A 72089-nucleotide genomic window follows, 5' to 3' on the forward strand; every position below is an offset into this window, starting at 1 on the left:
TTGAACATATTGGAAGCTGAGTTAAACAGGTTTTTGATCAATGAGGGAGTCGAAGGTTGTGGGAGTCAGGCAGGAAAATGGAGTTAAGGTCACAATCAGATCAGCTGCCATCTTTATGAATGACAGGGCAAGCACTCGGGGTCACTCCTGCTCCTGTTTCTGATGTACAATGTTCACATGGGATTTTCACATGGACATTGCTTTGAGTTGTCAGCTTTTGAGTTTCCTGCCTTCCTATCTGTTAAAAAATATTTTTAAGTTCAGATCTTACCTTCACAGTCACAAATTCTCTTCCACTCTGGAAACAGAAATAATAAATAAACTGAATAACTTGCTGTGACATTAAACATAAATAATTCCACACAAAGGTTTTTACAGACGTTTTTAAATGTGGTAAATACAGCTTGGGGACCTTCTGTGGCATTGCTCATTACAAATGGGAAGGTAAGAGGCAAATTTTCATGACCGTTACTGAGGGAGGTAGCTCCAGTCGGGATATTTCTGGACTCCCTTCAGTAAAAAGAACTCTGAATTGTGCAATTTTTCACTCCAAAGACAGTGGTGGGTCAGCGTTTGGTGGGAGGGATGGGGGGTGCTGAGTGCAATGGGAAAGTCTGGGACAGAGTGGGGCTCACTGATCCTGGAAACAGACCCTGGGTCATCAAGGTGATAGGTGAATGCTGAGGGGGGGGCTGGTTAGAGGTCCTGTCTTGGTTAATCCCTGAGCTATCCCTTCAGTGAATTCACATGGCCCCTCTTACTCTCCACACCAATGCATCTCTCAAAACAATTCCCATGCTCCCTCTGATTCTCCCTGTGCCAGCTCAATGTCTACTCATGCCCTTCGGACACTCCTTGTGATTCCTCATATTTTCCATGTCAACTCAATGTCAAATAATACCCCAGTAACAGGGACTGTCTGGGGGCCATGGATAAGACCCTCTGACCTTACACTGCAAGAGATTCCTGAATGTAGCTCACAATTCCTCCCAGAGGCAGCATCAGGGTCTTGTCATGGCAAATGGTTCATTTCTCTGATCTGAGTGATTATAAGAGTGGGAAAAGAGTTTGCAGAAACAAGGATTGGAGGATCGGTTAGGATTGTGGGAAGCAGTAATTTTCGGAGTTCAGCAGATCCAATTTGAAAGGAATCCTATGATTGGATGGAATAGTTCGTGCACTCCTGATGTGGCCTGTCACTGGAAACTTACTGATGGGGGTTAACAGGAAACAGTTGTGGATGGAGCAAGGAGCAATTCTGTCTATTCTCAATGCTTCAGTAGATACACAGAGTGGCGTTGGAGTGTCATTAGCAGTGGTGGAGCATGGTGCCTGGAGCAGGGTCTGCAGTGGGCCTACAGCGGGCACTGATGGGTCATCAGCTGTGCCAGTGCTCAGTGATCGATCAATCATTGAAGTTTGATGTGGAGCAGAGGGAGCTTCCTGTCACAGCCTGGGAACAAGGCCCAGTGCGGACTGGAGGTAAGACCCGGCTCGGTCCGGTTGAATGACTAAGATGCTGAACCTTTTATTTCTCTATTCTTCTAATTTATTCCGAAGATTCTGAACCTTGGTACCTTTGTACCTAAGATGGTGCCATAAGGAGTGACTTTGTAAACTTCTGACTTCACTCATGTGAGTCGGTGACAATAAACTAAGAATTCTAATTGTAGGATCTCATTGTCGGTTCTGCAGCCAAGGAGTCTTCACTTTCGTGATGAAGTTTCTTTTTGTTATTCTTCTAATTATTTAGAACCTTGGTAAGGTCATTAGAAACACCAAGACACAATACCAAACGAAGCTTGAGACCTAGACTTATCACACAGACCCAAATCACTTGTAACCAGGCTTACACAACATCACTGGCTACAAAGTGAAGTCAGACAGAATCACGGGTAACAGTACATCCCTCCCCGATGAGTTCAAAGTGTTTGATGCTCATTTTGAACAGAAGGTCAGTGAAATGACATCACCTCTCCCAACAGCCTTGGGTGGGCCTGTACCCATGGTCACTGCTACAGCCATTAGATCTGTCTCTTGAGAGTGAACCGATGGAAAGGGACTGGCCTGGATGGAGTCCCCCACTGTGCAGTCAGACCCTGTATGGACCAGCTGGCAGGAGTATTCACTGATATCTTTAATCTCTCGTTACGGTTTTGAAGTTCCCATTTACTTTCAGAAGACTTTTATCATTCCCGGTGCAAAAGCAAAATCAGGCAGCGTGCCTCAATGCCTACCATCCGGTGGCTCTGACATCATTATTATAACATGCTTCAAAAAGTTAGTCACAGCATCAACCCCAGCCTCCCCGATTGCCTTGATTGACCCTGCGCAGTTTGCCGACTAGGTAAACAAGTCCATGGCAGACGCCATCTCCTTAGCCCTATACTCATCCCCGGAACACCTGGATAACATGGGCATCTATCCCAGACTCCTATTTATTGACTTTAATCCCCAAACTTTAAGTCCTAGGACCCTGTTCCTCCCCCCCCGGCAACTGGATCCTTGACTTACTGACCCACAGACCCCAATCAGTAAGGATAGGTGACAGCATCTCCTCCACGATTATCCCGAACACTGGCTGCATGCTCAGCCCCTTACTGTACCCCCTTATACATTCACAACTGTGGGGTCAAATTCAGCACTAACTCCATTCACAAATTTACTGATGATACCACCATAGTGGGTCAGATCTCAAACCACTGCAAGAGAGAGTACAGGAAAGAGTCAGACATCTTAGTGGCATGGTGTAAAGCCAACTATTTCTCCCTGAATGTCAGCAAAGTTAAGTCGAGTGGCAGACACACCCCTGTCTGTATCAATGGTGCTGTGGTGGAGGTTGGAGACAGCTTCAAGTTCCTAGGGATAATTATCATCAACAATCAATCCTGATCCATGGACATCGACATTACAGGCAAGAAAGCACATCAGTGTCTCTACTTTCTTAGAAGTCGAAAGACTTTCAGCATATCTGCAATGACTCTTACCAATTTTATCAATGCACCACAAAAACCATCCTATCTGGATGCATCACAGCACGGTACGGCAACTGCTGTGCCCAAGATCACAAGAAACGACAGAAAGTTGTGAATTGAATTGAATTGAATTGAATTGAATTGAATTTATTGTCACGTGTACCGAGGCACAGTGAAAAGCTTTGTCTTGCGAGCAATACAGGCTGATCACAGAGTTAAGCAGCATTGATAAGTAAATAACAGGCAAACCCCAGTCAAAAAAAGCACGGTTACAGGTGAATGTTGAGTTTGTGAGTCCATTCAGTATTCTAACAATAGTAGGGCAGAAACTGTTACGAAACTGGCTGGTACGTGTGTTCAGGCCTCTGTACCTTCTCCCCGATGGTAGAGGTTATAGAAAAACCTTGCCAGGGTTGGATGGATCTTTGAGAATGTTGGCAGCCTTTCCTTGACAGCGGGCCTGGTAGATGGATTCTGAAGATGGGAGGTTGGCCTTTGTGATTGCCTGGGCCAAGTTCACCACTCTCTGTAACCGTCTCCAATCTTGAATTCTATACCATACCAGGTAGGGATATATCCAGACAGAGTGCAGCCCAGTCCGTCACAAAAACCAATCTTCCTTTCATTGACTCTGCCTATGTGTCTCATTGACAAGTGTAGTGCTGGAAAAGCACAGCAGGTCAGGCAGCATCTGAGAAGCAGGAGAATCAATGTTTCGAGCATAAACTCTTCATCAACAGCTTTATGCCCGAAACATTGACTTTCCTGCTCCTCGGAATCTCCCTGACTGGCTGTACTTTTCCAGCAGCACATTTTCAACTCTGATCTCCAGCATCTACAGTCGTCACTTTTTCCCTATGCTTCCCAGTGCCTCGGGAAAGCAGCCAACATAATCAAAGACCCCTCCCATCTCGATTGTACTCCTTCCCACCCTCTCCCATCGTAGTTGTCCATCAGGATTGGAAAATTGCACATTATTCTGCTTTTCAAGCTGGGTAAAAGAGGAAAACCAGGGAATTACAGATTAGTTAGCCGATAATTATGGAATTTAACGTGAGCAAGTGCGAGGTCTTGCACTTTGGCAAAAAGAATAAAAGCATAGACTACTTTCTAAATGGTGAGAAAATTAGTAAAGCCAAAGTACAAAGGAATCTGGGAGTGCTAGTCGAGGAGTCTCAAAAGGTAAACATGCAGGTTGAATCCGTGATTAAGAAAGCGAATGCAATGTTGTCTCTGCTCTCAAGAGGGTTGGAATATAAAAGCAGAGATGTGCTACTGAGACTTTATAAAGCTCTGGTTAGGCCCCATTTGGAGTACTGTGTCCAGTTTTGGTCCCCACACCTCAGGAAGGACATACTGGCACTGGATCGTGTCCTGCAGAGATTCACACGGATGATCCCTGGAATGGCAGGTCTAACATATGAGGAATGGCTGAGGATCCTGGGATTATATTCATTGGAGTTTACAAGATTAAGGGGAGACTTAATAGAGACGTACAAGATAATACATGGCTTGGAAAGGGTGGACGCTAGGAAATTGTTTCCATTAGGCGAGGAGACTAGGACCCGTGGACTCAGCCTTAGAATTAGAGGGGGTCAATTCAGAACAGAAATGCGGAGACATTTCTTCAGCCAGAGGGTGGTGGGCCATTGGAACTCATTGCCACGGAGTGCAGTGGAGGCCGGGAAGCTAAATGTCTTCAAGGCCGAGATTGGTAGATTCTTGTTGTCTCGAGGAATTAAGGGCTACGGGGAGAATGCTGGTAAGTGGAGTTGAAATGCCCATCAGCCATGATTGAATGGCGGAGTGGACTCAATGGGCCGAATGGCCTTACTTCCACTCCTATGTCTTATGGTCTTATGGTCTAATTTCCTTTACACCCTTGGATAGAAACCATCAGCTTCCGGGATTTTAATTCAATTAATTTCCCCATTCCCAATGTTTTGTTCATATTAATTTCATTCAGTCCCTGTTTCCAGTTCACTCTGAATTTCCTCAAAGCTCTGACAAGCTATTCTCCTTTACTGTAAATACTGAGGCAAAGTAATTATTCAACATGTCTGCTATTTTCCCACAATATTGCCACTTTTGTGAGTCAATATTGGTTCTAACCAGCCTCTTTCCCTTCTAGTAGCTATTCAATTCTTCCGCCTGATTTTGATATGCCTGACAAGTTTCCCTGAAGTTACAAAAGTTTGAAAATAAATACCAACAGATTTAAGACTAGCTTCTTCCCTGCTATTATCAGACTCTCTCAATATAAGAGTTGATTTTTCTCTGCACCTTCTCTGTAGCTGTAACACTATATTCTGCATTCTGTTCTATTACCCTGATGTATTTATGGAAGAAATAATTTGTCTGGGTAGCATGTAAAAGAAAACCTTTCACTATATCTCAGCACTTGTGACAATGATAAACCAAATCAAATCAAACACTGTCTATAATGTCACCTAACTTTGTATCAACAGAAAATTTGGATAATTACTTTCCACGCCATTTTCCAAGTTGTTAATAAATATTGTGAATAATTGAGGCCATAAAGCAGATCCTTGTGAGACACCTCTGGTCACATCCTGCCAATTAGAGTAGTCACCCATTATCCCTATTTTCTGTTGCCTGCCTCTCAGCCAATTTCCCAGCCATGTCAGTAATTTGTTGTCAATTCCATGGCCTTTTACCTTAGTTATCAGTCTCTTTTGCAGAATTTTATCAAATGCCTTCTGTAAGTCTATATAAACAACATTCATAGATGTTCCTCTTTCTACAACCTTCATCCCTCTTCAAAGGTTCAGTGAAGTTTGTCAGGTATGACCTACCTGTCATGAATCCATGTTAGCTCTCCCTGATTAACTGAAACATTTCAAGATGTTCAGTTCCCCCATCCTTGATTATAGAATCTGACAATTTCTCCACCACAGATGTGTGCTAACTGGTCTCTAATTCCCCAGTTTTCTTCTTTTATCCTGCTTAAAAAGCGGAATGACATATTCAATTTTCCAATCCAGATGGATGACTCCTGTATTTGGGAAACTCTGACAGATTATAATGAGGGATTGACAATGTACTTCTCTACTTCCTTTAACACTCTTCAGGTCCCAGAGATTTGTCCCTTTTTATTTTAATTAATTTCCTCATTACCAATTTTACTCACATTAATTTTATTCAGTCCCTGTTCCCAATTCACTCTTAATTTCCTCAAAACTTCTGGCAAGCTATCCTCCTTTACTGTAAATATTGAGGCATAGTAATTATTCAACATTTTCCCACAATATTGCCACTTTCAGTCTTCAGTGGGTCAACACTAGACCTGACCGCCCTCTTTCCTTTTAGTAACTTCTCATTGATTTGGATAAGCCTGACAAGTTTCCTTTCATTGTCCCTTTAGTTGCTATTATAAGCTTCTTTCAGGTCTTTGTATCTTTCCCATTCAGCAGGATATGTACTGTTTTTGCATTTTCATAAACCTCAAAATCTGCAGCATTACAAAGAAAATTGTGATCAGTCAAGCAGGGTTCCAGTCTGGCATCTGACTTGTCCAGTGATATTATCAGTTGGTATCACAACGGTCAGAATAGTGGAATAGCTCCTGATAGAAAGAATTGATTTTACTTTTGGGGAATGACCTGGTTGTTTCAATGGATTGGAAATGCAACAAAAATAAAAATAAAAATAAAACTGAGATGGTACAGGAAGCCGATTCTTGACTGTTGTGACTAGATCTCAGGTCAGAATTAAATATGAGAGAGGTGACATTGAAATGCAGTTGTCTGAAGATATTTTAAAATAAAAACCAAAGTGAAAAAGAGGAAGGAAATGAGAATGAAAGTGACATGTTTAGTCAATCTTCAATAGAAATGCAACAGACAAATCCCGAATTGAGAGAACTACATTAATAACCTTCACAAAAATCGAATCAGGACCAAAACCTGACTTATTATTTAGAAGACAAAATGTTAATGAGGAAATGAAGCCCACCTCAAACACCAACCAATGAGGAATACACCGTAGTTCCACTTGAGTACTGAAACCAAATTTTACGATTATCTCACAAAATTCAAGTGGCAGGTTACTGAGGCAGTAGAAATGGAAAGGTTAAATGGCAAGGAGTAAAGGGTCTTGTGAGGGAGCCGTGGTTTAATAGGGAATTGGAATCCCTTGTGAAAGGGAAGAGGGCGGCCTATGTAAGGATGAGGCGTGAAGGTTCAGTTGGGGCGATTGAGAGTTATAAGGTAGCCAGGAAGGATCTGAAGAGAGTGCTAAGAGCAGCGAGAAGGAGACATGAAAAGTCCTTAGTTGGTAGGATTAGGGAAAACCCAAAGGCTTTCTATAGGTATGTCAGGAATAAAAGGATGACTAGGGTAGGTATCGGTCCAGTCAAGGATAGTAGTGGGAAGTTGTGCGTGGAGGCGGAGGAGATTGGTGAGACACTAAATCAATACTTTTCGTCAGTATTCACTCAGGAATGGGACTCTGTTGCTGGTGTGAATATTGAGTCACAAGTGATTAGAATGGATGGCCTTGAAGTATGTAGGGAGGAGGTTTTGGGAATACTGGAAAGGATGAAAATAGATAAGTCTTCTGGGCCTGATGGCATTTACCCTAGGATCCTCTGGGAAGCTAGGGAGGAGATAGCAGAGCCATTGGCCTTGATTTTTATGTCGTCATTGTCAACGGGAATAGTACCAGAAGACTGGAGGATAGCGAATGTGGTCCCCTTGTTCAAGAAGGGGAGTAGGGACAGCCCGAGTAACTATAGGCCAGTGAGTCTCACTTCTGTTGTGGGCAAAGTCTTAGAGAGAATTGTAAGGGATAAGATTTATGAACATCTGGATAGGAATAATGTGATCAAGGATAGTCAGCATGGTTTTGTGAAGGGCAGGTCGTGCCTCACAAACCTTATTGAGTTCTTTGAGAAGGTGACTAAGGAGGTGGATGAGGGTAAAGCAGTAGATGTGGTGTATATGGATTTTAGCAAGGCGTTCGATAAGGTACCCCATGGTAGGCTAATGCAAAAACTACGGAGGTATGGCATTGAGGGTGCATTAGAGGTTTGGATTAGGAATTGGCTGGCTGGAAGGAGACAGAGGGTAGTAGTTGATGGACTAGGTTCATCTTGGAGTGCAGTTACTAGCGGTGTACCACAGGGATCTGTTTTGGGACCGTTGCTGTTTGTCATCTTTATAAATGATCTAGAGGAGGGGCTTGAAAGCTGGGTGAGCAAGTTTGCGGATGACACAAAGGTCGGTGGGGTTGTGGACAGTGAAGAAGGATGTGGCAGGTTACAGCGGGATATAGATAGGGTGCAGAGCTGGGCAGAAAGGTGGCAGATGGAATTCAATGTAGCTAAGTGTGAAGTCATTCACTTTGGTAGGAGTAACAAGAAGATGGATTACTGGGCTAATGGTAGGCTACTTGGTGGTGTGGATGAGCAGAGGGATCTTGGTGTCCATGTACACAGATCTCTGAAAGTTGCCACCCAGGTAAATAGTGCTGTGAGGAAGGCATATGGTGTACTGGGCTTTATTGGTAGAGGAATTGAGTTCCGGAGTCCTGAGGTCATGTTGCAGTTGTATAAGACTCTGGTGCGGCCTCATCTGGAGTATTGTGTGCAGTTTTGGTCGCCATACTATAGGAAGGATGTGGAGGCATTGGAACGAGTGCAGAGGAGGTTTACCAGGATGTTGCCTGGCATGGTAGGAAGATCGTATGAGGAAAGGCTGAGGCACTTGGGCCTGTTCTCATTGGAGAAAAGAAGGTTTAGGGGAGATTTGATAGAGGTGTATAAGATGATTAGGGGTTTAGATAGGGTAGACACTGAGAACCTTTTACCGCTAATAGAGTCAGCTGTTACTAGGGGACGCAGCTTTAAATTAAGGGGTGGTAGGTATAGGACAGATGTTAGGGGTAGATTCTTTACGCAGCGGGTTGTGAGTTCATGGAATGCCCTGCCAGTAGCAGTGGTGAACTCTCCCTCTTTATGGTCATTTAAGCAGGCATTGGATAGGCATATGGAAGTTATTGGGCTAGTGTAGGTTAGGTAGGATTTGGTCGGCGCAACATCGAGGGCCGAAGGGCCTGTACTGCGCTGTATTTTTCTATGTTCTATGTTCTATTGAAACATTTTTATTGGCCAGGATTGCATTATGACATGGTGACATTTTGAGAGACATGCTACCCATGTGATGGAACAGCAAATCCCAACGACCAACTCAACCTGGGCCTTTAATTCTGATAGCAGCTTTTGCAGAACTGGTTGGCAGGATCTTAATGGATTGTGTAGGACACCCATCTAAAACCAAAACGACCAAAGGATCTTTTAACATACACAAATGTTTCAACACATTTCCTGAGGCAGTGTTTTTAAGGATAAGTATGGTTAACATGGTAATTGAAATGTCAATTCATTTGTTTTTTCACAAGCTGTGAATTACCCAGCGAAATAAAATTTGAACCCATTTTTAATTGTATGTCACAAATATTTCAAAGAAATAATGAATGGTTTGGGAATAAAACAATTTACATTGATTGTTTACCATCTGCAGAGGCATTAGAAAGATAAATAAAATTTTGAAGATCATGATTCGAGCTTTGAGTCAGGAGTGTCTCAGTTACTGAGATAAATTAAGTCCCTTATTACAGTGTGCCTAATGGTTGACCCTGGGAACAAACATACAGAGATGAGATGAAATAAATACCTAAATTTAACAAAAGAAAAATTTAAAAATCCAAGTTCAGAATTGATACTTCCAGCCGGAATGTCAAGTTTCCAAGAAAAACTAAGCAAACTATGAACTGGCCAAAATAAATTGTACAGTGTTCAGCAATTAACTGACAAAAAATAGCTTGTTGAAAGGATATTAGCAAGTTGTACTGACTGGTAGAACCTAAGAAATATCAGCTTTTGTAACTTCTGTAACACTGGATGGACTTAAATACACCTGCAACTTTTCAATAATTAAACAATGAGATCATCAAAGAACTGTACAACCATGTCATATTTATTGATAAATTGTTTCTGTTCAGTCAAACTTAGACAAACATTTGCAACACTTGAATAAATGACTTGATTGGTTACAATGAACCAACTTTGAGAAACTTGGCCGAAAGGTGAATTTGAGAAAGCAGAAGGGACTTATCTGAGTCAAACTGTGGGACAAAGCCAAGAAACACTGACAGCAGCAAAAACAAAAACAACTTAGAACCTCTCATTCGGGAGGCAGAATGCGAAACTTCATAGAATTTCAGCACAAGTGGATCTTGTTAGAAGTTCATTCTCAATTTTGACACTGTATCAGAGCCTTTGACAAGTTTGCCAAACAAAGACAAACATTTTGAATTGACAAAACATCAGAGTGCCTTTGACAGCCGGAAACCTGTACTACTGCACCGCTAACACTAAATGATGATCCACCATTTAAACTGCTATTGATGCCAGTGGCAGTGTCCTTACAGGGCAATGAGGTAGGGATCGAATGCTCAATGTGTTATTTTTGATGCAAACAGAAAGTGAACCCATTGGTGAAATGATCAAGAACCAGCAAACAACAATTCAAGGTGATTGGAGAATTAAGGAACATCTCTTTTTCCTCATAAATCAAAGATAAATCTTTTTTTACATGGAATCTGGATCTGGAATTTATTGTTTGAGAGTCTGGTGGCAGAAGCAATCAAGTCTTTCAAAAAAGATTTAGACTATTATTTGAACAGTGTACGTTTGTGGGGTTGCTGGGAAAAGGCAGATGAGTGTCAAGGGTGATTTCCCCGGCAGAGATTCAGCACAGACAAGACCAGCATAATGGCTTCCTGCTGTGCTGTAACATGGTATAATTCAAACATTCAGCTCAACATGAGCTTTCCAATGATTTATAAAATAGAAAAGAATTTAGTCAATGTTTAAAAAAAATTTAATTAGTCTTATCATTCAAATTTTACCACATAGTCTGTTTATAAATTGAATATAGCTTCGTCCAGAAGCTCACTGAAGATGTTACCTATTATGGTGATGAAACTTCTGAAAATGAACCTTCCCGTTCACTGAGCAAACCTACATCCTGAATATAACTTTTCCTTTTCAAACAGATTAAACAAGTCAATATTATGACCAATATAAAAGTTGCTTAACAATGTCAATCACATGTCAAAAGTAATCCATTGACAATGAAGAGATTGGGAAGTCCCTGAGAAATAAAATGTAACTTTGTCAGAGCAAGTTCTTTCTCAGTCTGTTATGGACACTTTTCGTCTCCCTTTTTAACTCCTCCCTTTCTGCTCTCAAGCTAAAACTGCAGCTTTTGTTGTTGATTATGGACAGACAATAGTTTGCTCTCGTAACCATTTTTCACAGATCAACCTGGCCCAGGGGTCAGCAACTGTTTCAGTAGAAGAACAATTATTTTAAGAAATATAAAATAAATCAAGCCACAAGGTGAGAATTTAGCATTTCCCAGCCAAATGCACTTTCAATCATTGAACCATAGAATCCCTCGGGTGTGAAAGCAGGCCATCTGGGTCCACTCCAACCCCGTGCAGAGCATCCCACCCAGACCCACCACCCCATCCTCTCCCTGTAACCCTGCATTTCCCACAGTTACTCTGCTGAGACTGTACATCCCTGGACACTATGAGCAATTTAGAATAGCCAATCCACTTAAACTGCTCATCTTTGGACTTTGGAAGGAAATTGGAGCACCTAGATGAAACCGATACAGACATCGGGAGAACATGCAAGCTCCAGACAGTCACCCGAGGGTCCCTGATCCTGTGGGGCCACAGTGCTAGCCACAGAGCCACCACACACTGTAAACTGTCACAGGGCCTGGGGGAATGGGAAAGCTGCAGAAAAAAGTAAATGTAGTACATGTATTGGTTTTGAATCACGCAGTCCTTTCAGCCTACGGATGCTGCACCATCCTATCTACACTGATCCCACATTCCAGCTCTTGGCCCATAGCCTTGAATGTTATGACATAGTTTTTAAAGGTTGTGAGGTTCCCCCTCTCCTGCCCTCCCAGGCAGTGTATCCCAGATTCCCACCACCCTCTGGTGAAAAGGGACTTCCTCAAAGACACCAAATACCTACTGCCCCTCACCTAAAATTATCCCCCTTGTTACTGACCCTTCAACTAAGGGGAACTGTTTCCCTCCCACCCTGCCTGTGCCCTTATAACCTTATACACCTCTAACAGGTCCCCACCTCAGCCTTTTCTGTTTGAAGAGGACGACACAAACCTACCCAGCCTCTCTTCATAGCTGCAATGCTCCATCCCAGACACCATCCTGGTGAACCACCTCTGTACCCACTCCAGGGCACTCACATCCTTCCAATGGTGAGCTGACCAGAACTGCATACAGTATCCTAACCGGTCATGTACAGCTTCAACATGACCTCCCTGCTCTTATAATTTATGCTACAACTGTTGAAGACAAGCATCCCATGTGCTGCCTTCATCACCCTATTAACCTGTCCTGCTGCCTTCAGGGATCTGTGAACCAGCTCCTAAGGTCCCTCTGTTCCTCTCAGCTTCCGAGTGTTCACTATTCAGTGAGTACTCCCTTGCCTTGTTGCTTCTTCTGAAATGTAACAGCTCACACTTTTCAGGATTAAAGCCCCTCTGCCAATGATCTGCCCATCTGCCCAACACCTCTATATCCTCCTGTAAACTGAGACCTTTCTTCTTCAATATTAACCAACCAGCCAATCTCTGTACCATATGCAAACTTACTTTGCATCAGCACTCCCACCAATCCCCAACATTCTCATCTGTAATATTTACAGAAATCACAAATAATAATGGACACAGTACTGATCCAGTTGTACACCACTGGACAGCAGCCCCTAGTCATGTGAACAGCCGTCTACCACCACCCTCTGTCTCCTCCCATTAATTTTGGGCCCATTGTGCCAAGTTATCCTGGATCCCATGTGCTTTTACCATCTTGATCTGTCTTCCATATGGGACCTTGTCACAGGGTTTTGCTGAAATCCACAAATTACATGTCAATTGAAAATAATTCAAAATAGACTGAAATAAATAATCACATTTCAAAATATCTTTTGGATATGCTTTTGTCAGAGACTTCTTTGAAACAAACTTTACATCCTTAGAATTCAGGTCTTTTTCAACTTTTGATTATCATCATGGTACACAATGTTTTCAGTGTCAGGTATAAGATCATGTATTATCTCAATCACACAAGAAACTAATTAATGGAAATATATTTGAGCATCCTGATGTAAATATTGTTGAAGCATTTATTTGCTGGAATTCAAGTAATAGAAATCTTTTCAAATTAATTTCTCAGCATGTTAATTCTGTAAATTTTTTTCCATCATGATTTTCAATCCATTTTTAATTTCAATCAGATTATTGATAAAAATAAACTAATTCTTTGAGTATAAAATGTTTTAAAGTAAGCTATCAATTTTTTTCTTCTGTAATTACTGGGTCAAAGTAAACTAAGCCTGAGTGAGTATCTTAAAGTGAAGAGCCTCACGTTGTTAGTGATGTTTGAGAAGATTTGAAGCTCAGGTTGATGATAAGTATGTAACGGATACCCAACAAACACAATCCACTGATTCCTCAGAAACAAACCCAAACAAGCTGACACGACGCAATGAAACACTATTGCCACATTACCTTACATCAAAGACATATCAGAAATGACTTCCAGACTACTCAGACCTCTTGGCATCATGGTAGCCCATAAACACACTTAAACAGTGACTAATGAACCTAAAGGATCCATTAGCTATGACCAGCAAAGCTAATGTCATTTACAAGATACCATGCAAAAATTGTAAAAAACACTACATTGGACAAACAAGCAGGAAACTTGCCACCAGGATGCATGAACACCAACTGGCCACCAAAAGATACAACCCACTATCATTCTTTTCCATACATATAGACAAAGAAGGACACCACTTTGACTGGGACAACAATCAAGATAGGAAAAAAACGATATGCACGAGAATTCTTAGAGGCATGGCATTCTAACCAGAAGTCCATCAATAAACACATTGACTTAGGTCCCATTCTCCTTCCCTTGAAAAAAAACTGGAAATGACATCACCCACCTGGAGAAAGAAAACCTATAAATAGAGAGGGGGGACATACCACCAGCGCTTCACCAGAGACTCACTGATGATGTTACCTCATCATGGTGACCTTCCAGCTCAGTGAGCTAATTTACATACTTCGTCTCACATTGTATTAGTCACACCATCAAAATATGTTAACAACTGATAATCAAAGGTTTAAAATGTAGCATGTTCAATTATACTTGTAATCATTCCAAAATCCACATTTCTTATGTCTTGTGAACATTTTAATAATAAATTCTTACCACATTCTATGAATGTTTTCTGAAGTTTCAATCCTACAAAGATACAAAATTATTATCATGAGTATTAGGAAATATAATATACTATTTTTAGGTATTTGATTACTAAACAGTGTTGTGCCTCATGTACAGTCGGGTTTTACTGTGTAGATGGGTTGTGTAACAAGGAGGATGAAGTGGGAAATGGAAAACTGAATTAAAACATCAGAATTTTTCTCAAACTGGTTGAAGAAACATGGGGAAAAGAATATCCTGATAAAAAGAAAATATCACTCCTGACCGATTGTAGCTCAATTATTTTTAAATATACAAAGAAACATGAGCTGCAATAAAAGTGTGACAGAAAGAAATCAGATTGTGTACCCTTCACTCGAGGGGAATGTTTCTGAAAATGATACTGAGGCATTAGATGACAAAATGTCACCAGAACTGGGAGTCAGAAGGGAGTCAGATGAGGATAACAGATGCGAATTTGCATGTTCAGGAGATTGTGTCTTTGTGGGTAAAATGAAAATTTCACATTTTAAACACCCATCAGTACCTTTCAGTAAAAAAGATAAGAGAACATAAAGATCAGGAAATGACACATGAAATCCATGAATTGTCTTGATCAATCCTTATATTGAAAGATGGTAGAAAAATGTCACATCAAAAGATTTAAACCAAAAACCAACACACAGACCTGATGTGACACACCTCATCAAGAATTCAAAGAGCAATGAAATCAATGAGTTGCCAGCAAACATTAGAAACAGCTCCCTTGTCATTGTTGATGCCTACTCAGGGTCATGGGTTCTTTTCTTAGTCTCAGGAAACTGAACAGGCTGATTCCTGACCCATAGATCTTCAGGCATGAGGCAGGACATCGCAGGGGTTATCAGGATTTTTAAAAAGATATTAGGTCTCTAAGCATGATGAAGTTTGATGAGGTCCTCCAGACGAGGTGATTCAGCAAATTTAAAGCAGGGTGGGACCATGTGTTGTGAGAGAGATGCAAAGTGATCTCAAGAGGATCTGGATAGAATTAGTGAGTGGGGAAGAACATGGTCAATGGAACATAATGTGGAAGATGTGAGGAATCCTATCCTCTGACCTGCTTTTGCATCCACATTAGTTACATGGCTAATCCAGTTCAATTTGTCAGAAATACAAGTCCCAGTATGGTGATAGTGGGGAAGACAGTGGTGGCAGCTGATTGTGAAGAGCAATGTTTTGATTATCTCTTGTTGGAGATGGGGATAGCCCAGAAGCTGTATTGTATGAATGTTACTTGTCTCTTGTCAGCTCCATCTTGGATATTGCCCATGTTCTGCTGCATTTGTACATGGCTGCTTCAGTAACTGGGGAGCTGCGAATGGTGCTGAACACTCAAAAATCTTCAGTGAGCATCCCTCTATTGTTCGGTCAGAAGTGGGAAAGAAATTGATGAAGCAGCTGAAATTGTTGGGCTAAGAAATACTCCCCTGACGAACACTTCCAGTGATGTCCTGAAGCTGAAGTGACTGACCTCCAACAATCACAACCATCTTCCTTTGTGCCTGTCTGATTCCAACCTGCAGTTTGTCCCAACTCTCACTGCTTTCAGTTCTATTTAAATTCCTTGGTCAACGTGGCCTTGATGTGAAGGGCTGTCACTCTCACCTCTCCTCTGGAAATCATACCTTTTATCCATGTTTGAAATGAGGCTGGAACGAAGTCAGGAGCTGGGTGGCTCTGGTGGAACCCAAACTGGGTGTCAATCAGCAGGTTATTACTGAACAGGTACTGCTTGACAGTAATGTTAATGACACCTTCCATCATTTTACTGATCTGTCTCCGTTCTTGGAGAAAAATACAGTTGTTACATTCCTAAAGGCAACTTTCAATTCCTCTTCTTCCCAAATCCATAGGATAAGAACACGGAGCCCTGACGTGATCAAAGCTCTGCCAGTTCTGAAGACCTCAGCTCGAATATGATCAGGAATGTCAGCTTTCCCTTGGCTTTCATCCATTTTATTAATTATTACCTCTCACTCTCTCCTGATGATGCTTCACTGACGGATTCTGCCTCATGATACTAAGGGATAGACTGAAGGGGTTTGTCATGAAGAGTGGTGTTGACAGTGTGAGTTCAATTCCTGGACAGGCTGAGGTTACCATGAAGGTCCCAGCTTCACAGCCTCACTCCTTGTCTGAGCTGTGGTGACCCTCAGGTTAAACCACCACCAGTCTTCTCTCTCTCTAGTGACAGAACAGCTCAATGGTCCACTAATACAATGGTGACTCTGCCTTTTACTATCATCTTCTATTGTGCATTCCTGGTTGAGGAGTAACTCATTTCCCGCTGTATTCCATTGTGTCAGTGCTTGTGCTGGGAATGTCCTCCCCAGAAGGGACAGGGCAGGTTGATGATGGTTGGTCATTCTGGCTTTAATCTATTTCAATATTTCCTCAGTACAGGGAAAACTCGAACAGGAATGGCATGAATTAAAATCAAAAATCACACAACGCCAGGTTATAGTCCAACAGGTTTATTTGAAATCTTTAGCTTTCAGAACTCCCATTCCTTCCTCAGACAGCTAGTGAGAGAGAGTACATCAGACACAGAATTTATCGTTAAAGATCAAGAGGTCATACAATTTATGTGAATGTATTGAACAAACCTAGATGGATATTAACTCTTTATCAGTTAGAGTGGGTCTGCAGGTTTTGATTAATTAATATGTAAATCCCTGCCCCAAAATAACTTTAGGTTTTATCAGAATAAAGGTGACACCTTCGGTCAGACAATGCATTTTAGTGTGACACTGTGTTTTAAGTCTGTTTGTATCTCATCCTGGAGCCAGACGGGTTTTATTTCCGAAGTAGGAGTTTATAAATTGCCACATTAACTGAGTGTCCACAGATTGTGCACTTTTTGAACAAAACAGAATGTATCTGCAAATTCAAATCTGTAAATGCACATTCACCCCATTGATTTATAAATTCCCACTTTGGGAATAAAACCAGTCTGGCTTCAGGATGAGATACAAACAGACTTGAAACATGGTATCACACCTAAAATTCATTGTCTGACCAAAGGTGTCACCTCTGTTCTGATAAAACCAGAAGTTATCTTGGGGCAGGGATTTACATATTAATCAATCGAAACCTGCACCTCCATTCTAACTGATTAAAGAGTTTAATAGCAGTCTACATTTGTTCAATACATGCATGTAAATTGCACGACCCTTTGACCTTTTATTATACATCCTGTGTCCGATGTATTCTCCCTCACGAACAGCCTGAGGAAAGAACAGGAGCTTTGTTGGACCTGGTGACATGTGATTTTTGACTTTGTCCACCTGAGTCCAACACATCATGAATTAAAATGACAGTTGGACAGGTACATGTATTGAGTGAAACCCGTCTTTTTCTGGGGAATCTGAAACATTCTTTGTTTGAGTCCGACTCAGGCCCCCTCCCACAACTCTTTCTTCAGTTTGTCAATAACTGTATTGGTGCCATTTCTTGTCCTGGCCCAGCACTGGAAACAGTCAGCAACTTTGCCTCCAGTTTCCATCTTTCTCTCACCTTCATCTGACAATCTCTGATTCTTCTCTTCCCTTCCCTTCCTTGTCTTCTCCATCTCCATTTCTGGGATTATCCTGTTTACCAGTATCTATCACAAGTTCACAGATTCACACATCTACCTTGAAAGCACAACCTCTCACCCTGCTTTCTGGAAGAATTCAATTTCATATTCCCAGTTTCCCTATCACATCTGTACAGATGATGACATCTTCCATTATGGTGCATCCAAAGTGTCTTACTTTTCCCTCAACCGAGGATCAACCCCATCTCCACTGAGCTAACAAGGGCCCTCCACAGTGTCTAACCCATTTCACTCATTTCTACATTGTCTCCTTCCCCTCCCTCCCAGACTACCACCAGGTTGCACTGTGTCCTCATGACCCATTCCATGAGCCTCTGTATTCAAAGGTCTTCCTCCACTATTTCCACCAGCTCCAACATGATGTCACGACCAAACGCATCTTCCCTTTGACTCCCCAGTCTGCATCCTAAAGGGATTGTCCTCTCCCTGGTCCACTCTGTTATCATCCCCAATACCTTGACTCTCTCCCATGGTTTCCCATACGTGTAACATCTCCCTTTCTACCTCTCCCTGCCTCACTATCCAAGGTACCAAAAACTCCTTCCAGGTGAAGCAGCTACTCCTCTGAACGTCTTTTAACCCAGTCTATTGTATTCGTTGATCTCAGTCCATCACCTCCACACTGGGAGAGTGGGTACCTGCTCAGCAGAGTACCTCTGCTCAGTCCACAAGCATGACCCTGAGATTTCGGCAGGTTGTCATTGAGAGACTCCATCGTCCTCTCATTGCTCATGTTCCTGCCCTCAGTCTAATGCTGTTTCCAGTGAAGCCCACACAACTGGTAAAACAGCACCTCATTTTCCATTTAGGTACCTGACAGCCCCTGCACTGCACACTGAGTTTAACGATCCAATCAGGAACTCTGTCTTCCATTGAGGATATTATTCTTCCAGTGTTCTCATGTATTTGCTTTCAGTCAGAGCTGACTCTAATTCTCCCATGAACACCTCCCCTGGTTTGTTTTTTTCACTCTAACTGTGATCATTCCTCTCCTCTGTTCTCTGACACCTTGGATGTTGAATCCCTGTCACCCTCTAACAATTCTCCAACCTTCCCTTTTGTTGCATCAACACTTCCCAATTTTTAAACAGCATAAAAGCCTTCACATTTCCACCTCTGTTCAGTTCCAAACAACTCAGAACACTAACTCTGTGTTTCTCTCCACAGCTGCTGTCAGAGTTGTTGAGTTTTTCCAGCACAGTGGGTTTTATCTTCCAGCTGAAACAGTAAAATGCTGTTCCATTTGTTGCTGCTGTCCTGGATTATTTCTGCTTCACATTTGTTCAAGAAAATGCAACGCTTATTTTCAACAGGAATGTAATAATTAAATATTCATCAGGTAGCATCTATTTCAGAATTATTAAAGGAACGTTTCCTATTCAGCTGGAGATGGGAATCACATTTATTCCTTTGTTCTTCATTTCAATGTGACCAGGTCTTCACACCACCATTCCCCAAATATTTAACACTGAAACATACACATTGTACGGGAGTAATGCTGTGGTCCTGAAATTCCACTGGGTTGTTTATGTCTCACAGATTAACTGACAGAGACTGGGAAATCCCCCGTGAATTTCCAGGCTTGTGTCTTTAATGTCTATAGTCAGTGTTACACTGAGACTGTACCTTTAATGTGTCGATGGTTTTTCACACTCCAGTAACACACAGCTGCAATGCCACCAGTTACACAAAGGATGGTCACGAGCAATGGTGCCAGCCAGTCAGGGGCACCAGGGAAGATCTCATCTGTAAAGTGGATACCACGGAGTTAAACAATTGGATTTTCTGCAGCATGTGCATTATTATTACAAAATCTTTATTCATTGTGACTGTGCATGAGATGTGCAGAGTCCTTGCAGGAATCTCCTGATATAACATCAGTGGGATCCACTGCAATACCCAAAAACACCAACACTGAAGTTATTAAACAACAAAGTGAGGGTGGAGCCCCTATTCATTTCAATCATTGCTACTGATGATTTTTATAGGTCGCTCTATTAGGGCAAGGAATTTAACATTGACACTGGCATAACATGTGAAAATCAAATCAGCAGTACAGTGGCTCAGTGGTTAGTACTGCTGCCTCACAGCGCCAGGAACCCAATTTTGATTTCGGTCTCGGGTGACTCTCTGTGTAGAGTTTGCACATTCTCCCCATGTCTGCATAGGTTTCCTTCTGGGACTCCAGTTTCCTCCTACAGTCCAAAGGTGAATTAGGTGATTTGGCCATGCTAAATTTTCCATAATGTTCAGGGATGTGTAGGTCAGGTTCATTAGTCAAGGGTAAATGTAGAGAAATAGGGTCAGGGAATGGGTCTGGGTGGGTTACTCTTCGGAGGGTTAGTTTGGACTTGTTGGGCCAAATGACCCATTTCCACACTGCAGGGATTCTATGATCTCTGAAAATAAATTATTTTATGAATAAATAATTTAAGTCCATCTCTATATTTGTATTCCAGAACTCGTGAGGCCAACAATCTAACCAAACTTGACCCCTCTGTCTGGGAAGGTGTCTCAAAAGTGTCAAACAAAAGCAAAATACTGTGAATGCTGGAAATCTGAAACAAAGAAGCACAGAAAGTACTGGAGAAACTCAGTCAATGTGTCAGCATCTGTGGAGAGAGAAAGTCCACAGACATTGCCAGCAACTGTGAGGTTTTTCCAGCTGTTCCTGTGTTTATCTCAAATGTGTCCTGGGCCACATTTAATTTGTGAGTCCATCCCCTGATGCTGTGAATTCTGATGGAGTCAGCAGAAGAGATCAGGGGCTGGTGTATTACAACACTGACAGAGACATATAAGGCAGCTGGCAAATTCTGGTGGTTCTAAGTTTGTAAGTTGTCCTTTTCTAGGCTACTTGTAACAAGTTCCAAAATGTTTCACAAAGTAGTTGATGGATAATAATGGATAATACATTAAGTGAACAGGTATTAGGAAGAATAATTTCTTTCCTGATAGATATTGGCTTCCATTGGTCAAACAACATCTTAATTTTGAAATTCTCATCTTTGTTTACAAGTTCCTCCATGCTCTTGCCTTCCCTATCTCTTCTATCCCCAAACCCTCCAAGGCATCTCCGCTCATTAATATCGACCCCCAGACTCAACCCCAGCTTTAAGTGCTCCACATTTGTGGTCCCACCTTATGTTGCCAAGGACCAGCTTGAGAAACCATTCCTTAAACCTTTCCATCCTATTTTCCTGCTCGAAAATGTATCTTAAAACCTGTCTCTTTAACCAAGCATTTAGTCCTCTGTTTAGTATCTCCTACTGTGGCAAAGTGACTTATTTTCCTACACAGAAGGAATGGATTACCATGTGAGGGCACCTTGGGGGCAGTTAAACACACGATGTGATCTATGATAGATTTAAAATCACCTTTAACTTTCTTGATTACACATTCTCATTTACAAACCTGATATCCTGATAGGGACTTCTCGTGTAATTCCCAAACCTTCATTTTGTACAAGACACTTAAACCTGTTTGTTGATTGTTTTGTAACGACGATGATACTCTGGACATTTACAAGACCGTCAGAGTCCTGCTCATAACTTGGTTCAGCTTGTGATAAAATAAGTCCATCTTCACTGATCCACTGTATTTCTGGCCTTGGGAACCATCCACTGGATTTACACACAACCTGGATTCCATTTTCATGATATCCCTTCAGTTGAATCCAGGGCTGACGACCCAAACCTGGAATCAACAAAGAAATAGCAAACATTAGGAACACGTGCTGTAGTTTGTTGGAACTGCTCATTTCATGTTATTGATAGATATCTAATCATTGCTTTTCACTAACTTTAATTAGATTATGAATTACATTTTACCTCAGGATATGTCCAAATAGAACTGTGATGACACAATATTTATCAGATAACACTCATTCCTTGAAAATTGAATCACAAGTACATAGGATAGTGAGGAAGGCTTTTGGTATGTTTGCCTTATTATGTCAACACATTGAGTATAGGAGTTGGGAGGTGATGGTGCGGCTGTACAGGACATTGGTTAGGCCAATTCTGGAATATTGTGTGCAATTCTGGCTTCCCTGCTGCAGGAAGGATTTTGTGAAACTTTGAAAGAGTTCAGAAAAGATTTTTGAGGATGTTGCCAGGGTTGGAGGGTTTGAATGATAGGGAAAGGCTGAATAGACTGGGGCTGCTTTCATTGGAGCGTCGAGGGCTGAGGGGTGACCTTATAGAGGTTTACAAAATCATGTGGGGCATGGATCAGATAAATAGACAAAGTCTTTTCCCTAGGGTTGGGTAGTCCAAAACTAGAGGGCATAGGTGTTTCTGTTCACCGAGCTGGAAGTTTTTGTTGCAAACGTTTCGTCCCCTGGCTAGGAGACATCATCAGTGCTCTGGAGCCTCCTGCGAAGCGCTTCTTTGATGTTTCTTCCGGTATTTATAGTGGTCTGTCCTTGCCGCTTCCGGGTGTCAGTTTCAGCTGTCAGCTGTAGTGGTTGGTATATTGGGTCCAGGTCGATGTGCTTGTTGATGGAGTTTGTGGATGAATGCCATGCCTCTAGGAATTCCCTGGCTGTTCTCTGTCTGGCTTGCCCTATGATAGTAGTGTTTTCCCAGTCGAATTCATGTTGCTTGTTGTCTGAGTGTGTGGCTACTAGGAGGCATTGTATTTTTGGAAGCAGAAGATATTAAGTTGGAGAAGCAGGAGGACAGAATCCCAGCAGGGCAAAAAACTCACTTCCCATTGTTCAGGGGCATTCCTTTGGATGAGGGTTGAGGTGACAGTCTGTGAGTGAATGGGATGGAAGGGAAGGCTGCTCAGGGAGAATCCATTACTCAGATGGAGACGTTGTAACCAAGGCCATCATTTATCCCCTTCCTCAGGTTGAAAGGTGGCTTTACAAAGTCAAAGCAGTACAGAAAGTTATTATCGGCCCACGTGGTGGTGAGTCTCCTCCTGAAACCAGATACCAGGTTGGATGTTACTGAATGTCGCAGCCACTTGAGCAGGTGGTTTACCCAATCGTGTTGGTGTGGGATGAACTGGCCCAGCCTGGGTAGGTACAGCAGGTTTTCTTTCTCTAAAGGATAATGACATTTTTGTGGGAATCTGATTTCTTCATGTTTTTTGTCTCTTGGTATTTAAATTGGAACTTAAAGTTCTCACATTGCTGAGGTGAAATTTGCACTTCCATCCTGTGGGGAACAGAGCCCAGTGTGTGGATGGAAAATACAATATTGCATGTGGATGGGTTGGCTGTAAGTTACAGGAACTTTTCCAATTTTAAAATTGGAGCAGAAACCAGAAATCATGTGTCAACAGACTATCTCCATTCCAGTTCTAGATATTCTCATTTGTCCTAACTCCATTCCAGTTCTAGATGTTCTCATTTGTCCATGGGTATTGTTATTTGTCATGGTTGTGAGAATTAGGTCTTCTAGATTTTGCCATCCAGCTATTGTAAAGGAACCAGTTTCAAAGAAGCAGGGCTGGTTGCACGATATGATGGGCTAAATTATGTATGATTACCTGTCAAAGGCATGTTTGTAAAGCATTTCATCCTGAAACCTGAGCTTTACACAGGCTTTATAAAAGGAAAAGTACAAACTCAAGGTGTTTTGTTAAACCCATACAGAACAGTTCAACCCCACTGAGATGATACTGCCCAATATTCTGGTCACCCAAAGGATATTGGAGAAGGGGAGGAAGAGAAAGGGCCCAGAAACAGGTGATGCACCACGGCCCATGATTCGTCCCCCGACCCTGATCACAAGGGCACCTACAGTTTCACCTCTGGTACACAATATTAATAATTTGATACTAGGACTATGGGGCGCAAGATCATTTTACTTTTGAGGACTCTTTAAGGGAAACCTTTTGGTTTTCAGGGGATCCTTTTTCATTCTCATCAACAATAATAACTCTTCATTTGTGTTTACTTATGGGGAATTTGAACTTTCACAGAAGAATTAGAAGAATTTATTAATTTCTTCAATAATGATCAACTCTCTGTGAAACTTAAAGTTGCAACATACAAGGAAATTATTAATTTCTGAGACACCATAGTGTTAACTGAAAGAAGACCTTAACCTTTTTCCACAATAATTGACACCACAACTACATTGAAAAGAAATGCACCTTCCACACACTGATGCGTTTCTGTAACATATGCACAAAACTGGAAGATTTTAAGAAGACAGTTACAACATTTGTACAGCAATGTCGATCTCAATCTGAGGTTTAAATTTCACATTTTACACAGGGTTCATTACAGTGGCACCCACTACATTTTCCCACATGTTAGCTCCGAAATATTTGCTGTTTTCAGCAAGAAATTGATGACCTCAATGATTTGAAATTGTCCTGGATCCCATTCAGCTGAGTATTCCCTTGCTGACAGGTTTAAAATTGCTCTCTCCTTTGTAGCCTCCCTCTTACCTAGCAGCCTCTCTCTCCTTCTGTGCACAGCCTACATTCCTCCACTCCCCTGCAGCCTCCCTCTCCCTCTGCCCAATGTAGGCTTTCTCTCTTCTGTACACTCCCACCTCACTCTCTTGACTCTCTTAGAATTTCCTTCCCTCCTACTGCCTACTTCTCTCCATCCACGTTTGCAGCCTCTCTTTCTCTCCCCGACCTATCATTCCTCTTACAGTTTCCATCTCTTCCTCTGTCTTCTTTTGAGCATTTTTCTACTCCACAATCCTCTTGGAGCCTCCTTGTCATGACTGCATCCATCACCACCCGTCTCCACCTAAGCCTCTCTTGTCCAGCCCCCTTCCTATGGAACCTCTTTCTCTGACTCCCCACACAACCTAGAGTTGCTTTATCACCCTGGATACAGAGGTCCACCCAACAGACAGTCCCTTGGCAAACCAATCCCCATCCAGGTCCCCTCAGCAGAAAGCTTCCATTTTCCCATGCTCCAACTGCTCACTGCTCCTCCAATCACAAACTGTTTCTCTTCCAGTTGCTGCTGACAAACCCAGTCATGAGCCTATCAGCAGCAAAAGATGTTGATCTATCCTTGATTGGAGGAGAGGCTCCTCACAAATTCTGACGTTTCTACGAAAGGCAGGACTTTTCTCTGGTTGGGTTTCCCATGACTGAATTTTCCAGGATATGAAGGACTTTCAGGGGCAGATTTACCTGCTGCCCTGTGTTATTTGAACCATGAATATAAACCACTCAGTTTCAATAAAGGCGTCATCAGCATTACAGACACCCCGTGAGTGAAGGAGGTGACTATAGAGACCATAGTTATTTTTCAGAATTTCATTGATTTTAGAAAGATTCTTGTAGACTAGAAAGTAGGGAGGGAGAGAAAGCCTTTTGAAGTATAGACCTGTTAGTGTGATGTCAGAAGTCAGTCATGGGGCAAATAATATGATCCAATACAAAGGATGTGATAACCAAACACTGAAACTAATCAGAGGATTGGGTATTTACATGGATTTCCAAATTGGAAATGTTTGACAATCCTGTTACAGATTATTCAGGATGTTAGTTGGAGCATTGATAAGGGAACATCAGTGGATGTGGTGTATTTGGATTTTTTGAAGGATTTTCATGATCCCACAAAAGAACTCGAAACATTGGATAGTCCAAGTTGATAAACCTTAGTTTAGAATGGCACCATGGCTGACACAGGCATGATGGGCTGAAGGATGTGATGCTGTGTTGGACTGTGAGTCCTGATCAGAGAATCTCTACAGTATGGAAACAGGCCTTTCGACCCAACAAGTCCACACCGGCTCTCCGAAGAGTAACCCACCCAGACCCATTCCCCTACCCGATAAAATGTGGAGCTGGAAAAAGCACAGCAGATCACACAGCGTCAGAGGAGCAGGAAAGTCAAAATTTCAGGTTGGAAACTTTAATCATTGGCATGGTCGCTCAGTGGTTAGCACTGCTGCCTCACAGTGCCAGGGACACGGGTTTGATTCTCACCTTGGGTGACTGTCTGTGTAGAGTTTGCATGTTTTCCCTGTGTCTATGTGGGTTTCCTCTCACAATCCAAAGGTGTGCAGGATAGGTGGATTGGCCGTGTTAAATTGCCCATCGTATCCAGGGATGTATAGGTTAGGTGCATTAGTCAGGGGTAAATATAGGGTAGGGGGAATGGATCTGGGTGGGTTACTCTTCGTAGGGTCAATATGGACTTGTTAGGCCAAAGGGCCTTTCTCAGATCCAACACAGCTAATAGATATCCTGCTGTATCCTTTGATAAAGTTCCACAACTCCACCAATTTTTGTGTCATCAGCAAATTTTCTAATCAGGTCAATTTTTATCCAGATCATTTGTACGTATTGCAAGTATAAGTGTCATACCTAGAAGGGCTAATAGGATCAGTACACCAAGCAGGGATGTTCACAACTGTTCAGGACATAGAGCTCGGAGCCATTCTGGTTAATTAGTTGTCTGAGGACAGCAATATCATTTGTTGTGTGACAACTGAACATTAAACATACCTGCCACAAATAAAAATATAAAAAGGACGTAACACTTGTTGCTGCTTTAATCAACTGTCCTCGAACATTTAATGATGACCATGAAATAATTATTAGTCATGGTAAAAATTCATCTGGTTCACTTTTGTTCTCAGAATTAGCAGTATTCCATTTAAGACTGGAATGAAGAGGAATATCTGCACACAGAGGGTAGTGAGAGTCTGAAACTCTCTACCCTTGAGCCTGAGGAAGCTCAGACATTGAGAATGGTCAAGATAGAGACCGACAGATTTCTGGTTACGAATGACATTGATCGATATGGTGATAGAGCAGCAAGGTTGTATTGAATTAGATGATCAGCCGTGAACTGAATGGGGGAATAGACCCTCGTACTCCTGTCTAATGTTCCAATGCCTGATTTCATATTGATATATGTTAAATTAACTTAAGTGTTGAGTGCTAAAATATGGTTGAAGATTTGTAGCTCGGGTGTCCGTTGTTGTGGTTCTGTTCGCCGAGCTGGAAGTTTTTGCTGCAAACGTTTCGTTCCCTGGCTAGGGAACATCATCAGTGCTATTGGAGCCTCCTGTGAAGCGCTGCTTTGATGTTTCTTCCGGTATTTATAGTGATTTGTTCTTGCCGCTTCCGGGTGTCAGTTTCAGCTGTAGTAGTTTGTATGTGGGGTCCAGGTCGATGTGTCTGTTGATGAATGTTCTTGCCGTTTCCGGGTGTCAGTTTCAGCTGTAGTGGTTTGTATATGGGGTCCAGGTCTATGTGTCTGTTAATGGAGTTTGTGGATGAATGCCATGCCTCTAGGAATTCACTGGCTGTTCTCTGTCTGGCTTGTCCTATGATGGTAGTGTTTTCCCAGTCAAATTCATGTTCCTGGTTGTCTGAGTGTATGGCTACTAGCGATAGCTGGTCGTGTCGTTTTGTGGCTAGCTGATGTTCATGGATGCGGATTGTTAGCTGTCTTCCTGTTTGTCCTATATAGTGTTTTGTGCAGTCCTTGCATGGTATTTTGTAAACTACGTTAGTTTGGCTCGTGCTGGCTATTGGGTCCTTTGTTCTAGTGAGTTGTTGTCTGAGTGTGGAAGTTGGCTTGTGTGCTGTTATGAGTCCTAAGGGTCGCAGTAGTCTGGCTGTTAGTTCTGAGACGCTCCTGACGTATGGTAGTGTGGCTAGTCCTTTTGGTTGTGGCATGTCCTCGTTCCGTGGTCTATCTCTTAGGCATCTGGTGATAAAGTTGCGTGGGTATCCGTTTTTGGCGAATACCTTGTATAGGTGTTCCTCTTCCTCTTTTCGCAGTTCTGGTGTACTGCAGTGTGTTGTGGCTCTTCTGAATAGTGTCCTGATGCAGCTTCGTTTGTGTGTGTTGGGATGGTTGCTTTCATATTTTAGGACTTGGTCTGTGTGTGTTGGTTTCCTGTGTACCCTTGTGGTGAATTCTCCGTTGGGTGTTCTCTCTACTAACACGTCTAGGAATGGGAGTTGGCTATCCTTTTCCTCTTCTCTCGTGAATCGTATTCCTGTGAGTGTGGCGTTGATGATTCGGTGTGTTTTTTCTATTTCTGTGTTTTTGATGATTACAAAGATGTCATCGATGTATCTGATCCAGAGTTTGGGTTGGATTTGTGGTATGGCTGTATGTTCTAACCTTTGCATAACTGCCTCTGCTATGAGTCCCGAGATTGGTGATCCCATGGGTGTTCCGTTGATTTGTTCGTATATCTGATTGTTGAATGTAAAGTGTGTGGTGAGGCACAGGTCTAGTAGTTTAAGTATGCCGTCCTTGTTGATGGTATCATTCAACGTGACGGCACTGTTCACATCAATTGACAAAACCCTAGCCAGAGAAACAATAGCCAACCTACTGGACATACATAACAGAACACAGGAGGCCGAACCTATCACCAAGGACGGCATACTTAAACTACTGGACCTGTGCCTCACCACACACTTTACATTCAACAATCAGATATACGAACAAATCAACGGAACACCCATGGGATCACCAATCTCGGGACTCATAGCAGAGGCAGTTATGCAAAGGTTAGAACATACAGCCCTATCACAAATCCAACCCAAACTCTGGGTCAGATATGTCGATGACACCTTTGTAATCATCAAAAACACAGAAATAGAAAAAACACACCGAATCATCAACGCCACACTCACAGGAATACGATTCACGAGAGAAGAGGAAAAGGATAGCCAACTCCCATTCCTAGACGTGTTAGTAGAGAGAACACCCAACGGAGAATTCACCACAAGGGTACACAGGAAACCAACACACACAGACCAAGTCCTAAACTATGAAAGCAACCACCCCAACACACACAAACGAATCTGCATCAGGACACTATTCAAAAGAGCCACAACACACTGCAGTACACCAGAACTGCGAAAAGAGGAAGAGGAACACCTATACAAGGTATTCGCCAAAAACGGATACCCACGCAACTTTATCACCAGATGCCTAAGAGATAGACCACGGAACGAGGACATGCCACAACCAAAAGGACTAGCCACACTACCATACGTCAGGAGCGTCTCAGAACTAACAGCCAGACTACTGCGACCCTTAGGACTCATAACAGCACACAAGCCAACTTCCACACTCAGACAACAACTCACTAGAACAAAGGACCCAATAGCCAGCACGAGCCAAACTAACGTAGTTTACAAAATACCATGCAAGGACTGCACAAAACACTATATAGGACAAACAGGAAGACAGCTAACAATCCGCATCCATGAACATCAGCTAGCCACAAAACGACACGACCAGCTATCGCTAGTAGCCATACACTCAGACAACCAGGAACATGAATTTGACTGGGAAAACACTACCATCATAGGACAAGCCAGACAGAGAACAGCCAGGGAATTCCTAGAGGCATGGCATTCATCCACAAACTCCATTAACAGACACATAGACCTGGACCCCATATACAAACCACTACAGCTGAAACTGACACCCGGAAGCGGCAAGAACATCCATCAACAGACACATCGACCTGGACCCCACATACAAACTACTACAGCTGAAACTGACACCCGGAAGCGGCAAGAACAAACCACTATAAATACCGGAAGAAACATCAAAGCAGCGCTTCACAGGAGGCTCTAATAGCACTGATGATGTTCCCTAGCCAGGGAACGAAACGTTTGCAGCAAAAACTTCCAGCTCGGCGAACAGAACTACAACAGTGCTAAAGTATGAAATAATTTAAACTGGGCTTTGAAAAGACAGAAATGTTACTGAAGTGTACACACCTACGACATTCAGTCTGACTGCAGTTTCTTCAGAATAGGTTCCGCTATCAACTAAACACCTGTATTTCCCTCCATCAAAAATAGTTGTGTTCTTTATTTGAAGAGAAATGGCTCCTTTGGTGAGTTCATTTTTCAACAGTTCAGTCCTCCCTCTGTATTTCCTGTGCTGAGCAGCAGCATCATCTTCCCCATGGCTGTACACGTGAACTGGGGAATCAAGGCCTGATTTAAACCACTGCACCAACATGTTGCTGGCAGATATATCTGGCACAAGCTGACATTCCAACAGAGCATCTTCACCCACAGTGGTTTCAATAGGTTTACCAGGTCCAACAACAAGGAATTTACCTAGTGAACAACAACAATAAAACATAAAATTCTGTACTAATGTAATCCAAAGAACAAAATTACATTGAAAACAGCTGATTTTCAAAAAATATAAACTGTCCTACAATATAATTTTTGAAATAATTTTTGTTTGTTTAAAATGTGGCAGTTGACCCAACTAAGTTCCTCTGAGAATATCCACTATACACCAATAGAATTAAGGAGAATCCAAAGAGTTTTTTCCAAATACATTAAGGACAAAAGGGTAACTAGGGAGAGATTAGGGCCTCTAAAAGATCAGCAAAGTGGCCTTTGTGTGGAGCCGCAGCAAATGGAGGAGATACTAAATGGGTATTTTGCATCAGTATTTACTGTGGAAAAGGATATGGAAGATATAGATTGCAGGGAAATAGATGGTGACATCTTGCAAAATGTCCAGATTACAGTGGAGGAAATGCTGGATGTCTTGAAATGCATAACAGTGGATAAATCTCCAGGACCTGATCAGGTGTACCCTAGAACTCTGTGAGAAGCTAGAGAAGTGATTGCTGGGCCTCTTACTGAGATATTTATATCATCGATAGTCACAGGTGGGGTGCCGGAAGACTGGAGGTTGGCAAACGTGGTGCCACTATTTAAGAAGGGTGGTAAGGACAAACCAGGGAACTATAGACCAGCAAGCCTGACGTCAGTGATGGGCAAGTTGTTGGAGGGAATCCTGAGGGACAGGATGTACATGTATTTGGAAAGGCAAGGACAGATTATGGGTAGTCAACATGGCTTTGTGCGTGGGAAATCATGTCTCAATTTTGATCAAGTTTATTGAGGAAGTAACAAAGAGGATTGATGGGGGCAGAACGGTAGATGTGATCTATATGGACTTCAGTAAGGCGTTCGACAAGGTTCCCCATGGGAGACTGATTAGCAAGGTCAGATCTGATGGAATATAGGGAAAACGAACCATTTGGATACAGAATTGGCTCAAAGGTAGAAGTCAGAGGGTGGTGTTGGAGGGTTGTTTTTCAGACTGGAGGCCTGTGACCAGTGGAGTGCCCCTAGAATCGGAGCTGGGTCCTCTACGTTTTGCCATTTACATAAATGATTTGGATGCGAGCATAAGAGGTACAGTTAGTAAGTTTGCAGATGACACCAAAATTGGAGGTGTAGTAGACAGTGAAGAGGGTTACCTCAGATTACCACAGGAGCTTGACCAGATGGCCAATGGGCTGAGAAGTGGCAGATGGAGTTTAATTCAGATAAATACGAGGCGCTGCATTTTAGGAAAGCAAATCTTAGCAGGACTTATACACTTAATAGCAAGGTCCTAGGGAGTGTTGCTGAACAAAGAGACCTTGGAGTGCAGGTTCATAGCTCCTTGAAAGTGGAGTTGCAGGTAGATAGGATAGTGAAGAAGGCATTTGGTATGCTTTCTTTTATTGGTCAGAGTACTGAGTACAGGAGTTGGGATGTCATGTTGCAACTCTACAAGACATTGGTTAGGCCACTGTTGGAATATTGCATGCAATTCTGGTCTCCTTCCTATCGGAAATATGTTGTGAAACGTGAAAGGGTTCAGAAAAGATTTACAAGGATGTTGCCAGAATTGGAGGATTTGAGCTACAGGGCGAGGCTGGGGCTGTCTTCCCTGGAGTATTGGAGGCTGAGGGGTGACCTTATAGAGGTTTTACAAAATTATGGATCGGTAAACAGGCGAAGTCTTTTCCCTGGGATCGGGGAGTCCAGAACTAGAGGGCATAGGTTTAGGGTGAGAGGGGAAAGATATAAAAGAGACCTATGGGGCAACATTTTCAGTCAAAAAGTGGGTAGTGTATGGATTGAGCTTGCAGAGGAAGTTGTGGAGGCCAGTACAATTGCAACAATTCAAAGGCATTTGGATGGGTATATGAATAGAAAGGGTTTGGAGGGATATGGGCCAGGTGTTGGCAGGTGGGACTAGATTGGGTTAGGATATCTGGTCGGCATGGACGGGTTGGACCGAAGGGTCTGTTTCCATGCTGTACATCTCTATGACTCTATGACTCTAAGTGAAACAAATAGCAAAGTTATAGTTTGAGCTGCCTGTTTAAAAATGTTTTGAGGGGTCTGGCCTTATCCATAACAGATTGGGGGCTCTTTGTGGGATTTAAGCAGTGAGTGGGAGGTGTGAGTGTCCTTTATTCCAGGTTTAGATTTGGTCAGGTAGACAGAGTTTGGGATGACAATGGCTCTTTCAGTCACCAAAAGTTTCCTGGGGTTGGGAGAAGTGACCTTGGGGGTATTACAAAAGGTGGTTAAGGTCAAGTGGCTGGAATTAGTAGACAGGCTGGAGTAGAAACTACCTCCAGGAAGGATGAGCTGGTTACAGCAATAGCTCAGCATTTAGATTCACTGGAAAAACCATTGGGATCTGGAAAGATGACACAAAGTCAAAGGCAATTGAAACAGCTTGAGTTAGAGGCGAGAAAGAAGGAAAGGGCAGCAGAAATGAAACAATTTAAATTACGATTGAAAGCAGAAGAGAAAGAAAAAGAGTTTGAACTTCAGAAAAGGACACTGAGAAAAGAAGGTCAGCTTAAAAGGATGGAGATGAAGGCTGAAGGGAAGTCTAGTGAGGAAGTAGGGCGAACTCATGTGGGAGAGCAGAGAGATAAAACTGTAAGGGTAGCAGCTGGAGTGGCTGATGACTATGAGTTGGTCCATAAAACACAGTTTGGCTTTCAGAATCAATTTCAGTCCGTGAGGGATAGGAATTGGGACAAAGGGAAATTCTCACGTGTTAAGGGAAAGGTAGGTCTCAGTGAAGATCATAAGGATAGCTTACCACAGGGTAAAAAGGAAACCCTTGAAGGGGACAGTGATGGTAAAAAGCTCTGATATTTCCATTGCAATAAAGTGGGCCACATGAAATCACAGTGTTGGTGGCCTCAGAAAAAGCCAGATGTAGGAGAATAGGTCAAGCCTGGGAGTTTTGTTGGACTGGTAACAGAAAGCACAGTGGAAGCTAGAAACTGCCTCAGAGTGTACAAGCTGATCAGAGAGTGTTCAGGGGAAAGTGCCAGATCTGCTTAAAAAACATACCTGCAAAGGGAAAGCTTATTCACATAAGCCAGAAGGAACAGGTAACAGATTACGATATTTAGGGTCACAGGATCCTCTCAATCTGTGATGCTGAAGGATGCGGAGATATGTATTCCTGAAGGACTATTGCCAGAAAAGGTAGTAACAGGAATTGACAGTGAGACAAAAAATGCTCAGTTATGTAAAGTGAGGCGAGAGTGTCCAGAGAACAAAGAGCAAAAGAACAAAGAAAATTTACAGCCCAGGAACAGGCCCTTTGACCCTCCAAGCCTGAGCCCATTCAAATGTACTGTCTAAACCTGTCACCCAATTCCTAAGCATCTGTATCCCTCTGCTCCCCACCTACTCATGCATCTGTCCAGACGCATCTTAAATTAATCTACCATACCTGCCTCTACTACCTCTGCTGGCAATGCGTTCCAAATGCCCACCACCCTCTGTGTGAAGTACTTACCACGTGTATCCCCCTTAAACTTTCCACCTCTCACCTTGAAAGCATGACCTCTCGTTAATGAATTGTTCACCCTGGGAAAAAGTTTGTGTCTATCCACCCTGTCTATATTCTTCATGATTTTGTAAACCTCAATCAGGTCCACCCACAATCTCCTTTTTTCTAATGAAAACAAACCTAACCTACTCAACTTCCCTTCACAGCTAGCACCTTCCATACCAGGCAACATCCTTGTAAACCTTCTCTGCACCCTCTCCAAAGCGTCCACATCCTTTTGGTAATGTGGTGACCAGAACTGTACACAGTATTCTAAATGCGGCCGAACCAATGTCTTGTACAATGTTAACATGACTTGCCAGCTCTTATACTCAATACCCCGTCCAATGAAGGCAAGCATACTATATGCCTTCTTGACCACTCTATCCACCTGTGCAGCAACCTTCAGGGTACAATGGATCTGCACTCCCAGGTCTCTCTGCCCATCAACTTTTCCCAAGGCTCTTCTATTCATTGTATAATTTGTTCTGGAATTAGTTTTACCTAAATGCATCACCTCACATTTGTCTGGATTGAACTCCATCTGCCACTTCTCCGCCTAACTCTCCAGTCTATCTATATTCTCCTGTATTCTCTGACAGTCCCTTATGCTTTCTGCTACTCCACCAATCTTTGAGTCATCTGCAAACTTGCTGATTAGACAAACAGTCCCTCCTCCAGATCATTTATGTATATCACAAGCAACAGTAGCCCCAGCACTGACCCCTGTGGAACACCACTGGTTACCTTTCTCCATTTCGAGAAACTCCCTTCAACTAATACTCTCTGTCTCCTGTTGCTCAACCAGCTCTTTATCCACCTCGATCAAACACCCTGCACACCATGGGACTTCACTTTCTCCATTAGTTTTTCCATGGGGAACCTTATCAAACGCCTTACTGAAGTCCATGTATATGACATCAACTTGGTCACTTCCTCGAAGAAATCTATCAAGTTGGTAAGCATGATCTCCCCCTCACAACACCATGTTGCCTATCACTGATAAGCCCACTCTTTTCTAAATATAAATAGATCCTATCCCTCAGCACCTTCTCCAGCAACTTTCTCACCACTGTCATCAGGTTCACTGGTCTGTAGTTACCCGGACTATCCCTACTACCCTTCTTGTACAGGGCAATAACATGAGCAACCTTCCAGTCCTCCGGCACCTCACCTGTATTTAAAAATACCACAAATATATCTATCAGGGCCCCAGCTATTTCCTCTTACACGTCCCTCAGCAACCTGGGATTGGTCCCATTCGGTCCTGGGGATTTGTTCACCTTAATAACCTCCAACCTACCCAACGCACTTTCTCTACTTATGTCAATGCGATGCAGACTAATCAAACTGCTATCTCTAATCTCAAGATTTATCATGTTCCTTTCCACAGTAAACACTGATGCAAAGTAATCATTCAGAATCTCACCCATTCTCTCAGGTTCGGCACACAGCCTTCCTTCATTATCCTTTAGTGGACCAATCCTTTCTCTAGTTACCCGCTTGCTTCTTATATAAGAATAAAAGGCCTTGGGATTTTCCTTAATTCTGCTGACCAAAGTTATTTCATGATCCCTTTTAGCCCACTTGATTCCTCGTTTAAGACTTGTCCTACTCTTCCGATATTCCTCCAGGGCCCGTTCTGTTTTTAGCTGCCTAGACCTTATGTACATTTCCCTTTTCCCCTTGTCTAGTCATACAATTTCTCCTATCATCCACGGTTCACGAATCTTGCCCTTCCTATCCTTTGCCTTCAACAGGACATGCCTATCCTGCACTACCGCTAACCTATCTTTGAAAGCATCCTACATCTCAAATGTGGACTTCCCTTCAAATAGCTGTGTCTAATCCACATTTCCCAGCTCCTGCCTAATTTTGACATAATTGGCCTTGGCTCAGTTTAGTACTCTTCCCTTAGGACCACTCTCATCTTCATCTATGATTATTCTAAAACTTACAGAATTGTGGTCACTGTTTGCAAATAAATCCCCCACCACAACTTCTACCACCTGTCCTGGCTCATTCCCCAGTACCAGGTCCAATACGGCCTCTTCCCTCGTTGGACTATTGACATACTGCTCTAGAATATTCTCCTGGATGCTTCCAGAAGAGTGTAGAATTTGTGGTAGGAGTACTGGACAAACCCTCAGCTCCAGGAATACAATTTGTTCTTGCGAATGATATCGCTGATTCACCAGTAGGCGTGCTGCCTACTCTAGTTGAAAAGCTGGTGGAGATGCAGGCAACTGAAGCAATGCAGGATGTTTATGCAGGAATCTCCCCTGATTGTGTAGTAACAAGATCACAGTGTCACAAGCTGAAGCAGGTGAGGTCAAAGGGCACAGATCAGGAAGCTGAAGTTCATTAGCAGAGACTGTTTTCGATCAAATATGTGGTTCAGAACAGGAGCAACTAGGTAAACATGCAAATATCTTTAGCCCTGACTCTGCTGAGCTCATTGAGTGATGGCAGAAAAGATGAAAATTTAAAGCAGTTGTGTAAAAAGGCATATCTCATAAAGGAGGAGAAAGTGAGGACTGCAGGTGCTGGAGATATCAGTCAAGAGTGTGACGCTGGAAAAGCACAGCAGGTCAGGCAGCATCCGAGGAGCAGAAGAATCGATGTTTTGAGCATAAACTCTTCATCAGGAATCAAGAACTTTTGCTCGAAAGATCGATTCTCCTGCTCTTCGGATGCTGCCTGACCTGCTGTGCATATACCATGAAATTGTTGGAATGTATCCCTGCAAGTTATTACCTGCAAAATGATATCATGATGTGGAAATGGAGACCATCACATATTCAAGCAGATGAGAAATGGGCAGACATTCATCAGACTGTTTTGGCAGTGGGGTAAAGAAAGTTATTGCAAGTGTTACATGAGTGGTGGCACGGGGGCTCAGTGGTTAGCATTGAAACTCATAGTGCCAGGGGCCTGGGTTCAATTCCCACCTCAGGTGACTGTCTGTGTGGAGTTTGCACATTCTCCCTGTGTCTGCCTGGGCTTCCTCCGGTTTACTCCAACAGTCCAAAGAGGTGCAGGTCAGGTGAATTGGCTGTGCAAAATTGCCCATAGTGTTAGGTGTATTAGTCAGGGGTAGGTGTATGGAAATGGGTCTGGGTGGGTTACTCTTCGGAGGGTCGATGTGGATTTGTTATGCCAAATGGCCTGTGTAGGTAATCTAAGCTACCACTTGGAGATCTTTGAGGAGTGAGAAAAACACAGGCTAAAATACAAATACATTTTTACTGGCCTGGTCTGCACAAGGATGTAGTTGAATTTTGCCAGACATGTCATACATGTCAGTCTAGATTTGAGTGGTGCTAGAAAAACACAGCAGGTCAGGTGGCATCCGAGGAGTAGGAAACTCGACGTATCAGGCAAAAGCCCTTCATCAGGACTGAAGGCACGGTGCCTCCAGGGTGGAGAGATAAACAGGAGGGTGGGTAAGGCTGGGGAGAAGGTAGCAAAGAGTACAATAGGTGGATGGGGGTGGGGATGAAGGTGATAGGTCAGAGAGGAGGGTGGAGCAGATAGGTGGGAAGGGAGAATGGCAGGTAGGACAGGTCATGAGGATGGTGCTGAGTAGGCAGGTTGGAGCAGGGGTAAGGTGGGGGATGGGGAAATGAGCAAACTGGTGAAGTCCACATTGATGCCCTGGGGTGAAGTGTTCAGAGGTGGAAGCTGAGACGTTCTTCCTCCAGGTGTCGGGTGGTGAGGAGGAGGCCCAGGACCTGTATGTCCTCAGCAGAGTGGGAGGGGGAGTTGAAATGTTGGGCTGTATGGTGGTGGGGTTGATACAATTCAGGTAACCGGAAAACCACAGGCAGTAATAAAATGTGTACCTTTAATACCTATTCAGCATTTGAGGAACATTTTACAAGAGTCTTGGTTGATTGCATAGGTCCCCCACCTCAAACAAAAAGTGGGAATCAGTAGTTATTAACAATAATGATGTATCAACCAGAATTCCAGAGACCTTCCCATTATCACAGCTAAAGGATTGGAAAGGAATTAATCAATTTTTTTCCTTGATACTGACTACCAATGGTGATACAGTCAGATCAAGGATCAAACTTCACATCCAAACTATTCAAGGAAGTCATGGACAGATTCAGAATAAAACAGTTCAAACTGACTGTGAACCATCCAGAATCGCAGGGAGCGCTAGAGAGATAGCACCAAACGTTAAAGACCATGTTGAGGGCTGACGGTCAGGATTATCCAGATTGTTGGGATAAGAGAATTCCACTTGTGCTTTTTGCGATCAGAGATGCAGCAAATGAATTGACCAAATTCAGTCCAATTGAATTAGTTTTTAGGGCATGAAGTAAGAGGACCGTTAAAATTGATTCCGGAGAAATTACGAAGTGAGAATTCAGAGACCCCACATTTGGACTATGTGTCAAATTTTAGAGAATGATTAAAGAGAGCTGGGGAGTTTGCATAGACAGTATTTAAAAGTATCACAGCATGCAATGAAACAGGAAGCAGACAAGAAATCAAAAACTCACAATTTTGTCATTGGGGATAAGGTATTGGTGTTACTTCCAGTAACAGGTCAACACTGAAAAGCAAGGTTTAGTGGACCTTATCAAATCAAAAGGAAATTGAATGAAGTGAACTACTTGATAGGGATTTCAGACTGGAAGAAACCTCACAGAGTGTGCCATGTGAATCTGCTGAAAAGGTATTTTGACGGGGAAGGAAAGCAAGAGGAGAAGCTATTAATGATTCCAACACTGAAGGAAGAACCAAGCTCAGAGGATTCTGAAATGGACATTCCTCAAATCAAATTGGACAATGAAGAAGTTGACAAAGATTGGGATATATTATTGAGTTATCTTCCTGAGGAAAATCAAAATGACCTGAAAGAGTTACTATTGTCACATGGAGAGATTTACAGACAGAAACTGGGAAATACTAACCTAATTGTGCATGATGTAGATTTGAAGATGCTGTTCCAATTAAGCAACGTCCTTATCGGCATAACCCTGTGGAGTTGGCACAGGTTCAGAAGGAGATTGAATGCATGCTCCAAGGTGACATAATCGAAATGAGAGCTCACCCATAGTCATGGTGCCAAAACCAGATGTACCCAGCAGTTATGTGTGGACTGTCACAAAGTCAATGTGGTTACAAAGACTGATACATACCCAATTTCATGGTTGGAGGACTGTGTCAAAAAGGTGGGACAAGCAATTCTCTATCCATTCTAATATACTAACCCAACACTATGGGCTCTTATCTCATGAACAACCTTATGTGTGAAGGTTTTGTTGTAGCAGATCATGACTTGGCTGAAAAGATGGCTGCCTGGGACTTATTTTGATAATACAACATGGCTGACAGTTTTACACAGCAGATTCTCACAGCTAGCTTTGTAGTTTCTGTACAGATATACTAGATATACAGGTATACTATCGAAAGAAACAATAGTGTTGTTAATCAGGTTTCTGGTTGATAAACTTTGATGATCAATCGTGAAAATTGTTATGGAGATTGTGTGGATAAAAAGCATTAAAATGTTTTATCAGATACGATCATATTAAATAGTGGAGCAAGTCCAAATGGGCTGAATAGCTTCCTCCTGATCATATGATACTTAACCTGTCTGTGTTACACGGGTATGTCTGGCAGAAAAGCATATCACCCAGACAACTGTAATGGAAGCATATGGATACACATTTGCAATTCTCCATCTTGAAAGAAAGAAAAGCTAAACATGGTTTGACTAAAAATTACATTTTTCATCCTCTCTTGCTCTCCCAGATATGAACCCCAATAAAGGAGTCCTGCCTCTTGACTTCTGTCATAATGTTTTCTTGAAGGGTGTTGACAGGTACAATAGCTCACCCAGAAAGTAAAACCACCACACCGGAGCTTAGAAATGAACACATGCTCAAACTGAAGTTGCACTGCATTCTTAGATCAATAGAGGAATATCTGATGGTATTTTTATCTGTTCAGGCAACTGTAGAATGAGAAGGGAAAAGACCAAATTAGTGTTTAAAGGTCATAACCTGCTGTTGCAAGTCAGAGGGATTGTTGTTTGATCTCTCAGGCCGAAGTGAGCAAGGGGTTGTTCTCAATTTGTCAGCTGTGTCACAGTAACTTTAAATTAGAGTTGATTTTAAAGACTTCATAACAATTGGTAGAAACTAATGTATTTCCTAATCTGCCATACTAAAGTTAGTACAGAATTTGGAAAAGTTATTTGTGAAAAGCAACTATTCAGGTTATTGGTAAATAATGTCTTGTAGTTGGCAAATGTCTAGGGAGGACTATAACTTCCAGAAGCACTGTAAGATTCCAAAGATATCTGGTAAACATCATGAGATTATGGGAGGACCTGGAGCTATCCGTACAGTTGTCAATCATTGATTGCGTGTTTACTGGATTGGATGTATAGATGAGGAAGACGTGGCAAACAATGACATCAATGCTGCATGAAATTATTGTAACACAAAGGGTATAACTGTTGTATTTCACTGGGGAACTCAGAGCATCACTGACCTCTGATTTCAGCTGGCTATTAACAGGGCAACTGTGCCCCGTGTGAAGACCAAATTCGGGGTGGTCTCTGGCTTCTCCTACACATGTGGTAGTAGAGCTCGAAATAAAAATGACTTGTGTGAAGGAACACGGGCTGTAAGAATCCTCAATAATCTATCTCCCTGCAACAGCTTTTTGAATTCCTTTTGGAAATCCAAATATATCACATCCACTCCTTCCCCTTTATCCATTCTGCTTGTTATATCCTTAATGAATTCTAATAAATTGGTCAGGTACGATTTCCCCTTCATGAAGCCATGCTAACTCTGCTTGGTCATCTAATGTATTTCTAAATGTTTCACTATCCCACTCTTTACAGGAGACTCTAACATTTTCTCAGTAACAAATGTTGAGCTAGCTGGCCAAAGTTACCACTTTCTGTCCCTTTCCTTTTTTGAATAAGGCTGTTAAATTTGCCGTATTACAATCTTCCAGAACTTTTCCAAGTCTAAGGATATTTGAAAGATTACTGCCAGTGCACTTTCTATCTCTGTAACTACTTTCTTTAATATCCTCGGATGCAGCCGCTCAGTAACAGGCCTTCACTCTCTCGAGTTTCACTGGTACTTTTTCTCTGGTGGTATTTTTTGTGTTTATTTCCACCCACCCTCACTTTTGCCTCTTGATGATTCAGTATTCACCAGTTCTGAGCAAAGGTCACTGGACTTGAAACATGTTTTTACTCCCCACAGATCAGCCAGACCTGCTGAGTTTCTCCAATTATTCCTATTTACATTCACTTGGTTTTCCAGGGCATTTGTGAATGAGACAGATTTTTAAAGCATCAGCAATTATTTCATAGTCACCATTACTGAGTCTAACTTTAACTTTATCCATTCTTGTGTAAGTGCCTTTAAGCATTGGTGGGTCAGACAAAGTCACCACAATCCCAAAAGCTATTTCTTCCCAAGCTGCATGCAGCCACAGTTGCTACCTCAACACTCGTAACATTTTCTCAAAAAAATGTTAGTGACTTCACCAATCCTGTCTACAGTGCCACTGTTTGGTTTATCAGACTTTTCACAGCAATATCATCCAGCCCCCTCTGAGAATCCCCAGGATCAGGGTATTCCTGAATCTGGGTCACGTGTATTCACAACCCATCGACACGCCTGTGGAAGTATAACTGGACCTGAGGATATCAGCAGACCCACGGAACAATACTCTCATCAAGATTGGCGACATATCATACATTAAATTGATGATATTGTAAATGTTTTGTCATTTATTATCTGAAATATTAATTAAAAATATCATTGACTGGAGAAAATGAAAACACATCCTGGACAATCTTGGAAAGAACTTTCTCTGCAGTAAAGCAGACTGGATGCAGTGGGATAAAGTGTTGCACTTTACATGAAAGTACATGAGCTGCTGGACTGGAGTTTCAAAGATCACAGAACCCAGTTTGTGGGCGTAATGAAGCTACTGGGTTTTTCACAGAGTCTGAGATGACTGACCATGATAACAGCCTTTCCTCACTCAATATCAGAAGCACCTCATGAAACTGTGTGAGTTGAGAACCCACTGAAAGCCCACAGCACTGCAAGTGGAAGGTTCTCAGGAAGAGTTCAGAGCCACTTGTATTGTCTGCAGTTAAAAGCCAGAAGTAATGATTGGCTGAGAAAGAAATCCCAATGCTAACAGTGACTTTGACAACAGATCAGCAATTGGGACAATCTGTGAGGAATTCAGTTTCCAAAATTTAGCTGTATGTGGCCAAGAAAATACTCTGCAGAGTGTTCATATTTTTACCCCGACATTTAAATTAAACATTTATGGGATGAGAGCATTGCTGGCTGGGCCAGTATTTATGGTCCTTCGCTAGTTGTCCTTGAGAAGGTGGTGGTGGTAGTGAGTGGCCTTCTTGAACCATGTCGACATGTGACAGCAGTCCTCCAATGCCACTGGAGAGAACGTCCCAGGACTTTGACTCAGTGACAGTGACAGAACAGCGATATGTTTCCAAGTCAGGATAGGAAGTTACTTGGAGGGGAATTTGCAGATGGTGGTGGTCCCATTTATTTCCTATCTTTGTCTTTCTAGATATGGGTTTGGAAAGTGCTGTCTGAGGAGCTTTGGTGAGTTTCTGCAACGCAACTTGTAGATGATGTATACAACTGCTTACTAAATGTTGATGGTGAGGGAAGCGAATGTATTCAGCTGTAATAGTGCCTTATCCTGGATGGGGTCAATTTTCTTGACTGCTGTTGGAGCTGCTCTCATCCTGGCAGGCTGGGGGGTATTCCATCACATTCCTAACTTGTGCCTTGCTGATGGAAGACAGGCTCTGGGGATTCAGACAGTGAATTAATCGTTGCAATGTATGTGTTTGTGCTTGTGTGCATGTGTGTGCACGTGCGCATGTGCATTTGTGTGTGTGTATGTATGCGCATGTGTGATTCAATGGGTAATGGTACTTATTGCAAGATTCAAGCTTTTGTTTATCATCATCACTTAGTTAGATTTGTTTGCATTAGTCTAGATCTTTGTTTGTTATGAAGGTAACCTGGCTGACTTGTTTCTGTTACTAAAGGCTATATATAATCTGATATACATGTGATATATAATTAACAATATTACATCCTGATTCAACATCAAAACACTTCACAACCTGCGGTGAACTTTTCACTCTGTAAACATCTGACTCCAGTATTAGACATGGAACCCATTGTGGGAAATTATAGGCCTGCTACATGGAAAACCAGTGACCATTATAATATTCAGACTCTTTCAATTGTATCTGTGATCGTTCCATTATTAATTGTACCTAATGTGTGTGACAGTGAGAGTGTCGACATGCATGAGACCATGTGTGTAATAATACAATATTTACTTCATACACTTCATCTGAATTAATGCTTTTATTTTAATTTATGAAAGCCATCTGCTAAATTAGATAAATTAGGACAACTACAACAAGAGGTATAAGAAACGATTCCACCATTTCCATAGAAACATCTTGTTCACAGATTTAGACACCTCATCAATTCTGTCTGTAATACCTTGTTCCCCTTGTCAGGAACATCACTGCCAATTGCTGGCAATCGCGTGGCTTCTGTGTACTGGCCATTATGAGCGGAAACCCAGGAAGATATTCCCCATCATATCACCTCTTCTTGTCTGGGTTCAGCAATTTTTCCATCCTTATCTGATCTGGCCCTACAGCACTTGGAAAGAAATGAAAGAATCCAAAAAGTAGATCAGAGAAAAGAAGATCTAGGAAAGCAAAGGAAAGTCTCATCAAATCCTGTAGACTGGTGCTATTGGACTATGTTTCCACATTCTCATTTCTTAGAACATAGAACAATACAGTGCAGAACAGGCCCTTTGGCCTTTGATGTTGGACCAACCTGTGAACTGATCTAAGCCCACCCCCCTACACTATCCCATCATCATCCTTGTGCTTATCCAAGGATTGTTTAAATGCCCCTAATGTGGCTGAGTTAACTACATTGGCAGGCAGGCCATTCCACGCCCTTACCACTCTCTGAGTAAAGAACCTGCCTCTGACATCTGTAGCTATGCCCCCTCGTACAAGGTGACACCATCATCCTAGGAAAAAGGCTTTCACTATCTACCCTATCTAATCTCTAATCATCTTCTATGTCTCTATCAAATCCCCTCTTAGCCTTTTACGCTCCGATGTGAATAGACCCAAGTCTCTCGGCCTTTTCCCATAAGGCCTTCCCTCCAGACCAGGCAACATCCTGGTAAATCCCCTTTGCACCTTTTCCAATACTTCCCCATCCTTTCTGTAATGACCGACCAGAACTGTACAAAACTTCCAAGTGTGGCTGTGCGAGTGTTTTGTACAGTTGCAGCATTACGGCTCCAGAACACAATCCCTCGACCAACAAAACCTAACGCACCATTTGCCTTCTTAACAGCACTGTCAACCTGGGTGGCAACTTTCATGTGTCTTTGTACATGGACTCTAAGATCTCTTTGCACATCCACATTACCAAGAATTTTTCCATTGACCCATTTTTCTGCCTTCCTGTTTTTCTTCCCAAAGTGAACCAGCTTACATTTATCTGAATTGAACTCCATTTGCCACCACTCAGCCCAATTCTGCAGTTTATCCAGGTCCCCCTGCAACATACATTCTTCTTCACTGTCCACCACTCCACTGACTTTAGTGTGATCTGCAAACTTACTGACCCATGCCTGCGTACAAGTCATTTATAAAAATGACAAATAGCAGTGGTCCCAAAACAGATCCTTGTGGCACACCACTAGTAACTGGACTCCAGGCTGAATATTTTCCATCAAACATCACTCGCCCTCTTACAGAAAGCCAGTTCCTAATCCAAACTGCCTACTATGTGGAACCTTATCAAAGGCTTTATTGAAGTCCACGTCAATTGCCCAATCCTCATCCAACTGCTTGGTCACCTTCTCAAACAACTCAATGAGGTTTGTGAGACGTGACCTATCCTTGATGAATCCATGTTGACTATCTGAAATCAAATTGTTGCTTGCTGGATGATTATAAATCCTATCTCTTATAATCGTTTCCAAAACTTTTTCTACAACAGACGTAAGGCTCACTGGTCTATAATTACCTGGGTCATCTCTATGCCCTTCTTGAACAAGGGCACAACATTTGCAGGCCTCCATTCCTCTGGTACTAAACCTGTCCACAATGACGACTCAAGGATCAAGGCCAAAGGCTCCAACATCTCCTCCCTAGCTTCCCAGAGAATCCTCAGATAAATCCCATCCGGCCCAGCGAACTTGTCTACTTTCACTCCTTCTAGAATTAATAACACCTCTTCCTCACTCATCTCAATCCTTTCTAGTGTAATATCCTTTATCTCATTCTTCTCCTCTCCAATACTCTCCTTTTCCTGAGTGAAAACCAATGAGAAATGTTTGTTTAGCACCTCTCCGATCTCCACAGGGTCCACACACAACTTCCCACTTCTGTCTTTGACTGGCCCTATTCCTACTCTGAACCGTCTCTTCTCAACTTCACAAAAACCTCCTTCTTCCACTTAACAAGAGATGCAATGTCTTTCATAAACCATGGCTCCCTTACCTTATCACTTCCTCCCTGCCTGACAAGGACACACAATCCCTGTTCCTTAAACCAACTCCACATTTTGATTGTCCCCATCCCCTCAATTTTGCTACCCCATTCTATGCAACCTAAGTCTTGCCTAATTGCATTATAATTGCCCTTGCCCCATCAAAAACTCTTGAAACTAAACGTAACAGAATGTTGATAACTGTCTCTAAATCAAACACCTGGCCTGGTTCATTACCAAGTCTCAGATCCCCACTCTTGTCAGCCCTTTGAAATACTGTGTCAGGAACCGTCCTGCACACATTAGCCAAAAACTGATCCATCTGATATACTAGAGTTATAGCATTTCCAGTCAATGTAGGGGAAGTTAAAAAAATGACCACCCTGTTTCTTTCAGTCCTACCCAGAATCATTTTGCTAATTCTCTCCTCCACCTCCCTGGATCTCTGCGGAGGCCTATAAAAAACTCTAAGCAGTGTGACCTCTCCTCTCCTGTTTTTAACCTCAGCCCACACTACCTCCGTAGACGAGTCCACGTCAAATGTTCTTTCAGCCACCTTATACTGTCCTTGACTAACAAGGCCACACCTCCCCTCTTTGACTGCCTTGCCTGTTCTTAACGATAGATTTAAACCCTGGAACCTGTAACATCCATTCCAGACCTTGCTGTATCCATGTCTCCGAAATGGCCACAACATCGAAGTCCCAGGTACCTATTCATGCTGCAGGCTCACCTACTTTATTTCAGATACCTTTGGCGTTGAAGTAGACAGACTTCAAACCAGCTTGCCGTTTGCCAGCACATTCCTGTGACCATGAAATCCCGTCCATGCCCTTCCTACTCTCATCCTCCTCTGCACTGTAACTACACCTCCAGTTCCCACCCCCCTGCTGAGCTAGTTTAAACCCATCCAAAAAGCACCACAAGTTTCCTACCCAGGATATTAATACCTCTGGTTCAAGTGAAGACTGTCCTGTTTGTACAGGTCCCACCTTCCCCAGAATGAGCCCCAATTATCCAAGGACCTGAAACCCTTCCTCCTGCACCATCCTTGCAGCCACGTGTTTTGCTGATATCTTTCCCTATTCCTTGTCTCGCTATAACATGCATGGGTAACAAACCAGAGATAACAACTCTTTCATCCAGAACTCACTCTGTTTTGGTTTGCCTGTATCTGTCTGTTTGTGTGTGTGGGGGTTTTAAAGGTGCATAGAGTTTCAACTTGTTGACAATTTTAGTTTTATCCTGCTTGTGATTAATACTTAGTAATTTGTAATAAGTAGCAGTTCTGGTTAAGAACAGGAACCCGGTCAGTATTAACCGTTAGCCCGAGTCCATCAGGAAGGAAAACTGGGCACTTAGAGCATTTTGATTTTATTTTTGTGACAACCCCCCACCAGGCATAGTGGGGCTTGAGGGTCAGTGCACTTTCCAAAGGGTTTGGAACAAAACATGGATGTGAAATATCACAGCTACCTCTAATTTTCCTGGCTACCCCCAACCAACACACAGGCCTGGCTTACCCCTATCCAACACACAGGCCTAGCTCACCCCTATCCAACACACAGGCCTGGCTTCCCCTCATCCAACACACAGGCCTGGCTTCCCCTCATCCAACACACAGGCCTGGCTTACCCCCATCCAACACACAGGCCTGGCTTACCCCCATCCAACACACAGGCCTGGCTTACCCCCATCCAACACACAGGCCTGGCTTACCCCCATCCAACACACAGGCCTGGCTTACCCCCATCCAACACACAGGCCTAGCTACCCCCATCCAACACACAGGCCTAGCTACCCCCATCCAACACACAGGCCTGGCTTACCCCCATCCAACACACAGGCCTAGCTACCCCCATCCAACACACAGGCCTGGCTTATCCCCATCCAACACACAGGCCTAGCTACCCCCATCCAACACACAGGCCTAGCTACCCCCATCCAACACACAGGCCTGGCTTACCCCCATCCAACACACAGGCCTAGCTACCCCCATCCAACACACAGGCCTAGCTACCCCCATCCAACACACAGGCCTGGCTTACCCCCATCCAACACACAGGCCTAGCTACCCCCATCCAACACACAGGCCTGGCTTATCCCCATCCAACACACAGGTCTAGCTACCCCCATCCAACACACAGGCCTAGCTACACCCATCCAACACACAGGCCTGGCTTACCCCCATCCAACACACAGGCCTAGCTACCCCCATCCAACACACAGGCCTGGCTTACCCCCAACCAACACACAGGCCTGGCTTACCCCCATCCAACGCACAGGCCTGGCTTACCCCTATCCAACACACAGCCCTGGCTTACCCCCATCCAACACACAGGCCTGGCTTACCCCCATCCAACGCACAGGCCTGGCTTTCCCTCATCCAACACACAGGCCTGGCTTCCCCTCATACAACACACAGGCCTGGCTTCCCCCCATCCAACACACAGGCCTGGCTTACCCCCATCCAACACACAGGCCTGGCTTACCCCCATCCAACACACAGGCCTGGCTTACCCCCATCCAACACACAGGCCTGGCTTACCCCCATCCAACACACAGGCCTAGCTACCCCCATCCAACACACAGGCCTAGCTACCCCCATCCAACACACAGGCCTGGCTTACCCCCATCCAACACACAGGCCTGGCTTCCCCTCATCCAACACACAGGCCTGGCTTACCCCCATCCAACACACTGGCCCTGGCTCCTCCTCCCTCCCCTACAACACAGGAGTTCTGCTTCACCCCAAACAAATGAAGCCCAGATACACTTCCCACCCCCATCTCCCACACAATTGTTGTTGTTCTAAATTAAAACTTCTTTTGCATTTTAACTACACTGTTTAAATAAATTGCATTTTGCTTAACATCGAGTAATATGACCAGTTGCATCACATCTGGAATACTCACTCCACATCTGCCTTTAAAATAAGAAACAGTTAGGATCTAGGCTACCTTTATAAAATAGTTTGAGGGTGTTTGGTCTGGTCAATAACACTGCCTATCCAAAGCTCTACCCTCCCCTTCTCTTTCTTCCAAAAAAACCTACCCCAACATCAGGCCGGGTGAGGAGGAAAACACAGGTCGTGAGGCAACTTGCTTCTGAACTGAATTTGAATTAACTTTATTGTCACGTGTACTCAAATGTGTGCAATGAAAAGTTTACTGTCACTGCATTATAGCACCATCTTAGGTACAAAGGTGCCTAGGTACAGATATTTAAGATTAAAATCTTAGAAAATAAATTAGCAAAGTAAGGAGATAAACAGTCCAGCATTTCAATCATAGCAAAAAGTGAGAAAAATGAAGAAATAAAAAGTTCAGAACATAAGTCTTTCCGACCCAGTCCATGCCAGCACCCAGCCTCAGGGGAGACCCCCACTGTCTTTCTGCCTTTGCTGGATCCACCAGCTGAGGAGTCGGCCCACTTTAGGAACCATCTCTTTCCCCAACAGGCCCACTTCACTGATACAGCTGAGCCCAGACTCACCCAACAACAAAGAGTCCCTAGCTCTGTCATCTTGAACAGTCTGCTACCACCAACACTGCCCTCCCCAATCACTGGAGGAGTTTTGCTGCTGCTGTTACTGCCATTGGCCCCGAACCCCTGGAGAATGACCTCATTGCTGCTGCCATTGGCCCCAAACCCCTGGAGAATGACCTCATTGCTGCTGCCATTGGCCCCGAACCCCTGGAGAATGACCTCATTGCTGCTGCCATTGGCCCCACACTCCTGGAGAATGACCTCATTGCTGCCGCCATTGGCCCTGAATGGTAGGCGAATGCACTTAAAGCTGCTAGCCTCCTCTCACTGGGAGAACATCGTCCCTGCCATGACACCCTATCTCCAGGAGGTCTGCCACTCCACATATAGCCCGCTCTCGCTGCTGTGCCGGTGCTGCCAACCAACTACCACAGAAAAGAAGAAAAAAAAGACCAAAACAAAAGGAAAATAAAATAAAAGAAAAGAGCAGAAGTAAAAGTAACTCAAAGGGGGAAAGCAGATGACAGCAGGGCAAGACCTGGACACAGCCCTGTAACACTACCGCCATCTTACACCGGAACTGACACCTACTTCGATATTAATTCAACTGAGGTGATGTCTGAAAATGTTCCAGGAGACACAAATACAAATTCAATGTTACCTCAATGCAATACCTTAGCGGAGCCCTGTTCTCCTGTCCTAGTGACCAGGACTTGGGGCCTTTCCTGTCCTTCTCTCTCTCTCTCTCTCATGCTCTGCCTCTATTGTACACAGATAAAAGGTGCGTCTTTAACTCTGAATTATTTTTCTGAACAAACAATGAATATTGTGCTAAGCTTTATTTTTATTAAACATGCTCATTGGTCCATTGACTGAGGAAAAAAAAATTGAAATACTGCTCCTCACAAGAAATTCCACATAAATTTTTCCGTTTCCTTCACAAATTTCCGAACATTTATCTGCAAGAATCACCTTACTGACATTGAGAACAGCTGTCTTTACTCTGTCACAGTTATCTAATTGCTCCTCTGAAAGACATGACTACACCTTGAACAAACTCTGGATGAACAAAGGCTAATTTTCTTCAGACTACTTCAGTTTTGTGGCAACTTTTGTAAATGACCCAGAGTACACTACTTCCTCCTTCCTCACTAAACTGGGTACCAAGTGAATACCCTCTATGACAAGTATGTCCATCGTTGGATAAAGGACCAAAACTGGATACAGTAATCCAGGCGAGGTCACAGCAAGGCTTTATTCAACTGCAGCGAGATATCTTTACTTTTGAACTCAAGTCCCCTTGCAATGAAAGCCAACATGCCATTTGCTTTCCTAACTGCTTGCTGCATCTGTATGTCGACTTTTAGTGACTTATGAACAAGGATCACATTGTTTTCCTGTTGGATTGTTTGTTTCAGTTGCTTTCTCATGAATTACAAAATCTTACAGTGTGGAAGCAGACCATTTGGTTCATCATACCCACACCGCCCCTCTGAAGAGCATCCCACCCTGACCTATCTCCCTTCCCTCTCCCTGTAACCCTGCGGTTCTCTTGGTGAGTTCACCGAGCCTGCACATCTTTGGACTGTGGGAGGAAGGGCAGCACGCGGATGAAACCCATACAGACAAGGGGAGAATGTGCAAACTCCACCCAGACAGTCACCAGAGGATAGAATTAAGCTGGTACATTTCTGAAAGTCAAGTATTGATGTGCATCTTTGATGAAAACTCGACGTGGGTGAATCATCTAAAGAGAATATAACTTCAATTTACACAACGTTTATTATATCTATCAAATGAGAAAATAATGTTAATGTTCGTTACTCCAGCATTGGTATCACGACAAACACCCCAGTATTACAAAAATGAAATTGTCTCTTGATACAAATCTCATCCAATAATTCACAGAAAAATGACCAGAATTATGAAGTGGAAATCTCAAATCTCCAGCATTATTTAATAAAAATGACAATGACTCAGAATGGCTGTAAATCAGTGACGAGGACATTGTTCTGTGACTTGTTGAAAACCTGGACATTAAAAACAGAACGGACAGCCTGAATCAGTGCAAGTAACAGCACTGGAGGGTGACTGGGAATTTTATTGGTCAGGTTACAATGATCCTTACCATTCACTGAGTCCTGAATCACAAGCAGTAACAGCACTATGTGGTGAACATCTCTCATCTTCAGATCTCAGCAGAAGAAGAATCGCCTGAGAGGGAGAGAAGTGATTGTCTCTTTACTTGTCACCAATCTCATGTTACATCAACAGTGCATTCAGATCATTGTTAACTGATTCGTACAACACTTCCATCAATTCTATGTTTGCTAATATTTGTGTGTTATTGTTCCTGTCCCTTCTAATTCTTTAAATACTGCGAGTGATGTCTCTGGAATCTTCTATAAACTACCATGATTGACAAGCACCTGAATAACAATCCTGGATTAAGATGAGCCAAGACATGAGGATTGATGCTAATGTTTCTCATTGGGTTGTCATTGTTACCCTCAGGGTTGGGTGCCCACAAAGACCTGAGAAACTGAGGAATGAAGATCAGTCACTGGGCCTTTAGAATCTGCAGTGGCCATGGCAATGGATCAAAGCGTATTATCTAAGATTTTTCTGACTGACCCCAATCGTCCACAAGTTCTTCACACCCTTTGAAGAGATCTGCTATGGGTTAACAGGAGAGAGAATTCCAAAAAGAAACCTACTCTGCTACAGTTGTTGGAGTAAAACCAGGATTGTCACTGGGAGGAGTGTGCAGCAGGTCAGTGTCACTGTGTAACAGACTGGGAGGAGTGTGTGGCAGGTCAGTATCACTGTGTAACAGACTGGAAGGAGTGTCCGTCAGGTCAGTGTCACTGAGTAACAGACTGGGAGGAGTGTCCGTCAGGTCAGTGTCACTGAGTAACAGACTGGGAGGAGTGTGCAGCAAGTCAGTTAGCCTGACCTAGTCATTGGTAAGATTTTAGAGTCTACTGCCAAGGATGAGATTGTGAAGTTCTTAGAAGTGAGACGTAAAATAGGATGGATTCAGCATGGCTTAGTCAAGGGGAGGTCGTATCTGACAAATCTAATGGAATTCTTTGATGAGAGAATGAGTAAGTTAGACAAAGGAGAGTCTGTCTACATGATCTACTTGGATCATCAAACAGCATTTGACAAAGTGCCACACAGGAGGCTACTAAATAAGGTAAGAGCCAAGGTGTTAGGGACAAGATACTGATGTGGAAACCCAGTGGATGTTATCTATCTAGTCTTCGAAAAGGCCTTTGATAAGGTGCCTCACAGGAGGCTGCTGAGTAAGGTGAGGGCCCATGGTGTTCGAGGTGAGCTACTGGTATGGATTGAGGATTGGCTGTCTGACAGAAGGCAGGGTGTTGGGATAAAAGGTTCTTTTTCAGAATGGCAGTTGGTGACAAGTGGTGTCCTAGAGGGTTCAGTGTTGGGCCGCAGCTGTTCACTTTATATATTAATAATCTGGACGAAGGGACTGGGGGCATTCTGGTGAAGTTAGTCAATGATATGAAATTAGGTGGACAGGCAGGTAGTACTGAGGAGGTGAGGAGGCTGCAGAAAGATCTAGACAGTTTAGGAGAGCGGTCCAGGAAATGACTGATGAAATTCAATGTGAGCAAATGCGAAGTCTTATACTTTGGAAAAAAGAATACAGGCATGGACTATTTTCTAAACAATGAGAAAATTCATAAAGCCAAAGTACAAAGGGATCTGGGAGTACTAGTCCAGGATTGTCTAAAGGTTGACTTAGAGTTTGAGTCTGTGATTAAGAAAGCAAATGTAATGTTGTGATTTATCTCAAGAAGGTTGGAATATAAGAGCAGCAATGTGCTTCTGAAACTTTATAAAGCTCTAGTTGGGCCCCATTTAGAACACTGTGTCCAATTTTGGGCCCCACACCTCAGGAAAGACATACTGGCACGGGAGCATGGAGATTCACACGGATGATCCCTGGAATGGTAGGCCTAACATACGATGAATGGATGAGGATCCTGCGACGGTATTCATTAACGTTTAGAAGGTTGAGGAAAGATCTAATAGATAAACTTACAAGATAATGCATGACTTAGAAAGGGTGGACACTGGGAATTCCGTGAGGGGGTGGCGGGGGGAAAGACTAGGACCTGGGGGCACAACCTTAGAATTAGAGGAGGTCAATTTAGAAGGAAATGAGGAGACATTTCTTCAGCCAGAGTGTGGTGGGCCTGTGGAATTCATTGCCATGGAGCACAGTGGAGGCCGGGACGTTAAATGTCTTCAAAGCAGAGATTGATAAATTCTTAATCTCGCAAGGAATTAAGGGCTATGGGGAGAGTGCAGGTAAGTGGAGTTGAAATGCCTCTCAGCCATGATGAAATGGTGGAGTGGACTCGATAGGCCAAATGGCCTTACTTCCACTCCTATGTCTTATCGTCTTATGGTCTTATGAATAGAGGCTTGGTTGACTGGTAGAAAGCAGCGAGAGGGGATAAAAGATGTCCTTTTCAGGATGGCAGCTGGTGACTAGTGACCACAGTGAATAGTTGGGACCATAACTGTTCACATGATACATTTATGAACTGGATGAAGGAACTAAGGGCATTGTTACTAAGTTTGCAGATGCCACAAACCTAGGTGGAAGGACACGTAGTGTTGAAGAAGTGAGGAAGCTGCGGAAGGATTTGGACACGCAAGGCAAGTGGGGACAGAAGTCACAGATGGAATACAATGTGGCAAAGTGTGACATTATAAATTTTGGTGGGAATAATAGACAAATGAACTATTTTCTGAATGGGAAAAGGCTTTGGAAATCTGAAGCGCAAAGAGACTTGAGAGTCCGAGTTCAGGATTTTCTAAAATGTGACATGTTGGTTCAGTCAGTGGTTAAGAAGGAAGATGCAATTCATTTCAAGAGGGCTAGAATACAAGAGCAGAGATGTACTGCTGAGGTTGTACAAGGATCTGGTCAGGCTGCATTTGGAACATTGTGAGCAGTTTATGCCCCTCTATCTCAGGAAAAAAAAATGTAATGGCATTAGAGAAGATCCAGAGGAGGTTTCCAAGAATGATCCTGGGGATGAAGGACTTGTCACATGAGGAGTGTTGCAGACTCTAGGACGGAGTTTAGAAAGATGAAGAGGATTTGATTGAAACTTACAGGATACTGGGAGGCCTGGGTAGAGTGGACATGGAGAAGATTCTTCCACTAGTAGGAGTGACCAAGACTTGGGGGTTCAGCTTCAGAGTGAAGGAATGACCATTTAGAACTGCCATCAGGAGGAATCACTTCAGCCAGAGGATGATGAATCTGTGGAACTCACTGCCGTAGCAGACTGTGGAGCCCAAGTCATTGAGTGTATTTAACTCAGAGATTAATAAGGCTCTTGATTAATAAGGGGATCAAAGGTTATGGGGAGAAGGCAGGAGAAAGATGTTGAGAAACCTATCAGCTGTGATTGAATGGCAGAGCAGATTAATGGGCGGAATAGCCTAATTCTGCTCCGATGTCTTATAGTCTTATGGTCAAATACCATCTATTAGCGTTTCCGTATCGGATCTGACTTGTCTCACACTAACATTATTCAGATTAAAACAACTGCAAAGTACTTCCTCCATTGCTGAGTAAAAGATTGAGAGAATGCAGCACCATTGAGGATGGTGTGTAATGAGGTGAGCGGCAGAGGATAACATGAGAAAACCCACGAGAACTCATGGTTGGAACCCTCCATGGAAGTCACCAATAACAGGGGGTTTTGCTGATTTCTGGTAAAATTGAGCCCTTTTTTTTTAATTCAAGAATTACGTATTCCCAGCCTGCCTTCACCTTTGGGAAATAGTCCACCAATTCCAAATACATTTTGTTAGAATGTAGAAATGAGAAACATACAAAGAAAACTCCAAGAAAACATCCAGACTTACATTTATTCACCTTCATCCCACATCATTTCTATATTATATTGTCCCTTTCTCAATCTCCAAGCTATTCTGAAATCATTACATTCTTGATAATGATTTTGTTTCTTGTGATGAGAACAATTGAGAGTTGGATTTCTCTACAAGGGGAGAGAATGATAATCAGTGTATATTTTCTTTGAAGTCATGACAGATCGAAACTTCAAAATATTTATGAGACAGTAATTATGTCAGAATTCCCTTTCCTACTGTCACAAATTGATTTCAATACTGATTAGGTTTCTCGGAAAAGCATCTTGTATACCTGTTCCATCTTCTTCAGTGAAATTGCAGCCAGCCCCAAGTTACTGGCATCAACTACCACTTTAGTGGTAGCCGACACTGGGACATTCATTAGGATGACCTTCAGCTTTTTTAAAGCTGTTTTACACTCTTTTGAGCAGATTGTCTTCATCTGTTTTTATAATAAATCTGTTCAAGGCACAGCTGTCATGCCAAAGTTTAGCGCAAACCTTTAAAAGAAGCCACAATCCCCAAAACTCTCATGTTTCAGGAATGGAGAATAATATCAACATTTTCTGTTCATGATATTACTGTACATGACGTACACAAAACGGACTGAACACTGACTCCATTTCACGGAGAAACAGAGACTGAAAGTGAAATGGATACTTCTGTAATGGCATCTCACATGTTTTGATGTCATGTAACTGTCTTAGATGTGCACTGTGTGTTGTCTAGAATCTATTCAATATCCCAACAGATTATGTTCCCAAATCCTTTACTCCAAAATAAGGGAAACAGGTAATCCTAATTTACTCCATTGTTTTCCCCTGTATCAGTGTGAGGTATGTAATGGAATTGCCTCTTACATTTCTAAATTCTCGAGGTTTTAGCCTTGCTTGAAGTGGAATGTCAACCCAAAATATATACTGTTCTTCTTTCCACAGATGCAGCCTAACCTGCTGAGTATTCCCAATATTTTCTATTATTTCAGAGTTTCATAATCTGTGATAAAACCCGAAAAATAAACAGGGAATAGGTCGTTCAAGCCTTTAGCCATTCAATGGGATCATGGCTGATCCAATATTCCTCATGTTCACATTCCTGCCCTTTTCCCATTCCCATGATTCCCTGACTGATTAAGAATCTATCTATCTATCTCAGCCTTAAATATACACAAAGACTCCGCCCCCCCTCACAACTCCCTGTGGCAAGGAGTTTGAAAGACTCACAACTCTCTCTAAGTGAAGAAATTCCTCCTCATCTCAATGTTCAATTGGTGCCCTGTTTATGTGAGACTATGGTCTCTGGTCCTGGACTCTCCCATGAGGGAAACATCCTCTCATCATTTACCCTGTCAAACCCTTTAAGAGGGTGATATGTTTCTATGAAATCACCAATTGTTTTTGGAAATTTCAGTGAGCTGAGTCCTGGACTGTTGAATCTTTGCTGATAAGATAATCCCACAATATCAGAGACCAAACGAGAGAACCTCCTCTAAGCTGCCTTTCCTTAAATAAGGGATCAAAACTGCTCACAGCGCTCCAGATGTGGTCTCACAAGCATCTTCTACATTTCCAGTAAGACTTCCCTCCTGTTACACTCCAACTCCTTTGAAACGAGGGCCAACATTCCATTTGCTTTCCTGATAATATGCTGTAATTCTTCTTCAAGTGGTTCATGTGTAGAATGAACCCCCAGAGAAAGTGGTGGAGACGGGTGCAGTTACAATGTTTAAAAGACATTGAGGTGGGGGATCCAAGATGGCGGCGACCCAGCAAGACTGAGTCCACAGTGCTCTACCCAAAACTTGGGAAAAGTGGGCTATCCACCCCCACCACACTCACTAAACCATTTATAATAGTTGTTAACCTTAAGTAGTTACCTATTAGTACATTTAAATAGTCTAATACTAGCTGGAAAATGAGTAAAGGGAAGGGAACAGGCGGCTCTAAGAAAGCAGGGACCCCTCCCCCACCCTCTCCCTCTTCAGCTGCAACAAAGGTGTCTTCAGCTACTTCAGGAGAGTTACCAATGAAGATGAGCTTTGAGGAGATGTTTGCCAGGTGGGAGGCGAAGATTGATGCTTTTATCGATGAGTCTCGGCAGAGCAGAGAAGCACTATCAGCCGAGCTGCAGAAGCAGGGCAGAGACATTCAGGAATTGGAGTGCCGAGTCAGAGAGATGGAGTCGAAGGCCGCAGCCTCAGAGACTGGGATAAAATCAACAGCCGACCACATCCGTTTTCTCGAGAATAGAGTCCAGAACCTAGAAAACCACATTGATGACCTCGAAAATCGATGTCGTAGAAAAAATATTCGGTTGTTGGGCCTTCCCGAGCAGGAAGAGGGAGGCCAGCTGACAGCATTCTTAGAGCATTGGCTGCCACAACTTTTAAATCTGCAGGCTGGATCAGGCCAGGTAAGGGTAGAATGGGCCTACCGGGTCACAGTACGTGGGCCCGGCTCAACCCAGCGCCCACGCCCGGTCCTGTTCCAGCTGCAGAGCTATAGGGAGAGGCAGATGCTCCTGGAAGCCTCAAGAAATCTGGGAAAAGATCCCCAAGCTATGACCCACAAAGGATCCAGGATCATGCTGTTCCAGGACTTCTCCCCAGCTTTGGTCCGAAAGAGGAAGGCATTCGATGAGGCGAAGAAGCGTTTAAGGGACTTAAATATCCAGTACTCCTTACGATATCCAGCGACGCTACGCCTTAGCCACGAAGGATCCATATATAACTTCAGATCACCGGAGAAGGCTAAGGAATTCTTGGACTCTCTTAAATAAGCTGTAGGAGATTGTGGACGCTGGTCTGCCTTTCCCATTATTTTGGTTTACATCCCTTCATCTTTTCTTATCTTTCCCCCTATGTGTGTATGTATATATATATGTTGGGGCGTTTGGTTAATGTTGATGGGGGGAGGTGGTTACCTTATTCTATTTTACTTCTGTTTTTAGGAGCGGGGTTGTTTTTCTTTCCCCTGTTATTTTGTGGTATTATATTTAAGTATTACGTGTTGAGATTGTAATCTTATAGTTATATATGGTATTAATATTCCCAAATATATTTAGATGTGGGTGGGGGTGGGGGTGGGGTGTCCACTGTTAACTCTAGCTTTATATTATATTTGAATTCTCCTCATTTTATTGAGGAACACCTGGGTCAAGGGTGGGGCACTGGTTGGAAGAGGGTAAGATGGACTGTGGGAGAGGAAGTGACGCTCCCTGGGAACAAGGGAGAAAATCTCCAATTCGGAATGTTTTATATTTTTTATACTTAGAAAGAGTTTTTTGTTATGTTGTTTTGAGTGTATCAGAGAATCTTTACTTTTGTAAATCTTGTATGCTCCATGCTCGGGATGTTCTAGATAGGGTTTCCCCTCCCGAGGGGTCTCGGATCTGTCCAGATGATTATGACTGAACAGTCGGTTAAGTGGTGCACCTGGAATGTCAGGGGGAGTAATTCGCCAGTTAAAAGGAAGAAAATATTATCAAATCTTAAGAAGGAGAGAGTTGATATAGCTCTCCTACAGGAGACACACCTGTCGGATAAAGAACACTTAAAATTACGACAGGGCGGATTTGATCAGGCCTTTTTTTCCTCTTTTAATTCAAAAAGCAGGGGAGTCGTTATCCTTGTCCGGAAGAACTTCCCTTTGAAAATTCTAAATCAGATAAAAGACGAATCTGGACGATATATTTTGATTAAAGCCCTCATAAATGGAGAGGAATATGGGATCTTAAATATATACTGCCCCCCGGCACACCCCTTTAAATTCATAACGGAAGCTTTTTCAAAACTGATGGCCTTTGGTGCCCGTCATACAATTATAGGGGGAGACTTTAATTGTATTATGGATCCGGAAATAGACAGGATTCCCAAGAGTGCCGCTGGAGTATCTCCCAGATCTAGACAACTGGCGGACCTGAATAAAGAATTAGGATTGGTAGATGTATGGAGATGTCTCCATCCACAGGGTAGAGATTTTTCTTTCTACTCTAATCCACATAAATGTCACACAAGAATTGATATGTTTTTTGCCCCATCGATTTTTCTAAACTCTATAGCAACCTGTAAAATAGGTACTATAGCAATCTCTGACCATGCCGCTGTATACATGGAAACTAAGGTAAAGAACAATGGGGCATCTGCTCGGCATTGGCGTATGGACCCCTTCCTGATAAAAGATGGCAAATTTTTAAAGTACTTCTCCCAAGAACTTAAAACTTTTTTAGAAATTAATACTGGTACGGCTAGCAATCCGTCAATGATGTGGGAGACCATCAAAGCTTATGCACGAGGTTTGATCATCTCCTATTCAGCGACCCAGAGGAAAATGAAGGGAGAGCAACAGCGTCTGCTCGAAGCTCGCCTAAAAGCAGCCGAAACAGCATACGCTGATAGACCTTCTATCACAAAATTGCAGAGGATTACAGCTCTTAGGACAGCTTTAAACACCGCGCTTACTCAAACGGCTAAAAGGGAAATATTATTTGCGAAACAAAGATTATATGAATATGGCGACAAACCGGGTAGATACTTAGCATTTCTTGCAAAGAAAAAGAAAGCCCCTCAAACTATTCCGACCATCAAGGAAAGTACAGGTACCCTGACTCATGATCATAAAAAGATCAATGCAACCTTTAAAGAATTTTATTCTGAACTATATAGATCGCAGGATTGTGAAGATAGGATTAGGAGGATGCAGTCATTTTTTAAAAATTTGACCTTCCCGGGCCTGACTCCGGAACAGGTGTCGGCCCTAAATACCCCTTTAACAGTCCAAGAAATACTTGAGGCAATTAGGCAACTTCAGAGCGGAAAAGCACCGGGCCCGGATGGTTTTCAAGCTGAATTCTATAAAGAATTTACAGGAATATTGGTTGACCCACTTATGGATATGTATAATTTTGCTCATAGTCAGGTCTGTCTCCCGCCCACGCTGAAAGAAGCAAATATTTCTCTTATCCTCAAAAAAGGAAAAGACCCAGAAGATTGTGCATCTTACAGACCAATATCCTTACTAAATGTAGACTTTAAAATTCTCTCAAAAATGTTAGCACTAAGACTAGAAAGGGTACTGCCATATATTATAAAGGAGGACCAGACGGGATTTATTAAGGGCCGCAGATCATCCAATAATATCAGAAGGGTCTTGAATATGATCCAAGCCTGTCATCAGGGAAAGATACCAGGAGTAGTAATTTCATTGGATGCGGAAAAGGCATTTGATAGGGTTGAATGGTCATATTTATTTTACACATTGGAAAGGTTTGGCGTTGGACAGGTGTTTACCAAATGGGTTTCAACATTGTATAATGACCCCAAAGCAGCTGTTATTACTAATGGGTTAAGATCGGATGGCTTCAGTGTGGGTAGGGGCTGCCGTCAAGGATGTCCTCTCTCACCATTGTTGTTTACACTGATAATCGAACCATTAGCAGAAGCCATCCGGACTGATCCTAATATAACGGCCCCGAGGATTGGTACAGGTAAACACAAAATTACCCTCTATGCAGATGACGTTCTCTTATTCCTCAGTAATCCTTTAATGTCAGTGCCTCGTCTAATTCAAGTTATTAATACATTTAGTGCATTCTCAGGCTATAAAATTAATTTTTCAAAATCGGAAGCCATGCCAATGGGTGGTCTGGCTATGATACCCCACTTAATGGACGGATCCCCTTTTCCCTTCCGTTGGTCCCTGGAGGGCTTCTTATATTTAGGTATTTTTATCACGCCAGTATTTGATCAGCTGTATAGGGCTAATTTTGTACAATTAATGGAAAGGATAAGGCAGGACCTCCAGCGATGGAGAGACCTTCCGATTTCCTGGCTAGGGAGAATAGCATTAATTAAAATGAATGTTCTGCCCCGTCTCTTATATCCTATGAGAATGCTCCCGCTGATGCTGCCAAGGCTAGCCCTACGTAAATTATATGGCTGGTTGGGCTCCTTTATTTGGAACCATAGACGGCCCCTTATTAAGCTGAAGAAGCTACAGCTTCCACAGGCAAGGGGAGGACTGGACTTCCCAGACTTTAGGAAATATCAGTTAAGCTCCCTACTAAGTTACATAGCTGATTGGGTTTCATCTGATCCACAATCAATTTGGCTGGATATCGAAGCCTCCCAAGTAAAATACCCACTTATTAACCTTTTATTTTCAGATAAGAGGAAAATCATTACAGACCACTGTAAAAATCCCATAATATTAAACACAATTAAGGCCTGGAATATAATGCGGCAAAATGAGGGTAACTCACATAAAACATCCCCCCATGCACCAATAGTAGGCGCATGGGGATTCCAACCGGGGATTACAGATGCCACCTTTAAACTCTGGAGATCCAGGGGCATCTCATGCTTAGGGGACCTATTTAAAGATGGGATCCTGATGTCCTTTGAGCAGCTGCGTCTGAAATTCGGAATACCTAATGGGGATCTCTTTCGATACTTCCAAGTTCGAGATTATATACAGAGGAAGACTACATTAATAGATAGTCTTTATAAATCAGACAGAGAACGTAATGTCTTACGACCAGCGGGGGCATCCTCCGTTAGTACTATATACCATTTGCTACATGATGGAGTCTCAGGAGACATGGATGACCTGCTTAAAACATGGGAGCAGGACTTGGGGCTAGAAATCTCTGAGGATATGTGGAATGACATTTGGGAAAATGCTAGAAGAATTGCTATCTGTAACAGAACTCAGGCTATCCAACTAAAGATACTTCATAGGGCCCATATAGCTCCGGCTCGACTGGCAAAATTTAAGGCAGGAGCATCTCCAATGTATCCCAAATGCAAAATAGAGGTGGGTACTCTTGTACATTGTCTGTGGACTTGTCAGAAAATCCGCAGATACTGGACTAAAGTGGCAAATACCCTGACAGAAATTTTAGGAACGGAAATTAGGGTGGACCCTGTATCTCTCCTTTTGGGCTTTTCGAACCTCTCATCTCTGGATATGCATGGGAAGAGACTATTTTCTATTCTCTCTTTCTGTGCAAGGAAAAATATTTTGGTGAACTGGGTGGCTGAGGGCCCCCCTGGACTTTCAAATTGGCACAGATTAATTATGGAATATATCCCCCTTGACTTCCTCACAAATATGGTGCACCGAAAGACTGAATTATTTTATAAAATATGGCAGCCCTTTTTGAATTATATAAATGCAGATATTTCGGCTATCCTAACAAGGGCTTTTATTTAGTGAAGATTTCAGACCGGGCTGCTCCGGGGCCCCTTGGGAGAGGAATCCTGCGCGAATACGGGTTTTATTATATTTGATGTTTATACATTCCGAGCATGTAAGAGACTTAGGTATACACTCTGGTTAGTTATAGGTTAGATTAGTAGAAAGTTGAGGTTTTTTTCTTTCTTTTTTTCGTTTCTTTTTTTTTCTTTTTTTTGTTTTCTTTCTTTCTCTTTTCTTTGTTAAATTATGACTATTGTATATATGATTTAATTGTACATCAATGTTTGTATTTGAGAGTTTTGTTTATTTTTGTAAATTTGCAAAAATGTTAAATTTCAATAAAAATATCTACAAAAAAAAAGACATTGAGGTAAGTACATGAATAGGAAATGTTTGGAGGGATATAGACCAAGCACAGGCAGATGGGACTAGGTTAGTTTGGGATTATGGGTGGCATGGACTGGTTGGACCACGGGGTCTGTTTCTGTTGTGTATATCTTTATGACTTGATTTGCTTTTGCTCATTTGCTTAACCTATCAACTACTCTCTGCAAACTGTTTACATCCCTCTCTTAACTTGCATTTCCATCTAACTTCGTGTCATCAGCAAACTTGGCTACAGTATGTTTGCATCCTACCTCCAAGTCATTAACATCGATTATAAGCAGTTGGGTTCTCAGCACCGAATGTTGTGGAATCTCACTGGTCACTGGTCATCAACCTGAAAAAGAATCCCTTATTCCCACTTACTGCTTCTTGCCCATGAGCCAAGTCTCTGTCCATGCCAATAAACTGCCTCCAATATCAAGGGGCTTTATTTTATCACTTAACCCTTTGTGAGCTACCGTGTCAAATACCTTCTCCAAGTCCAAAAACAACATTAATTGGTTTCCCCTCTAGCCACTCTGGTTGAGACGAATGAATTAGACAGACACAATTTTCCTTTCACGAACCCTGACTCTGTTTGATTATATTATCATTTCCAACTGTGCTGCTGTTACTTAATCATTGATTCTCCCATTTTCCAACAATAGATGTTTGACTAATCAGCGGACATTCACCCTCTTTTCGCCTCCCTCCTTTTTTTGAATATGTTTTGGTTTTTCTGTGGAATGAAGTCAGTGCACGGAGCGAGACATCCCAAGTAAAAGGTTACATGTATGTGACTTGCAATGTCTTGAATTCAATATATTGACGATTGATCCATAATTATGTTTAAAATAACAAGGATTTCATAAACATTGGGAAATCAGAATCCAGAAGTAGATATGATCTGACAGCAATATAGTTATCAGTTTGGTCTGAAATCTGAAGTTGTTTTTCACACAAAGGGCAATGGATTTCTGGAACTTTCCCTCAATGCTTCTTATCGGGAAAAATAAAATTTCTTGGCTGAGTTTTTGTTTGCTTGGTGTAAGTATTGATCAATATGGATAAAAAGGTAAGAAGTTGAGTTACAGATCAGCCATGATCAAATGGAATAGACAGGTTTGAGCAGCTGATTGGTTTGATCCTATTTGTGTGTTCAATAAAAGATCATTCTTCATAAGCTTGTCATTCACTCCATTTCATACTTTAAATACTCTGAACTGAGAAAAGGCAAGGCAGTGGAGACGAACAATTACCTTACAATACTGATGGGCAGTTGTTTGTTTCCACTGTCCGTGTGAGTAGAGAACCGTGAAGGTCATGTAGGATTTTAGACTCACATTTGACTGTTTCAAGATTGAGTCCAATGTCCCATTTTTACATTTCCAATCAATAATCAAGATTGAACCATTCCCATCCTCGTGCTAACAGACTTCTGTGTTCCATAGTATCACTTTTGTTTTTCAGAAACTAGAACATAGTAAAAAGTCCAAAAGTCTGGCAAAGATAAAAGAGAATCAAAAGGTTTTAATCGGTGTATTAACAGTAAACAGGTTATAAAAGAGGAGTGGTGAGACTGATAAAGGGTCAAAATGGAGAACTGTTGATGAAGGAAAAGATAAGGTTGAGACTCTAACTGAGTATTCTCTGGCATTGTTCATCCTAAAAGTGGGATTTAGCAACACCAGATGAAAAAAAAGGATTTTTCCTGTGTTGGACAAGAGAACATTAACGAAAATGGAGCAGTGGTAAAGAAATATATGTAAAAGGAAAAGTAACCCAGTCAAGAGGAGGGCCATTCCATGTTGCTCAGGGACAAAATTTGGAAATTGGAGGGTTGTTGGTCACAGTTTTCCAAACCTTGTCAGATATAAACCTGATGCCTAAGGACGGAATATTCTCCCCTGATTTTTCATTTCACAACAGAACATGGGTGCCCCTGGCTGAGAAAATGGTAATGAACAGCCTTTTTGAACCACTGCTATGAGCCCACAATGCCCTTAGAGAGGGAATTCCGGGATTTTGACTCAGTGACAGTGAAGGAACGGTGATATATTTCCAAGTCTGGATGGTAAATGGTTTGGAGGCGGACTTGAAGATGGTGATGTTCCCATTTATCTGCTTGCCCTTTGTCCTTCTAGAGAGCAAAAGTTGTGGATTTGGAAAGTGCTGTGTGAGGAAAATAGGTGAATTTCTGCAGTGCATCTTGTAGATAGGACACCATGCTGCTACTCAGTGTCAGTGGGGCAGGGAATGGATGCTTGTAGATGTTGTGCCATTCAAATTCACTTGTTTGGAGAAGGTACAGGGTGGCTGGTTCACACTCAAAGCCTCTGATTGACTGGTTAAGAGTCAATTATTACAGCAACCACTGACAAGAAAATGTTATGAAGATGTAGGTGTGTATTGTAGCTTTGAGAGAGAGAGGATGCTATCAAGGACTGACTGAAAGCACAGAGTATCCTGAACATGGTAAAAATGTAAAACTTGGTTGAAACAAATAGCTGGAGTTGCATTGCCATGAAACAAAAACAAATTCAAGTTTAGCCAATCAGTTTAAATTATGCCCCAGATACCAAAATCCAATCTAATTTGACATCAAATGAATGGTATGATCCAATATTTGGGGTTTATAATTAGACATTTTGAATGTTTAGGGGGAGAACTAACAAGAAAACCAACAATTATAGACTGCTAGCTGAATAACTCTCTGAAAGGTACTTGTTCATATGAAAGACCTGTGAAGCAAAATACTTAATACAGATAGCGGGAAATCTACAAAGAAAGATACAAGAAGGGGATTGAACAGCTGGCTGGTTTGGAAACTTGAATTTGTTTTTAAATCAGACCAGAATTTTAGAGTGGGAGGTAAAAGATAGGTTTAAGAGAAAAGGAGTTGTTAATAAGTGTTGGTTCTAATATTCTCTGTTGGACTTTAATAACAAACTTGTAAATTTAAAATAGTGACCTCTGGGATACTTCTTTGCCTCTCGAAATTTAACAGATTACAGCACAAGGTGAGCTTCTCTGTGTGTCGGGTTTACATTAGCAGAGGGGTTTATCCCGTGTCATAACAAAAGCAAACCAACTTTCTTCAGGCTTATGTTAGTTTTCACAACAGAGAAAAGAGACAGTTCCTGCTTGTGCGGAAATCCGATTGCTTCTGCCACATCGTTCACACCTCCCAAGCTGTCATTGACAGGCAGAAGGCCTTTGTCAACAAGAACTCACTTGTCCACAGACCAATCAGCTACTTGTTGTCAGCCAAAGGTCCGTTCGTCCAAAACCATTGGCTCCAGTTCATCTGCAAACTAGACTTCTTGTTCTACTTGAACGAGTGGCTGTGTAAACAGTATTGCCAATGAGTTACACTTTGCTTGCTTTTAAAAAATGCAACAATCCATCAAAAATCCTTGTTTTCTCAATCAGTTCTTTTTTCCATTTAAAGCCACAATCAAAAATACAGAAAATTAAAAAAACAATATGGTTCTTACATCTGGATGAAGACTTCATGGCCACTGGTGAAGCCTGGCCTAATAAAGAGAGAGTATGGACTTGTAATGGTTCAACAGAAGAGATATTTTTAATGAGGGCTCATGGAGGTGGGTGGGGATAATGTACTTAAGCTGTCTGTCAACATTCAAACAATTACTTAAAACTGAATAATGTTCTTCTCAAAAAATATGAATGTACGATGGCTTATAGGTCTCCTTGAAGCTAAAAATGATTCTGACGATGAACTATGTCACTATTCTTTCCTTTTGGCTGGGTCACAAATGTGGAATTCCCTCCTGAACAGCATTGTGGGTGTAACTGCTCTCCAAGGACCAAGAAGGTAGCTCACCACCAACTGCTCCAGGCCAATCCGGAATGGGTGATAGGTCTGCTGGCCCAGACAGGGACACCCCATCCCACTACCATCCCTCCCATCCCCGCCATCACACGGACAAATCATTAAAGTAATGGAAGGGCAGCAGAAATACAACATTAGTTAAGGATTAGTATACATTTAAGTTTGAGGAAATAGACATTTTACAACTGGAGTGAGGGAAGCCCAAAGTTCAACAAACCATTCCTATTCCTGGAATGGATCAATGACTTTGACAAAGTCTGGTAGTATGTATAATTTCCAAATATGCAGGGGACAAAACACTTGAAAGTACAGGAAACTGGGAGGACAATAGCAACAGATTTCAAGGGGTTAGAAGCAGACTTGTTGAATGGCCACATGGCAGATGAAATTCAATGCAAACAATTTGGGGACAATTTTGACTGGCATTGCATCTGCCAGCTCACTCTGCATTCAGGAACACACACACATCTCTTGTATCTACATGGGATGCATCTTCTGGCCCTTAAGTTGTTTCCTTAATGCTTGCTCACTTTATGCTAACTTGTTTGTATTGTTGATCAGCACAGAGGGTGAGGTAGGAAGCTTGTTACAGTGGGGAGCACTGACTCAACAAGGGTACTGACAAGTTGCTGTATGGCACTGGGCTATGTCACACCCACAGCTACTGCCAGCAGGAATTAGAATGCAGAATTAGACATGGCGATAAAAAGCAATTAGATAAGCAACATGATTAAAAAATAAATTGCAGGGAAATGGGCAAAGAGCAGGGAGTGGTACCCAGTAAATTAGTCTTGCAGAGAGCTGGTACAGAGAGGAACAGCTGAATGGCCTTCACTGTGCTGTAACCGGTCAATGAATCTCTGATGCACATTGACTTTCAACCAAAACATCATTTTCTGCTGTGAACAAATCACTGTCTCAAAAGCAGCTCAATTTTACAGCTGCCGTAAAACACTGAGCATGCTCATTGCAAAACTGACACTGCCTGCAGGCGCTGTTTATTCAGAGTCACAGATGTATAACCTGGAAACAGACCCTTCGGTCCAACTCATCCTTCCTATTCATTTACCCATCCAGATGCCATTTCTTTACAGAATGTGGGTATTGCTGGCAATGTGAGCATTTACTGCCTGTCACTAATTGTCCTTGAGAAAGTAGAACAAAACTGGGTGGATAAGAGGATCCAGGTTAACCACATCGCTTTTGATAGACTCACCGTCATGGGATTGTGCAACATGGTAACAGACCCTTTGGTCCAACACGTCCATGCCAACTAGATATCCTAAATTAAACTCATTTGCCAGCATTTGACCCATCTCCCTTCCTGTTCATATACCCATCCAGACAGCATTTAAATGTTGTCATTGTACCAGCCTCCATCAATTCCTCTGTGAGCTCATCCCATTCATCCATCACAATCTGTGGGAAAACATTGCCCCTTTGGTCCCTTTCAAATCTTTCCCCTCTCACCTTAAATCTATGCCCAGTAGTTTTGGACTCCCTTACCCTGGGAAAAAGACCTTGGCCATTTATCCTATCCATGCTTCTCATGATTTTATTAACCTCTTAAGGTCAGCCCTCAGCCTCTGATGCTCCAGGGCAAACAGCCCCAGCCTATTTGGCCTCTCCTGACAGTGCAAACCTTGCAACCGCAGCACGTCTTTGCAAATCTTTTCTGCACCTTTCAAGAATATCACCATCTTTCCTATAGCAGAGAGACCAGAATTGAATGCAGTGTTCCAAAACTGTGTTCTACAATGTCTTCTACAGCTGCAACATGACCTCACCAATAAAGGCAACTGTGCAAAACACTTTCTTCACTATCCAGTCTATCTGTATTGTACTTTCAAGGTACTATGAACCTGCACCCCAAGGTCTCCTTGTTCAGCAACACTGTCTGGGACCTTACCATTAAGTGCTTTGATTCACCTTGCCAAAATGCAATATCTCACATTTATCTAAATTAAACTCCTCAGTCCATCTGATCAAGGTTCTGTTGTAGTCGGAGATAAACTCCACGTTTCACGACACCATCTATTCTGGTGTCATCTGTAAACTTATTAACCATTCGTTCTATATTCACATCTAAAATCATTTATATAAATGAGAAAAAGCAGCGGACCCAAGCACCATTCCTTGTGGCACACCCCTGGTCACAGCCCTTCAAACCAACAAACAACCCTCCACCATCACCCTCTGTTTCCTACCGTCAAGCCAATTTGGTATCCAAATAATTAGCTCTCCCTGGATTCCATGTGCTCTAATCTTGCTCACCACTTGACCATGTGGAACCTTATTGAACACCTTGCTGAAGTCCACATAAACAAACAATGTCCATTGCTATGCCTTTCTCCATCGTCTTTGTCACTGCTTCAAAGGACTCAATCTTAAGTGTGTGGGACATGATTTCCCAAGCACAGAGCCATGTTTACCCAAATCAGCCCTTCTCATTCCAAATGCATGCAAGTTCTGTTCCTGAGTCTGGAGTGAGACCTAGTTCTGGCCAGATAACAACACCAGGTTTCTTTCCTGAAAGGACACTGGTGAACCAAAAGAGTTTTTTAAATGAACATCCAGAAATTTCATGTGCCTTAATGATTATTGCCAAGTGGCTCTGACCTAACTATTGATGAAGTGCTTAGAGTGCCTGGTCATAGTCCATATCAACTCCAGTCTCCCAGCCTGCCTCAATCCCCTACAATTTGCCTACCAATGTATCACATCCACAGCGGATGCCATATCCCTAGCCCTGCATTCATCCCTGGAACAGCTGGACAATAAGGACACCTACGTCAGACTTCTGCTGACTGACTATAGCTCTGCCTCCAGATTGATCTCAAAACTCCAAGACCTTGGTCTCAGCTCTGCCCTCAGCAACTGAATCCTCAGCTTTCTAACCCACAGACAGCAATCAGTGAAGATAGGCAACTGCATCTCTTCCACAATAACCTTCAGCACTGCAACCCCCACAAGGATGTGTTCTCAGTTGGTTACTCTACTCCCTTTACACCTACAACTGTATAGACAAATTCTGAATGAACCCCATCTATAAGTTCGCTGACGACACCACCATAGCAGGACAGATCTCTAATAATGATGAGTCAAAATACAGAAGGGAGATAGAGGGCTTGGTGACGTAGTGCAGTGAGAACAACCTCTCTCAACATCAGCAAAACTAAAGAACAGATCGCTGACTTCAGAGAGAAAAGGAGGAGATTCCCCACAACGTCTATATCAATGGAGCTGAGGTTGAGAAGGTGGAGAATGTCATGTTCCTCAGAGTGATGATAACTGATAATCTGCTCTGGGCTTCACACGTAGATGCAATGGTCAAGGTGGCACATCAGCGCCTCTTCTTGTTCAGGCAGCTCAGGAAATGCCGCATGTCCATAATAATCCTCACCAACTTCTGCTGATGCACCATTGAAAGCATACTGTCCAGGTGCATAATGGTCTGGTACAGCGGTGGTGTGCAGTCCACACCATCACGGAAGCCAACCTTCCATCCATGGACTCCATCTACACGGCTCGCTGCCACAGAAAGGCTGCCAACAAAGACCCATCATACCCCGGTGATGATCTTCTACAACCTGTTCCATCAGGAATAAAACGAAAGGTACCTGAACCCACGCGCCATCAGGTTCAGGAACAGCTTCTTCCTGGTCATTATCAGACTGATGAATGGACTCTCTAACCTCGATAAGCAATGTAACCTGTAGGCCTCTGTCTAAGTCTCTCTGATCTGTATTGTACATCCTTGCTGACTATGATCTGCCTGTACTGCTCATACACAAAGCTTTTCACTGTACTTCGGCAGATGTGACAATAAATCAATGAATCATTTCATCACGGAGATTGATACCAGTATTTCATTCTCAATTTATTGAATTAAATTAACTTGTTTCCACATTGCTCCATTAGAGTGGAATGTTGGAATGGCTTTCAGTTCGTAGGGCACTGGCACCTTTCCTGGGGTAGGAGGGAGCTGGGACCAATGTCCTGGTAAATTGAATAATGAGAGCTGGAGAGAGAGCTTTAAGCTAATGAGGCAGGGGAAGGCTTTGGGTGATGTGATACAAAGGTTTATACAAAGGAAATGGCACCGTGATGGGGCACCTATTGGATAACAATACCCAGAGTGGGACAGGAAGGAACAGAGCATACAGACACAGAAAAACAGCAGTAAACAGGGCCAGAGAGAGAAATAAAATGGTAAAAAGGCCAAATTAGTCACTCTTGAATGCATATGGCATTTAGAACAAATGAATTAACAGCACAAACACCTGCTAATGGCAATGATTTTATAGTCATTACAAAGACATGGGTTAATAAGGAGATTAAGGAAGGCAACTAAATATTCAAGGAAATGCGACTTTTCAAAGTGATAGACAAGAAGTGGATAATAATGTTTATACGGGATGTAATAAGCACGATAACAAGAAGTAATCTTGGATCGACAGATGTAGGATCCATATGGACAAGAAATAAATGCAGGAAGCCTACTCTGCCAGGAGTAATTTATAGGTCCCATAACTAGCAATATGGTAGGACAGAGAAAATTAGGAGATAATGAGGGAATGTAACAAAGGCAGTACATTAATCATGGATAACTTTAACCTTCATTTAATGTGATATCAGATTGCCATGAAGAATTCAGGGTAGTTTCCTCACGTAATATGTTACAAATCCAACCAGGGATCAGGGTTTTTGGATTTGGTGATGTGTAATGAGGCAGGTGGACTAAATGATGGCAGAGTAAAATAACCCCCAGGAAACAGTGACCATAATGTTGTAAAATATAGCATTCTGTTCACACGGAGGAAGTTGGGTCAGAATCAAAAGTATTAAACTTAAATAAGGATAATTATAAAGGAATGACGGAGGAGGTGATGAGAGTGGGAAAGGAATTCAACAGCAAAGATAATTGAGGAAAAGTGGTAGGCAGTGAAGAATGTAGTTCATGGCTCATGGGAAAGATGTATCTCAATGAGAAAGGATTCTAACAAGGAGAAGTTAAACATAGCACGGTGGCACAGTGGTTAGCACTGCTGCCTCACAGCGCCAGAGATCCAGGTTCAATTCCCGCCTCAGGCGACTGACAGTGTGGAGTTTGCACATTCTCCCCGTGTCTGCGTGGGTTTCCTCCGGGTGCTCCGGTTTCCTCCCACAGTCCAAAGATGTGTGGGTCAGGTGAATTGGCCATGCTAAATTGCCCGTAGTGTTAGGTTAGGGGTATGGGTGGGTTGTGCTTCGGCGGGCCGGTGTGGACTTGTTGGGCCGAAGGGCCTGTTTCCACACTGTAAGTAATCTAATGAAATCAAAGATAAAACACAAAATGCTGCAAACATTGGTGGTCTGCCAGAGGGTTGGAAAGATTAAAAAAAAGAAAATAAACTTTTAGGGTAAACTTGTAAGTAAAACCATAATGGACAGCAAAACCTTCTCTAAAGCAATTCTCTAGAAAATGAGGCTGGGGGTTTAGGAAATGGCAGACAAGATAAATAAAAACTTTGCATCAGTTTTCACAATAGAAAACACTATGAGTGTTCCAAAATTATTGAATATTAAAGAGGAAAAACAAAGAGAAGAAATATATACAATAGCTATCACAAGGGGGAAGATGTGGGGGAAGCTGATGGTACTGAAGACTGATAAGTACCATGGATCTGATAGGATGCATTGCAGGATATTAAAGGAAGTCGTCTCACTGACACAGGATGCACATCTTCCAGGAATTCTTTGATTCTGAAGAAGTGCCAGAGGGTTGGAAAACTGCCAAAGTAACATTTTTATTCAAAATAAGAAGGATGCAAAAATCATGTTATCATCAATTAACTGAACATTTGTTTTTGGGAAATTGGTAAAGCAAGTGATATCAGAGTATTTAAAAGACATAGGATGACCAATCAGAATGGCTTCATGAAGCAGGAATCATGCTGAACAAATGTATAGGAATTCTCTGAAGAGATAACAAGCAGGATAGATCAAGGGGAAGCAGTGGATGTCATACATTTGGTTTTCCAGAACACATTTAATGAGGTAATATACAAAATGCTATTTAACAAGTTAAGAGTCCATGTTGTTGGAGATTGTATATGATCATGAACAGAGGATTGGCCAAT

General features: G+C 42.6%; 1 protein-coding gene across 1 annotated transcript; it reads right to left on the minus strand.

Moving 5' to 3' along the window:
* Window positions 1–17748: 17748 nt before the first annotated feature.
* On the minus strand, window positions 17749–38622 carry LOC132832945 (butyrophilin subfamily 3 member A2-like). Its single transcript, XM_060851189.1, has 5 exons — window positions 38613–38622; window positions 29653–30000; window positions 21406–21648; window positions 19566–19698; window positions 17749–17944 (listed from the first exon to the last, which is right to left on the minus strand). Exons 1-5 carry the CDS (start codon window positions 38620–38622, stop codon window positions 17749–17751), a joined length of 930 nt encoding a protein of 309 aa, XP_060707172.1.
* Between the last annotated feature and the right edge of the window lie 33467 nt (window positions 38623–72089).

This window comes from Hemiscyllium ocellatum, chromosome 35, assembly GCF_020745735.1.
Source record: "Hemiscyllium ocellatum isolate sHemOce1 chromosome 35, sHemOce1.pat.X.cur, whole genome shotgun sequence".
Classification (NCBI taxonomy): Eukaryota; Metazoa; Chordata; class Chondrichthyes; order Orectolobiformes; family Hemiscylliidae; genus Hemiscyllium; species Hemiscyllium ocellatum.

Coding starts and splice junctions, on each gene's coding strand:
- LOC132832945 (XM_060851189.1), bottom strand. Junction 21,649..29,652: donor AGTCAGACTGAATGTCGTAG/GTGTGTACACTT, acceptor TGTTGATTCCAG/GTTTGGGTCGTCAGCCCTGG. Junction 17,945..19,565: donor ATTAAAGGTACAGTCTCAGT/GTAACACTGACT, acceptor ACTGGTAAACAG/GATAATCCCAGAAATGGAGA.